We start from the raw sequence: 72,089 nt of genomic DNA, 5'->3' as shown, positions 1-72,089 counted from the left end.
TGGAGGGGGGCATTTCATTGCTAGCCGCGAGAAGTTGCGCCCGCAACAACCTGTTTAAGCCACATTAAATTAAAAATCTCTCCAAGCACGTCACCGTTGCAATCAGAAAATCTCTTTTGTAAAATACGTACCTAAACAAAGCAGTGACGCTTGCATCTGACCACCCGTACACTGAGTGAAGATTCAAAAACGCCAGACAAGTACGAAGCACATATATTTTGGCGCCTTCATAGATTGGTTGACGTGCCAACTTCCTCAACATGTCTTCAGGAGATAGGCGCACGACTTCTAGTGCTGCTTCGTTAGCGTTCTCCTCTCTTGTCTGGAAGAAGCCATCCAACATCTCCTCCATGCCGTCTTCTTCTGTCTATAAGCCCTTTTTTTCTTCCATCCTTGGCTCTATATTGGTCGGACCTTCACACATAATCCTCTCTCTCTCTCTCTCTCTCTCTCTCTCTCTCTCTCCTCTCTCTCTCTCTCTCTCTCTCAGATGTAGGTGCTATGTCGCGAAAATCAATGCTCTTTCCGTAGGAGTCGTATCGTAGATTCTGTACAGTTTCTCTAGCAAACTCTCCTTACTTGTGCACATGCTCATTACATATCCTACGCTTGCGTAGGATTTGATACTTGCAGAGCGTGCACGAGCATACAATCTTTTTCTCCATGTTAGTTGATGACGTTTCCATCTACAATGATTATGAATGTTATTTTAATATATATACTCCTCACAATGTAAACTACCTCGCATTCTCTAGTCTTGCCCAATCTCCATACACCTCATCCAAGGTGTACGGAGATTAGGACCACCGGGTCAAAATCTCGTCTTTATTGGTCTAATCTATTGGGTAGACACATACGTGCACTCCCAGGTGTACATGGCAATGCATGTAGCGGGCAAAACCCCTTTGCCTCTTTTAGTTCCATAGTTTCTTCTAGAGGGAAGAGAGAGAGAGAATAGAGAGAGTTTCTATCCTTTTCACACAATTGGTCAGCCAACCTAACTCTTTCTCTCTCCCTCTTTATCTATCTAACTATCTATATCTCTCTCTCTCTACCTCTGTAGCTATCTCTAGTTAATTCTCTCTCTCTCTCTCTCTCTCTCTCTCTCTCACTATATATATATATATATATATATATATATATATATATATATATCACTCTCTATCTCTTTATTTTCTCTCTCTCTGTCTACGTACCCTATCTCTTGTTCTTCTCTCTCGCTATCTCTCTCTCTCTCTCTCTCTCTCTCTCTCTCTCTCTCCTCTATTTCCCTATTTCCATATCTCTCTCTCTGTCTCGCTCTCCACTTCTCTCTCTCTCTCTCTCGCTATATATATATATCACTCTCTTTCTCTCTCTCTCTCTCTCTCTCCTCTCTCTCTCTCTCTCTCTCTCTCTCTCTCTCTCTCTCTCTCTCTACTTCCCTATCTCTCTACTGATCGAACGAGCGACTGAGCTAGGGAGATCTAGACGCCCACGACTGCGGAGGCCAGACTACACAACATCGACAGAGGCTGCATCAGAGGATTCACGTCACTTTGGCTCGACATGCACAATGCCCGGTCAGACTACTGACCATGGAAAAGATTGATGAGGTCTGCCAGCGACAGATAAGACCATATTAGGTATTTTGGTAAAAATCTCACATTATGGGAATCTCCAAATCGACCGAATTCATGTAATTTGGGAATTTTCCACTTAAAGTGGGAAAAATTGAGGTGTGTGGCTAGTAAATAAAGTGAAAATCTCATAGGATTGTGGTGTTGATAAACACCAAAAGTCAAGAGGATGTACAACACATGGATTTGAATAATAACTATAAATTACATAAAACAAAGGAAGATACAAAAAAGATTTTGTTTACAAATTGACTAGTATAGTCACAATAGAAGCTCCACATAATTCTACTCCACATTTGATACCATATCTGAACTTTGATCCAAGTGTGGCTGATGTGCACGAGTGAGGCCTTCTTTGGCTTTTAGAGCATGTCTTTCTGGAATCTTTATTCTAGAAAATGGTCCTTCTTTGTTGGGTCTCCAGGACCAAACAATTGCATCTATAGTTTTCCCACACTTGTGGGTCCTTATAGTTGACAGCCCAATAACCCTTCCAACAATTACTGTAAGCTTGAGTATCTGTCATCCCACTTTTTCTCGCGCAAGGTGCCCAATATTGAATCAAGAGTTTTCTGTAGTTTGGTGATGTAGGCTCATTATCAATGTCAGATAAAGCCATTGCAAGCCACACTGGATAGATTTCTGTGTCACTCGGAACAAGCATAAGAAAGTCACCTTGGTGCACATCAGACATAGGGTCAAACTCTTCCCTTGGCCTATCTCGTTGAGGCCCACAAAAATGATCATTCAACTCTTCAAGGCCTAGGAATCTTTCTGCTCCTTGTTGCAAATTCATTGTAGTGCTTTGTAGATGAGAATATTCTTGAGTTTTTGGCCAAAACATTTCATACAAGACTCCCTCTGATATGATTGCTTTTCCAATCTCTTCAATTACCTTACTCCAATAATCTATCACGGGTCTATAATATCGCGGAATACTTGAACCATTCCCTAAATTTTTCCAAAATTTTATATAGTTCTTTAGCCCCAAAATGACTTCTTCGTGGGCCTTGACATACTCCGCCATTTGTACTAGAGGTGGATCTCCATGTGGTAACATTGGCTTGCCTTCTGTGTCTGTTTTCCAAAGGCGAATACTTCCACTCCAACTTGATACACCTACATGTGCCTTATATGCATCATTGGTGTCTCATCTTGCATAAAGAACCTGAACTGAAGCGGTTTGGAATGTCCAACAAGTATGTCTTGTCCATCACAAAGATAGCCATCACAATATTGCTTGAAATCAGGGATCTTTGTGAGAAAAAATGGAGCTGGGATGAAGATGAGCTGTTTCGTAATGTATCCATCAAATGTGGCAAAGTATAGGTTTGTGTAACTCTCAACTTCTCTGAAAACCTACTAAACATGGCGTCTATGTCCTCATGTGTATGCCCAACCATTAAAAATCCCAGCTGGATGGTTTTGAAAACACCCCTTGCAACAAGCATTGACAAATAGGCAAATAAGTATCGATTTTTGTTTTCCCCTGCACAATTATCCAATTGCAGCAACAAGTTCTCTGGCAATCTGCGAAATGTTGACCCCAATTCCTCTTCTGCAATTTCTGACGACTGCACAATGGGCTCTTTTCCATCACTCAAGTTATGGTAGTCCAAAGCATCCCTTGAGTTCAAAGCATGTAGTAGTGAAATATTGCTCCTTGGAAGTCCATTTGTTACTAGATCACCAAGAGGATGCTTATCTATCCTCTCGAGGTTATGTAAACAATTAGCAATTGAGCCAATTGTAAGATTTGGATCAGCTGGCCACAAACCATTCAAGACAAAGTGTCCGTAATGACCTTCTCCATGTCCATGAGTGATCATGCCAATCAATGCCACCTGCAGATTATATCCTGAATCCACACCCTTGGGAACAATGCGTAATCTAGGAATGGCAGTCTTCTTTTGATCCATCTTATCATGGATTATGCATACATATTTTTGTGGTTGAGTTTCTGAATACGTGCGCCATGCATAATATAGGCTTCTGCAACTCTTTTGTTGTGCCATGTGAACTTCTCTCTCCCTCAAGAGAAGAGCTCTCTCTTCAAGAGAAGGTTTAGCTTCTAACCTTGCCTTGATTGAGCTACAAATATTGCACTTAGAGAACTCACTCGTCTTTGTTAAAGTGACATGTGGGTACTCTTTGTTCCAAATTCTACCAAAAGAAGATTGGGATAGCTTCTTCTCATAGCCCATTTGGTCAAGTGTCGTGTTGATTTCACATAAAATATCCACTTGTTTGTATGTTGATGGAATCACCAATTGAGTCTCTCTTGAGCCATCTAGCAGTGTTCTACTTCTATGTGGCATTTTCTCAGAGTTATTTTCCACAAACTCGTTTAGTAGTGCTCTTGCTAAACTAGTATGTTGAAGTCCCCTTCTCAATGTACATGTGTTCCCATGTACATATTGGCGCACACCATTTTCAAAGTTCTCCTTGTATCGATAAAATGATGTCTTTGGTATTCCATGTAGCTCATACCATGCTCTACAACAAACAATAGAGCCATTTAGCCTGAATTGGTATCGTGACTTCTCATCTTTCTGATAACATATAGAAAGAACATCATAAACATAATTAGTGCGTGATTTTTGAGACTCTCCCCAAAATTGTTGTCGTAACCTTGTCACCATATCACGATCTGCAAATTGGCAGCATTTTTGTGCACAACAATCAATGCATGATACCCTTGAATTGATTTGTTTGAAAGGTAAAAAGTCGAAGCTGGTGCTGCTTTTGATTTTTGAGTCCTGTTCATGAAAGTGTATCGTCTCTTCCTTGACAACTGGACAACATTACTCCCATCAAGTTTTTTTCCAACATTGCCATCGTTGGATACATCCTCATATGTAGCATGCATGCCATCAACAGGAACAAAGCGTTGTAATGGGCTCCCATTCAACATTGTTGTCTGCTTGATGGGCCACTTTAGCAAAGTGATGCTACCCCACTTCAACCACATCATGAATGCTTGCATTTTCTCTTTCAATACCCACACCCACACAATCAGGACCAAGTTCCTGAAAGTTGACATAATCATGTGGAAATACATATAAGATGGTCCCTTCATTCATGGTTTGCATCATTGTGTCATCTTTTAAAAGGACCCTCTGATTTCTCCAAGACTCTCGAATCATTGCTTCAAATTCTGGGCTTGTCATAGGTATTGCATCTGTAACTAGAGGATCAGAATGATCATGTTCTTCATCACCATTGTAGCTTTCGTGTGGATCAATTAAGTTCCCATTTAATACAAAAGATTGCAAAAGAAGCTTTGACCATCGAACAGCACTCCATAATGAGCCTTGGAGAGATGAAGTATCCATTGTAGGAAAAGGTAGGACCACATCCTTCAAGCATTCCTCCACTAGTATGGAGACATTTCCCAGCCCTATCTTTGTACCACCACAAGTGGAATCTGGATCTGTTCTACACACACAACCAATACCAACGATTTCATTGTCAAGTATCATATGTACTTCTCCCCAGATTCAAAGTCCATCCTGTAAGTAAAAAGATTACATTGTTAAATCCATAGTTATAGAAAAATACTCTTCAAACCAAAAATCATGCTACAACATGAAAAAGGTTTGCATAGGTTGGACAAGTGGTGAACCTTGAGACCAAATCCTCCTTGCTATATTAATGGAAGCAAGGTTGGACAAGTGGTGGACCTTGAAACCAAAGCCTCTTTGCTATATGAGAGCATAGGTTGGACAAGTGGTGGACCTAGTTGTAATACCCACTGCCACCTATCATCTACTATAGGACTATGCTTTCCAATGTCCAAGTATCCCTTGAGTCTTTCAAGGTTGAACACGTGGTGGACCTTGAAACAAAAATCCCCTTTCTATATCAGAGCATAGCTTGGACAAGTGGTGGACCTAGTTATAATGCCCAATATCCAAGGTGAAATACCTTAGGACTTTGCTACCTTGCTTGCCAATGTTTACGTAGCCCCTCATTTCTTTAATGGAAGTAAGGTTGGACAAGTGGTGGACCTTGAAACCAAAGCCTCTTTGCTATATAAGAGCATAGGTTGGACCTAGTTTTAATACCCACTGCCACCTATCAACTACTATAAGACTATGCTTTCCAATGTCCAAGTATCCCTTGAGTCTTTCAAGGTTGAACACGTGGTGGACCTTGAAACAAAATCCCCTTTCTATATTAGAAAGGTTGAACACATGGTGGACCTTTTAAACGAAAATCCCCTTTCTTTATCAGAGCATAGCTTGGACAAGTGGTGGACCTAGTTATAATGCCCAATATCCAAGGTGAAACACCTTAGAACCTTGCTACCTTGCTTGCCAATGTTTACGTAGCCCCTCATTTCTTAAATGGAAGCAAGGTTGGACAAGTGGTGGACCTTGAAAGCAAAGCCTCTTTGCGATATGAGAGCATAGGTTGGACCTAGTTGTATACCCACTGCCACCTATCAACTACTATAGGACTATGCTTTCCAATGTCCAAGTATCCCTTGAGTCTTGCAAGGTTGAACACGTGGTGGACCTTGAAACAAAATCCCTTTCTATATTAGAAAGTTTAACACATGGTGGACCTTAAAACGAAAATCCCCTTTCTTTATCAGAGCATAGCTTGGACAAGTGGTGGACCTAGTTATAATGCCCAATATCCAAGGTGAAACACCTTAGAACCTTGCTACCTTGCTTGCCAATGTTTACGTAGCCCCTCATTTCTTTAATGGAAGCAAGGTTGGACAAGTGGTGGACCTTGAAAGCAAAGCCTCTTTGCGATATGAGAGCATGGTTGGACCTAGTTGTAATACCCACTGCCACCTATCAACTACTACTATAGGACTATGCTTTCCAATGTCCAAGTATCCCTTGAGTCTTGCAAGGTTGAACACGTGGTGGACCTTGAAACCAAAATCCCCTTTCCATATACAGAGCATAGCTTGGACAAGTGGTGGACCTAGTTATAAAGCCCCTCCTTTCTTTAATGGAAGAAAGGTTGGAAAAGTGGTGAATCTTGAAACCCAAACCCTTTGGCTATATATAGAGGATATCTTAGACAAGTGGTGGGCTTAGTTGTAGTATCCAATGTCCAAGGTCCAAGGTGAACTATGTAAAGACCTTACTTCCAAAAACAGAGTCGTACAAGTGGTTCTCCTTGAAACCAAAACCTCCTTAGTGTATTAGAACATAGCTTGGAGAAGTGGGACTTAGTTGTAATGGTGAATGTCCAAAGCAAACTATTATAGGACCTTGCTTCCCAAATCAAGTTTGGACAAGTGGTGGATCTTGAAACCAAAACCCCCTTACTCTATTAGAGCATAGCTTAGATAAGTGGTGGACCTAGCTGCCATGGAAAATGTTCAATCTGAACTGCTGCAAGACCTTGCTATTAAATGTCTAAGTAGAGCTAGCTTCTTTAATGGAATCAAGGTTGGGAAAGTGGTGCATCTTGAAACCAAAAGCCCTTTATTGTATTAGAGCATAGCTTGGACAAGTGAGGGACCTAGTTTTAATGTGTGATGTCCAAAGAAAAGTATTACAAGACCTTGCTTTCCAATATTTGAATTGGTCAAGTGGTTAAAACTAAGTATAAAACTTTGACCATTTTCTTCTCGAATTGCCAAAAAGCTAGTTTTAGACACCCCTAAATGAAAATGGTTTAGGGTGGCCTTAAACAATGTTTTTTCAAAGACTTGAACAAAAGGGTTGTTGAAGAGTAATGACAATTTATTGTGGCTTGAAGTGCCTGAGTATGTGAAAACAAGCCTAGGTTTTCCACGAGGCAAAAGGTGACATAATAAGAACATTGGAAAGTTAGGATTGACCATGTGGCCTAAACTTTGGCAAGTGAAGTGGTGGCCAAGTTTTGTGGCACAGTGTGCACTTGGTCCTATATGTGTTGACCACTTGGCTAAATCTAGGACCATAAGGCCAAACCTTTGGCACCTTAAATATAGTATGGGACATAATCTAGAACTGCTATAGTAAATTAGTAGTATAGCTAATATGTTAATATTTGTATTATATTTAAGTATATGCTAATATAATTTATGTTCAAAATTTCACTAATGAAGAATGTTCCCATTTAGCACTCCAGATGCGGGGTCTTAGGGCAATGCCACAATGGGGTGACAAGGCAGCGCTTCCACGTGAGGTTTGGGGGTAGCGCTCTTGATGGGGATGTGGAATATAGCGCTCTCGATGGCGGGGCTTGGGAGGTTGATTTTTGGGATATTGTTCTGAGCGGGGTCCTGGGGCAGCGCCCCAGGCGGGGTCCGGGGCAGCGCCGGGCGGGGTCAAGGGCGGCGGCCCCTTGTCGCCTCCCGGCGCGACTGCCGGCGGGGTCGAGGGCAGCGCCCCCGCGGGGCTAGGGGCAGCGAAAAGATTTTTTTTTTTTTTTTAAGTGAATTCCTAGTATAGAGTTATGCATGTTTTTCATATTTTCAACCATGATTTCTTTAATTTTGGCCGTGTGAATTGGTTAATTTTTTATATTGCTTTTGTTTTTTTTAATCCTATGATAAAACATGGACTTGTAGCATACGTGGCATTCTAATAAACCCTATCAAGATTAGGCACACAGAGAGCGCACGAGAAACGCACACAGAGAAAGCAGGCGAGCAGCAAAAACACAGAAAGCGCACACGGATCGCACACACTGGAGTATACGCGCGCGTAGAGGAGCAAGCTCGGCATCGTACACAACACACAGGTGGAGTGCACAGGATTGAAAGTTCGCGCACAAGACAAAGAAACAGCAGCATACACAACGCTTTCCAGAAGGGCAGGATCGGGCAGTCTTCTCAGGAGACATTGCACACCTCACGAATAGAGAAAAAACAGGTATTTCTCTCTCTCTCACTCTCTGTCTTTCTCCATATAGAAAGATGGTTCTCTGTAACTCTTCTTGCACACACACTCTCTCGTCAAAAGACAGAGATACATAGTTTAAACGTATCCTGCACACATACACATATTCCCACACATCGTCTTCCTCTCTTCCACATACATAACCACAGTGAAATCTGTTATCTTGCTGTCTCTCTCTTGAAAATACATGCACATATTCCCACACATCGTCTTCCTCACTTCCACATACATAACCACAATGAAATCTGTTATCTTGTTGTCTCTCTCTTGAAAATACGTGCACATATTCCCATACATCGTCTTCCTCTCTTCCACATACATAAACACAGTGAAATCTGTTATCTTTCTCTCTCCTCTCTCTCTAAAAAACAGTTATTTATCTCTCTCTCTCTCTATCTATCTATCTCTGTATTTGCTATCTCTCTCTTGAAAATACATGCTCATGTATGTGTGCGTCTGTGTTATCTATGTGTATGTATGTATATTTGTGTTATTTCATTGTAATACTCATACATAATGCAGATACACAATTATACTTAATTACGATATGCACACATAGTATATATACATACAAAAATCACAAATAACTAACACATTGTAATACTAGTAAAATTGAATGGAAGACTTACTTGCGTGATCTGTTAAAGTCGATTCTTGTAGCGAGTTCTGGATGTATGCTGAGCTGATTTTCCTCTAATCCATTTGTAGATATGATTGTAACTTCTGTTTCTCAAATAGTAGTGTTGTTTAGTGATACACCTAATGGACATAAATGGTTTAAACTAGGACATGTAGACCAAAAATACGTGTATTTCTTTGGATGAATATATACACTTTTTGGTGACCCTTACCACAAGTGGTGGACCTTAAGACCAATGGACTATAAGGACCTCCAAACAATACCTTGTACACTCAATCCTTCTTGGTATCTAGGTTGGACAAGTGGTGGACCTTGTTCAAATTCTCTAACCACTCTCTCTAACATGGTGACATAATTTAGGTGTGATAAATTCATATCTATGCAAACTAATATCAGTTTAGGCTTGTTAATTTGAATTTGTTTGAATTTATGTACAATATAATGATTTGAGGTTTGCATATTTGAATTTAGGTGGTATAATGATATCTTTTTGTGGTAAACTTGAATTTAAAATCAATTTTGCGTAGAATATTTTAAATTTAAGTAGTAAAATTTAAATTTTTTAAAAAAAGTTTGAATTTTAAAATTTGGGCGGGATAGTTTTAAAATTTAGGCGGGATATTTAAGATTTGGGAGGGATATTTTAAATTTAGGCGGAAGGTTTTGAATTTATAGCGAGATCTCCCTTACATAAGAGAGTATAGGTTGGACAAGTGGTGGACCTTCAAGCTAGAGCATCCATGCTACTGGACATGATAGGTAGGGAATCTAGTTGAATATTGTATGTATAATATATATGTAATAGATCTAGCTTGGACAAGTGGTGGACCTTGGAATAAAACCCCATGTAAAACATATCATGCACATTCCAAGTGGTCAAAAAAAATATCATTTAGAATATAGCCTTATAGGTTGGACAAGTGGTGACCTTAACACCCAGATATTCTTCATATAATGACATAGCGTGGAAAACTGGTGAATCTTGAGACCAAACCATGCTACTAGCGATAATAGCTTGGACAAGTGGTGGACCTTGAAAGTAAACCCCCCATCTACGAAATATCGTGGGTTTAAGGTATTTCGATGGAGCCTAGCATCTTGAGACATGGTGCATCTTGCTTCTCTTCATGTTTCAATGGAGCCTATCTTGGACAAATGGTGGAGCATCCTTCTCTCCATGTTTCAATGGACCCTAGCTTGGACAAGTGGTGGACCTTTACTTCTCTCTATTATTCAATAGAGTTAGCTTGGACAAGTGGTGGACCTTGAACCAAACCCCCATTTAAAACCATCATGGTCACTCCAAGTGGTGAGAAAGAATAACCTTTAAGATATAGCCTTATAGGTTGGACAAGTGGGTGGACCTTAACACGCGCATATTCTTAATTTAATGACATAGAGTGAAAAAGTGGAATCTTGAGACAAACCACTCAGGCTACTAGCAATAATAGCTTGGACAAGTGGTGGACCTTGACTGTAAACCCCTCATCTACGACATATCGTGGGTTTAATGTTTTTCGATGGAGCCTAGCATCTTGGAGACATGGTGCACCTTGATTCCCTCATGTTTCAATGGAGCCTACCTTGCACAAATGGTGGAGCGTCCTTCTCTCCATGTTTCAATGGACCCTAGCTTAGACAAGGGGTGGACCTTTGCTTCTCTCTATGTTTCAATAGAGTTAGCTTGGACAAGTGGTGGACCTTGAACCAAACCCCCATGTAAAACCTATCATGGTCACTCCAAGTAGTAAGAAAGAATAACTTTAAGATGTAGCCTTATAGGTTGGACAAGTGGTGGACCTTAACACCCACATATTCTTAATAAAAGTGGTGAATCTTGAGACCAAACACTCAGGCTACTAGCAACAATAGCTTGGACAAGTGGTGGACCTTGAATGTAAAGCCCTCATCTACGAAATATCTGGGTTTAATGTATTTCGATGGAGCCTAGCATCTTGGAGACATGTGTGCAGCTTGCTTCTCGTCATGTTTCAATGGAGCCTATCTTGGACAAATGGTGGAGCATCCTTCTCTCCATGTTTCAATGGACCCTAGCTTGGACAAGTGGTGGACCTTTACTTCTCTCTATGTTTCAATAGAGTTAGCTTGGACAAGTGGTGGACCTTGGAACCAAACCCCCATTTAAAACCTATCATGGTCACTCCAAGTGGTGAGAAAGAATAACCTTTAAGATATAGCCTTATAGGTTGGACAAGTGGTGGACCTTAACACGCGCAAATTCTTAATTTAATGACATAGAGTGGAAAAGTGGTGAATCTTGAGACCAAACCACTCAGGCTACTAGCAATAATAGCTTGGACAAGTGGTGGACCTTGACTGTAAACCCCTCATCTACGACATATCGTGGGTTTAATGTTTTTCGATGGAGCCTAGCATCTTGGAGACATGGTGCACCTTGATTCTCCTCATGTTTCAATGGAGCCTACCTTGCACAAATGGTGGAGCTCCTTCTCTCCATGTTTCAATGGACCCTAGCTTAGACAAGGGGGGACCTTTGCTTCTCTCTATGTTTTCAATAGAGTTAGCTTGGACAAGTGGTGGACCTTGGAACCAAACCCCCATGTAAAACCTATCATGGTCACTCCAAGTAGTAAGAAAGAATAACCTTTAAGATGTAGCCTTATAGGTTGGACAAGTGGTGGACCTTAACACCCACATATTCTTAATAAAAGTGGTGAATCTTGAGACCAAACCACTCAGCTACTAGCAATAATAGCTTGGACAAGTGGTGGACCTTGAATGTAAACCCCTCATCTACGAAATATCGTGGGTTTAATGTATTTCGATGGAGCCTAGCATCTTGGAGACATGGTGCAGCTTGCTTCTCGTCATGTTTCAATGGAGCCTATCTTGGACAAATGGTGAGCATCCTTCTCTCCATGTTTCAATGGACCCTAGCTTGGACAAGTGGTGGACCTTTACTTCTCTCTATTTTATTCAATAGAGTTAGCTTGGACAAGTGGTGGACCTTGGAACCAAACCCCCATTTAAAACCTATCATGGTCACTCCAAGTGGTGAGAAAGAATAACCTTTAAGATATAGCCTTATAGGTTGGACAAGTGGTGGACCTTAACACCGCATATTCTTAATTTAATGACATAGAGTGGAAAAGTGGTGAATCTTGAGACCAAACCACTCAGGCTACTAGCAATAATAGCTTGGACAAGTGGTGGACCTTGACTGTAAACCCCTCATCTACGACATATCGTGGGTTTAATGTTTTCGATGGAGCCTAGCATCTTGGAGACATGGTGCACCTTGATTCTCCTCATGTTTCAATGGAGCCTACCTTGCACAAATGGTGGAGCGTCCTTCTCTCCATGTTTCAATGGACCCTAGCTTAGACAAGGGGTGGACCTTTGCTTCTCTCTATGTTTCAATAGAGTTAGCTTGGACAAGTGGTGGACCTTGGAACCAAACCCCCATGTAAAACCTATCATGGTCACTCCAAGTAGTAAGAAAGAATAACCTTTAAGATGTAGCCTTATAGGTTGGACAAGTGGTGGACCTTAACACCCACATATTCTTAAAAAAGTGGTGAATCTTGAGACCAAACCACTCAGGCTACTAGCAATAATAGCTTGGACAAGTGGTGGACCTTGACTGTAAACCCCTCATCTACGACATATCGTGGGTTTAATGTTTTTCGATGGAGCCTAGCATCTTGGAGACATGGTGCACCTTGATTCACCTCCTCATGTTTCAATGGAGCTACCTTGCAACACAAATGGTTGGAGCGTCCTTCTCTCCTTGTTTCAATGGACCCTTAGCTTAGACAGGAGGGGTGGACCTTTGCTTCTCTCTATGTTTCAATAGAGTTAGCTTGGACAAGTGGTGGACCTTGGAACCAAACCCCCATGTAAAACTATCATGGTCACTCCAAGTAGTAAGAAAGAATAACTTTTAAGATGTAGCCTTATAGGTTGGACAAGTGGTGGACCTTAACACCACATATTCTTAATAAAAGTGGTGAATCTTGAGACCAAACCACTCAGGCTACTAGCAATAATAGCTTGGACAAGTGGTGGACCTTGAATGTAAACCCCTCATCTACGAAATATCGTGGGTTTAATGTATTTCGATGGAGCCTAGCATCTTGGAGACATGGTGCAGCTTGCTTCTCGTCATGTTTCAATGGAGCCTATCTTGGACAAATGGTGGAGCATCCTTCTCTCCATGTTTCAATGGACCCTAGCTTGGACAAGTGGTGGACCTTTGCTTCTCTCTATGTTTCAATAGAGTTAGCTTGGACAAGTGGTGGACCTTGGAACCAAACCCCATTTAAAACCTATCATGGTCACTCCAAGTGGTAAGAAAGAATAACCTTTAAGATATAGCCTTATAGGTTGGACAAGTGGTGGACCTTAACACGCATATTCTTAATTTAATGACATAGAGTGGAAAAGTGGTGAATCTTGAGACCAAACCACTCAGGCTACTAGCAATAATAGCTTGGACAAGTGGTGGACCTTGATGTAAACCCCTCATCTACGACATATCGTGGGTTTAATGTTTTTCGATGGAGCCTAGCATCTTGGAGACATGGTGTGCACCTGCTTCTCCTCATGTTTCAATGGAGCCTACCTTGGACAAATGGTGGAGCGTCCTTCTCTCCATGTTTCAATGGACCCTAGCTTAGACAAGGGGTGGACCTTTGCTTCTCTCTATGTTTCAATAGAGTTAGCTTGGACAAGTGGTGGACCTTGGAACCAAACCCCCATGTAAAACTATCATGGTCACTCCAAGTGGTAGAAAGAATAACCTTTAAGATATAGCCTTATAGGTTGGACAAGTGGTGGACCTTAACACCCACATATTCTTAAATGAAAAGTGGGGAATCTTGAGACCAAACACACTCAGGCTACTAGCAATAATAGCTTGGACAAGTGGTGGACCTTGAATGTAAAACCCTCATCTACGAAATATCGTGGGTTTAATGTATTTCGATGGAGCCTAGCATCTTGGAGACATGGTGCAGCTTGCTTCTCGTCATGTTTCAATGGAGCCTATCTTGGACAAATGGTGGAGCATCCTTCTCTCCATGTTTCAATGGACCCTAGCTTGGACAAGTGGTGGACCTTTACTTCTCTCTATGTTTCAATAGAGTTAGCTTGGACAAGTGGTGGACCTTGGAACCAAACCCCCATTTAAAACTATCATGGTCACTCCAAGTAGTGGTGAGAAAGAATAACCTTTAAGATATAGCCTTATAGGTTGGACAAGTGGTGGACCTTAACACCGCATATTCTTTATTTAATAAAGACATAGAGTGGAAAAGTGGTGAATCTTGAGACCAAACCACTCATGCTACTAGCAATAATAGCTTGGACAAGTGGTGGACCTTGAATGTAAACCCCTCATCTACGAAATATCGTGGGTTTAATGTTTTTCGATGGAGCCTAGCATCTTGGAGACATGGTGCAGCTTGCTTCTCCTCATGTTTCAATGGAGCCTATCTTGGACAAATGGTGGAGCATCCTTCTCTCCATGTTTCAATGGACCCTAGCTTGGACAAGTGGTGGACCTTTGCTTCTCTCTATGTTTCAATAGAGTTAGCTTGGACAAGTGGTGGACCTTGGAACCAAACCCCCATTTAAAACCTATCATGGTCACTCCAAGTGGTGAGTAAGAAATATACCTTTAAGATATAGCCTTATAGGTTGGACAAGTGGTGGACCTTAACACGCGCATATTCTTAATTTAATGACATAGAGTGGAAAAGTGGTGAATCTTGAGACCAAACCACTCAGGCTACTAGCAATAATAGCTTGGACAAGTGGTGGACCTTGACTGTAAACCCCTCATCTACGAATATCGTGGGTTTAATGTTTTTCGATGGAGCCTAGCATCTTGGAGACATGGTGCACCTTGCTTCTCCTCATGTTTCAATGGAGCCTACCTTGCACAAATGGTGGAGCATCCTTCTCTCCATGTTTCAATGGACCCTAGCTTAGGACAAGGGTGGACCTTTGCTTCTCTCTATGTTTCAATAGAGTTAGCTTGGACAAGTGGTGGACCTTGGAACCAAACCCCCATGTGTAAAACCTATCATGGTCACTCCAAGTAGTAAGAAAGAATAACCTTTAAGATGTAGCCTTATAGGTTGGACAAGTGGTGGACCTTAACACGCACATATTCTTAATAAAAGAAAAGTGGTGAATCTTGAGACCAAACCACTCAGGCTACTAGCAATAATAGCTTGGACAAGTGGTGGACTTGAATGTAAACCCCTCATCTACGAAATATCGTGGGTTTAATGTATTTCGATGGAGCCTAGCATCTTGGAGACATGGTGCAGCTTGCTTCTCGTCATGTTTCAATGGAGCCTATCTTGGACAAATGGTGGAGCATCCTTCTCTCCATGTTTCAATGGACCCTAGCTTGGACAAGTGGTGGACCTTTGCTTCTCTCTATGTTTCAATAGAGTTAGCTTGGACAAGTGGTGGACCTTGGAACCAAACCCCCATTTAAAACCTATCATGGTCACTCCAAGTGGTGAGAAAGAATAACCTTTAAGATGTAGCCTTATAGGTTGGACAAGTGGTGGACCTTAAACACGCACATATTCTTAATTTAATGACATAGAGTGGAAAAGTGGTGAATCTTGAGACCAACCACTCAGGCTACTAGCAATAATAGCTTGGACAAGTGGTGGACCTTGACTGTAAACCCCCCATCATCTACGAAATATCGTGGGTTTAATGTTTTTCGATGGAGCCTAGCATCTTGGAGACATGGTGCACCTTGCTTCTCTCATGTTTCAATGGAGCCTACTTGCACAAATGGTGGAGCATCCTTCTCTCCATGTTTCAATGGACCCTAGCTTAGACAAGGGGTGGACCTTTGCTTCTCTCTATGTTTCAATAGAGTTAGCTTGGACAAGTGGTGGACCTTGGAACCAAACCCCCATGTAAAACCTATCATGGTCACTCCAAGTGGTGAGAAAGAATAACCTTTAAGATATAGCCTTATAGGTTGGACAAGTGGTGGACCTTAACACGCGCATATTCTTAATTTAATGACATAGAGTGGAAAAGTGGTGAATCTTGAGACCAAACCACTCAGGCTACTAGCAATAATAGCTTGGACAAGTGGTGGACCTTGACTGTAAACCCCTCATCTACGACATATCGTGGTTTAATGTTTTCGATGGAGCCTAGCATCTTGGAGACATGGTGCACCTTGATTCTCCTCATGTTTCAATGGAGCCTACCTTGCACAAATGGTGGAGCGTCCTTCTCTCCATGTTTCAATGGACCCTAGCTTAGACAAGGGGTGGACCTTTGCTTCTCTCTATGTTTCAATAGAGTTAGCTTGGACAAGTGGTGGACCTTGGAACCAAACCCCATGTAAAACCTATCATGGTCACTCCAAGTGGTGAGAAAGAATAACCTTTAAGATATAGCCTTATAGGTTGGACAAGTGGTGGACCTTAACACCCAATATATTCTTAATAAAAGTGGTGAATCTTGAGACCAAACCACTCAGGCTACTAGCAATAATAGCTTGGACAAGTGGTGGACCTTGAATGTAAACCCCTCATCTACGACATATCGTGGGTTTAATGTTTTTCGATGGAGCCTAGCATCTTGGAGACATGGTGCACCTTGATTCTCCTCATGTTTCAATGGAGCCTACCTTGGACAAATGGTGGAGCATCCTTCTCTCCATGTTTCAATGGACCCTAGCTTAGACAAGTGGTGGACCTTTGCTTCTCTCTATGTTTCAATAGAGTTAGCTTGGACAAGTGGTGGACCTTGGAACCAAACCCCCATGTAAAACCTATCATGGTCACTCCAAGTGGTGAGAAAGAATAACCTTTAAGATATAGCCTTATAGGTTGGACAAGTGGTGGACCTTAACACGCGCATATTCTTAATTTAATGACATAGAGTGGAAAAGTGGTGAATCTTGAGACCAAACCACTCAGGCTACTAGCAATAATAGCTTGGACAAGTGGTGGACCTTGACTGTAAACCCCTCATCTACGACATATCGTGGGTTTAATGTTTTTCGATGGAGCCTAGCATCTTGGAGACATGGTGCACCTTGATTCTCCTCATGTTTCAATGGAGCCTACCTTGCACAAATGGTGGAGCGTCCTTCTCTCCATGTTTCAATGGACCCTAGCTTGGACAAGGGTGGACCTTTGCTTCTCTCTATGTTTCAATAGAGTTAGCTTGGACAAGTGGTGGACCTTGGAACCAAACCCCCATGTAAAACCTATCATGGTCACTCCAAGTGGTGAGAAAGAATAACCTTTAAGATATAGCCTTATAGGTTGGACAAGTGGTGGACCTTAACACGCACATATTCTTAATTTAATGACATAGAGTGGAAAAGTGGTGAATCTTGAGACCAAACCACTCAGGCTACTAGCAATAATAGCTTGGACAAGTGGTGGACCTTGACTGTAAACCCCTCATCTACGACATATCGTGGGTTTAATGTTTTCGATGGAGCCTAGCATCTTGGAGACATGGTGCACCTTGATTCTCCTCATGTTTCAATGGAGCCTACCTTGCACAAATGGTGGAGCGTCCTTCTCTCCATGTTTCAATGGACCCTAGCTTAGACAAGGGGTGGACCTTTGCTTCTCTCTATGTTTCAATAGAGTTAGCTTGGACAAGTGGTTGACCTTGGAACCAAACCCCCATGTAAAACCTATCATGGTCACTCCAAGTAGTAAGAAAGAATAACCTTTAAGATGTAGCCTTATAGGTTGGACAAGTGGTGGACCTTAACACCCACATATTCTTAATAAAAGTGGTGAATCTTGAGACCAAACCACTCAGGCTACTAGCAATAATCGCTTGGACAAGTGGTGGACCTTGAATGTGAACCACTCGTCTACGTAATATCGTGGGTTTAATGTATTTCGATGGAGCCTAGCATCTTGGAGACATGGTGCAGCTTGCTTCTCGTCATGTTTCAATGGAGCCTATCTTGGACAAAATGGTGGAGCATCCTTCTCTCCATGTTTCAATGGACCCTAGCTTGGACAAGTGGTGGACCTTTGCTTCTCTCTATGTTTCAATAGAGTTAGCTTGGACAAGTGGTGGACCTTGGAACCAAACCCCCATTTAAAACCTATCATGGTCACTCCAAGTGGTGAGAAAGAATAACCTTTAAGATATAGCCTTATAGGTTGGACAAGTGGTGGACCTTAACACGCGCATATTCTTAATTTAATGACATAGAGTGGAAAAGTGGTGAATCTTGAGACCAAACCACTCAGGCTACTAGCAATAATAGCTTGGACAAGTGGTGGACCTTGACTGTAAACCCCTCATCTACGACATATCGTGGGTTTAATGTTTTTCGATGGAGCCTAGCATCTTGGAGACATGGTGCACCTTGATTCTCCTCATGTTTCAATGGAGCTATCTTGGACAAATGGTGGAGCATCCTTCTCTCCATGTTTCAATGGACCCTAGCTTAGACAAGGGGTGGACCTTTGCTTCTCTCTATGTTTCAATAGAGTTAGCTTGGACAAGTGGTGGACCTTGGAACCAAACCCCCATGTAAAACCTATCATGGTCACTCCAAGTAGTAAGAAAGAATAACCTTTAAGATGTAGCCTTATAGGTTGGACAAGTGGTGGACCTTAACACCCACATATTCTTAATAAAAGTGGTGAATCTTGAGACCAAACCACTCAGGCTACTAGCAATAATAGCTTGGACAAGTGGTGGACCTTGAATGTAAACCCCTCATCTACGAAATATCGTGGGTTTAATGTATTTCGATGGAGCCTAGCATCTTGGAGACATGGTGCAGCTTGCTTCTCGTCATGTTTCAATGGAGCCTATCTTGGACAAATGGTGGAGCATCCTTCTCTCCATGTTTCAATGGACCCTAGCTTGGACAAGTGGTGGACCTTTACTTCTCTCTATGTTTCAATAGAGTTAGCTTGGACAAGTGGTGGACCTTGGAACCAAACCCCCATTTAAAACCTATCATGGTCACTCCAAGTGGTGAGAAAGAATAACCTTTAAGATATAGCCTTATAGGTTGGACAAGTGGTGGACCTTAACACGCGCATATTCTTAATTTAATGACATAGAGTGGAAAAGTGGTGAATCTTGAGACCAAACCACTCAGGCTACTAGCAATAATAGCTTGGACAAGTGGTGGACCTTGACTGTAAACCCCTCATCTACGACATATCGTGGGTTTAATGTTTTTCGATGGAGCCTAGCATCTTGGAGACATGGTGCACCTTGATTCTCCTCATGTTTCAATGGAGCCTACCTTGCACAAATGGTGGAGCGTCCTTCTCTCCATGTTTCAATGGACCCTAGCTTAGACAAGGGGTGGACCTTTGCTTCTCTCTATGTTTCAATAGAGTTAGCTTGGACAAGTGGTGGACCTTGGAACCAAACCCCCATTTAAAACCTATCATGGTCACTCCAAGTGGTGAGAAAGAATAACCTTTAAGATATAGCCTTATAGGTTGGACAAGTGGTGGACCTTAACACGCGCATATTCTTAATTTAATGACATAGAGTGGAAAAGTGGTGAATCTTGAGACCAAACCACTCAGGCTACTAGCAATAATAGCTTGGACAAGTGGTGGACCTTGATGTAAACCCCTCATCTACGACATATCGTGGGTTTAATGTTTTTCGATGGAGCCTAGCATCTTGGAGACATGGTGCACCTTGATTCTCCTCATGTTTCAATGGAGCCTACCTTGCACAAATGGTGGAGCGTCCTTCTCTCCATGTTTCAATGGACCCTAGCTTAGACAAGGGGTGGACCTTTGCTTCTCTCTATGTTTCAATAGAGTTAGCTTGGACAAGTGGTGGACCTTGGAACCAAACCCCCATGTAAAACCTATCATGGTCACTCCAAGTAGTAAGAAAGAATAACCTTTAAGATGTAGCCTTATAGGTTGGACAAGTGGTGGACCTTAACACCCACATATTCTTAATAAAAGTGGTGAATCTTGAGACCAAACCACTCAGGCTACTAGCAATAATAGCTTGGACAAGTGGTGGACCTTGAATGTAAACCCCTCATCTACGAAATATCGTGGGTTTAATGTATTTCGATGGAGCCTAGCATCTTGGAGACATGGTGCAGCTTGCTTCTCGTCATGTTTCAATGGAGCCTATCTTGGACAAATGGTGGAGCATCCTTCTCTCCATGTTTCAATGGACCCTAGCTTGGACAAGTGGTGGACCTTTGCTTCTCTCTATGTTTCAATAGAGTTAGCTTGGACAAGTGGTGGACCTTGGAACCAAACCCCCATTTAAAACCTATCATGGTCACTCCAAGTGGTGAGAAAGAATAACCTTTAAGATATAGCCTTATAGGTTGGACAAGTGGTGGACCTTAACACGCGCATATTCTTAATTTAATGACATAGAGTGGAAAAGTGGTGAATCTTGAGACCAAACCACTCAGGCTACTAGCAATAATAGCTTGGACAAGTGGTGGACCTTGAATGTAAACCCCTCATCTACGACATATCGTGGGTTTAATGTTTTTCGATGGAGCCTAGCATCTTGGAGACATGGTGCACCTTGCTTCTCCTCATGTTTCAATGGAGCCTACCTTGCACAAATGGTGGAGCATCCTTCTCTCCATGTTTCAATGGACCCTAGCTTAGACAAGGGGTGGACCTTTGCTTCTCTCTATGTTTCAATAGAGTTAGCTTGGACAAGTGGTGGACCTTGGAACCAAACCCCCATTTAAAACCTATCATGGTCACTCCAAGTGGTGAGAAAGAATAACCTTTAAGATGTAGCCTTATAGGTTGGACAAGTGGTGGACCTTAACACGCACATATTCTTAATTAATGACATAGAGTGGAAAAGTGGTGAATCTTGAGACCAAACCACTCAGGCTACTAGCAATAATAGCTTGGACAAGTGGTGGACCTTGAATGTAAACCCCTCATCTACGACATATCGTGGGTTTAATGTTTTTCGATGGAGCCTAGCATCTTGGAGACATGGTGCACCTTGCTTCTCCTCATGTTTCAATGGAGCCTACCTTGGACAAATGGTGGAGCATCCTTCTCTCCATGTTTCAATGGACCCTAGCTTAGACAAGGGGTGGACCTTTGCTTCTCTCTATGTTTCAATAGAGTTAGCTTGGACAAGTGGTGGACCTTGGAACCAAACCCCCATGTAAAACCTATCATGGTCACTCCAAGTAGTAAGAAAGAATAACCTTTAAGATGTAGCCTTATAGGTTGGACAAGTGGTGGACCTTAACACCCACATATTCTTAATAAAAGGTGAATCTTGAGACCAAACCACTCAGGCTACTAGCAATAATAGCTTGGACAAGTGGTGGACCTTGAATGTAAACCCCTCATCTACGAAATATCGTGGGTTTAATGTATTTCGATGGAGCCTAGCATCTTGGAGACATGGTGCAGCTTGCTTCTCGTCATGTTTCAATGGAGCCTATCTTGGACAAATGGTGGAGCATCCTTCTCTCCATGTTTCAATGGACCCTAGCTTGGACAAGTGGTGGACCTTTTTTCTCTCTATGTTTCAATAGAGTTAGCTTGGACAAGTGGTGGACCTTGGAACCAAACCCCCATGTAAAACCTATCATGGTCACTCCAAGTGGTAATAAAGAATAACCTTTAAGATGTAGCCTTATAGGTTGGACAAGTGGTGGACCTTAACACGCGCATATTCTTAATTTAATGACATAGAGTGGAAAAGTGGTGAATCTTGAGACCAAACCACTCAGGCTACTAGCAATAATAGCTTGGACAAGTGGTGGACCTTGAATGTAAACCCCTCATCTACGACATATCGTGGGTTTAATGTTTTTCGATGGAGCCTAGCATCTTGGAGACATGGTGCACCTTGATTCTCCTCATGTTTCAATGGAGCCTACCTTGGACAAATGGTGGAGCATCCTTCTCTCCATGTTTCAATGGACCCTAGCTTAGACAAGGGGTGGACCTTTGCTTCTCTCTATGTTTCAATAGAGTTAGCTTGGACAAGTGGTGGACCTTGGAACCAAACCCCCATGTAAAACCTATCATGGTCACTCCAAGTAGTAAGAAAGAATAACCTTTAAGATGTAGCCTTATAGGTTGGACAAGTGGTGGACCTTAACACCCACATATTCTTAATAAAAGTGGTGAATCTTGAGACCAAACCACTCAGCTACTAGCAATAATAGCTAGGGATAACCATTAAGATATAGTCTTTCAAGGGGTGAGAAAGAATAACCATTAAGATATAGTCTTATAGGTTGGACAAGTGGTGGACCTTAACACCCAAATATTCTTAATATAATGATAGAGAGTGGAAAAGTGGTGAATCTTGAGAGCAAACCACTCATGCTACTAGCGATAATAGGTTGGACAAATTGTTGATCTTGAATGTAAACTCCCCATGTACAAAATAACGTGGGTTTAAGGTATTTCGATGGAGTCTAGAATCTTGGAGATATGGTGCAGCTTGCTTCTCTTCATGTTTCAATGGAGTCTATCTTGGACAAATGGTGGAGCATCCTTCTCTCCATGTTTCAATAGACCCTAGCTTAGACAAGTGGTGGACCTTTGCTTCTCTCTATGTTTGAATAGAGTTAGCTTGGACAAGTGGTGGACCTTGGAACCAAACCCCCATGTAAAACCTTTCATGGTCACTCCAAGTGGTCAGAAAGAATAACCATTAAGATATAGTCTTATAGGTTGGACAAGTGGTGGACCTTAATACCCAAATATTCTTAATATAATAACACAGAGTGAAAAAGTGGTGAATCTTGAGACCAAACCCCTCATGCTACTAGCGTTAATAGGTTGGACAACTGGTGGACCTTGAATGTAAACCTTCCATGTTTCAATAGAGTTAGCTTCGACAAATGGTGGAGCATCCTTCTCTCCATGTTTCAATGGAGCCTAGCTTGGACAAGTGGTGGACCTTTTGCTTCTCTCTATGAGAAGAATAAAGTTAGCTTGGATAAGTGGTGGACCTTGGAACTAAACCCCTATGTAAAACATATCATGGACATTTCAAGTGGTGAGAAAGAATACCCTTTAAGATATACGCTTATAGGTTGGACAAGTGGTCGACCTTAACACCTAGATCTTCTTTATATAATGACATAGAGTGGAAAAGTGGTGAATCTTGAGACCAAACCACTCATGCTACTAGGGATAATAGCTTGGAAAAGTGACTGACCTTGACGTTAAACCCCACATGTAAACAATATCGTGGGTTTAAGGTATTTCAATGGATGCTAGAATCTTGGAGACATGGTGCAACTTGCTTCTTTTCATGTTTCAATGAAGCCTATCTTCCACCAATGGGGGATCATCCTTCTCTAAATGTCTCAGTGGAGCCTAGCTTGGACAAGTGGTGGACCTTTGCTTCTCTCTATGTTTCCATAGAGTTAGCTTGGACAAGTGGTGGACCTTGAAACCAAACCCCATGTAAAACATATCATGGTCATTCCAAGTGGTGAGAAATAATACCCTTTAAGATCTAGCCTTATAGGTTGGACAAGTGGTCGACCTTAGAACCTAGATCTTCATAATATAACGACATAGAGTGGAAAAGTGGTAAATCTTGAGACCAAACCACTAGTGCTACTAGGGATAATAGCTTGGAAAAGTGACTGACCTTGACGTTAAACCCCACATGTAAACAATATCGTGGGTTTAAGGTATTTCAATGGATCCTAGAATCTTGGAGACATGGTGCAGATTGCTTCCCTTCATGTTTCAATGGAGCCTATCTTGGACAAATGGTGGAGCATCCTTCTCTCCATGCTTCAATGGAGCCTAGCTTGGACAAGTGGTGGACCTTTGCTTCTCTCTATGTTTCAATAGAGTTAGCTTGGACAAGTGGTGGGCCTTGGAACCAAACTCCCATGTAAAACCTATCTTGGTAACTCCAAGTGGTGAGAAAGAATAAAGTTTAAGATATGGCCTTATAGGTTGGACAAGTGGTGGACCTTAGCACCCATATATTCTTAATAGAATGACATAGAGTGGAAAAATGGTGAATCTTGAGACCAAACCACTCATGCTACTAGAGATAATAGGTTGGACAAGTGGTGGACCTTGAATGTAAACCCCCCATGTACAAAATATCATGGGTTTGAGGTATTTCAATGGAGCCTAGCATCTTGGAGACATGGTGTAGCTTGCTTCTCTTCATGTTTCAATGGAGTGTATCTTGGACAAATGGTGGAGCATCCTTCTCTCCATGTTTCAATGGACCCTAGCTTGGACAAGTGGTGGACCTTTGATTCTCTCTATGTTTCAATAGAGTTAGCTTGGACAAGTGGTGGACCTTGAAACAAAACCCCCATGTAAAACCTATGCTGGTCACTCCAAGTGGTGAGAAAGAATAACCCTTAAGATATAGCCTTATAGGTTGGACAAGTGGTGGACCTTAACACCCAAATATTCTTAATATAATGACAGAGTGAAAAAGTGGTGAATCTTGAGACCAAACCACTCATGCTACTAGCGTTAATAGGTTGGACAAGTGGTGGACCTTGAATGTAAACCCCCCATGTTTCAATAGAGTTAGCTTCGACAAATGGTAGAGGATCCTTCTCTCCATGTTTCAATGGAGCCTAGCTTGGACAAGTGGTGGACCTTTGTTTCTCTCTATGTTTCAATAGAGTTAGCTTGGAGAGGTGGTGGACCTTGGAGCCAAACCCCCATGTAAAACATATCATGGACATTTCAAGTGGTGAGAAAGAATACCCTTTAAGATATACCCTTATAGGTTGGACAAGTGGTCGACCTTAACACCCAGATCTTCTTAACGTAATGACATAGAGTGGAAAAGTGGTGAATCTTCAGACCAAACCACTCATGCTACTAGAGATAATAGGTTGGACAAGTGGTGGACCTTGAATGTAAACTCCCCATGTACAAAATATCATGGGTTTAAGGTATTTCAATGGATCTTAGCATCTTGGAGACATGGTGCAGCTTGCTTCTCTTCATGTTTCAATGGAGCCTATCTTGGACAAATGGTGGAGCATCCTTCTCTCCATGTTTCAATGGACCCTAGCTTAGACAAGTGGTGGACCTTTGCTTCTCTCTATGTTTCAATAGAGTTAGCTTGGACAAGTGGTGGAACTTGGAACCAAACCCCATGTAAAACCTATCATGGTCATTCCAAGTGGTGAGAAAGAATACCCTTTAAGATATAGCCTTATAGGTTGGACAAGTGGTGGACCTTAACACCCAGATCTTCTTAATATAATGACATAGAGTAGAAAAGTGGTGAATCTTGACATCAAACCACTCATGCTACTAGTGATAATAGGTTGGACAAGTGGTGGACCTTGAATGTAAACCCCCCATGTACGAAATATCATGGGTTTAAGATATTTCAATGGAGCCTAGCATTTTGGAGACATGGTGCAGCTTGCTTCTCTTCATGTTTCAATCAAACCTGGCTTGGACAAATGGTGGAGCATCCTTCTCTCCATGTTTCAATGGAGCCTAGCTTGGACAAGTGGTGGACCTTTGATTCTCTCTATGTTTCAATAGAGTTAGCTTGGACAAGTGGTGGACCTTGGAACCGTACCCCTATGTAAAACCCATCATGTGCATTCCAAGTGGTGGTAAATAATACCATTTAAGATATAGCCTTATAGGTTGGACAAGTGGTGGACCTTAACACCCAGATCTTCTTAATATAATGACATAGAGTGGAAAAGTGGTGAATCTTGAGACCAAACCACTCATGCTACTAGGGATAATAGGTTGGACAAGTGGTGGACCTTGAATTTAAACCCCACATATACAAAATATCATGGGTTTAAGGTATTTCAATGGAGCCTAGCATCTCAAAGACATGGTGCATCTTGTTTCTCTTCATGTTTCAATGGAGCCTATTTTGGACAAATGGTGGAGCATCCTTCTCTCCATGTTTCAATGGACCCTAGATTGGACAAGTGGTGGACCTTTGCTTCTCTCTATGTTTCAATATAGTTAGCCTATATTAGACAATTAGTAGACCTCCAATCTCTCCATGTTGTCTAGAGCTAGCTTGGACAAGTGGTGGACCTTACTTCTCCCTTCCTTAGTTTACTAGCTTAAATGATCACTATGTATACTTGCTTAGATCTAGCTTGAACAAGTGGTGGAACTTGTATTCACACAAACTTAATCCATTACAAAAAAGTATATGTTAAAATAACATTTGGTTTTTTTTTTGTTTCAGGAAAGATGGCTCCAAAAAAAACAGGTTGCAAGGGTTGCTGTCTCAGTTGACTATACTTGCAATGATCTTAGGAAATGGTATTTGGACATACATGGTATAGAGGGTGCACAATTTCATAAGGTGCATCTATTTATTGCCAAAAAGGATAATGACAGCTTGTTTGAAGATGTTGGACAAGTTGTGGAAGCATCTGTCTCTGTAGTTGATAGTCATCCAGAGGTGGAATGCATTGACATTCTAGTTCCAATGAATCTAGAATTTCAACTATCTCCAGGAGCATATGCATTGGAGCGCATGTCTAGAAACAAAGAAGAGACAATGTTTTCTCGAGGATGGAAGTTTGCAGAATCAAATCCAAATATCACAGCAGATCAACTTCAAAGCTCCATCATTGCCACACTACAACGAAAAAAGGTGAAAGCTTCACGACCACCATCCACAAAGAAGCAAGCAAAAGTGCAGAAAGTAGAAGCTAAGCGAACTAGCTCCATTTTGGATGTAGACAAGGCATCTTTGGCATCCTCATCAACAGAGGGTTCAATGTCAAAGATGAGAATTGTGGATCCAGATGTTTTAGAAGCTGAGGCCATGAAAGGACAAGAAAAAGATACAGGTGGAATGAATAAGTACATAAATTATTTTCCTTTCCAATATAGGGAATTTGATATCCCTATTCAAAATTGTTGGCTTGCTCCTGATCACTATAATGCACGTATTATGGATAAAAAACACGCTGAAAGTGTGTTATTTGGATTTTCACGGAGTACGACCAAGCCTGCAGCATGTGCATATTTGATGCCTGTTCGAAATGCAAAATCAAAGAAGGGGACTCCTTTGGCAGTAGAAGAGGTAGAGGAGCAAAAAATTAAAGATTATCATTATTGGATTCTTGATGGGCAGCATTCAATCTATGCTGCAAAAGTTTTGCTTCACAATGAACAAAACAACAAAGAGATCTTTGAAAGACTGATTAGCGTGTATAAATTTAGAAAGGCTCGCATTGTTGTGAATGCTCCTCCATTTGTTGCAACTGCTATATCTGCCATTGCAAATGAGGAGGCTCAGGCATTGTATGTCAAGCAACCTTACAGCCAAATATTGAGACATTTACGGAGTCAATGGATCTTCGCAGGACGACCACCAAAGGCAGCAAGTGGAATTGCAGAGGGACATGCATCTCGTGCCGGATGGGATGTAAGTTATTTTCTTTGTCTTTTTGATAGTGTTTAATTAACAAATCTTGCTCAATAGTTTAATTATTTCTCTATTTCTTTTCAGGGTTTTCTTCGATTGGCAAGAATGAGTGCAGCAGCAAGTTGGATTGCTAAACAGGCACACATGGTCACCTACTCTGATTTAGTTTATGATTGCTGGATAGAAATCATTGAAAATCTAGAGAAGAGGAGAATAAGAACCCCCAACAACTGTATTTAGATATCTTTGTGGCCTTGAGGAATCAGAGGTAAAGACTATTCAAGAAGAGATTAGAGATGAGAAGATTTTACTGTCAAAGAGTGCAAAGGATGGTGATGCAACTGACATGTATGATCGAATCAAGCAGTTGAAGCAAGACAAATTGATTCAAGATGCACTTCTTGAAGGCTTCAACAATTTGAATGAGTCTTCACCATGTAAAGACTGGGAGGAGGTGGTCAAAATGTATAACATCAATGATGTTGTTTATAAAACAATTTTAATGCTATGCGGAGGAATGGATCAGATCTAGTTTGACGCGTGGAACAAAGAAAATGGCTTTTCCAGATGGAGCAATAAAATACATGCAATGGGCAATTCACCTTCAAAAGGAGAAAACTGAGCCTAGAGATTTGCCATGGTCAATCTATGTGGTGAGCCTACAAATGGAAGGCAATCTCTACTTGATGCGCCACTTCAATAATAAAGTGCCTATTGGCTTATGTGTTTTAGATATGACAAAAAACGTTGGAGGCAATTTGAAGTGGAGTGAGGAGACATTTAACAATGCTTTGGATGGGATCTTGGCTATTGCTGGAGGGTCAACAGATCCTGGATTTGTCTTTCTTGCATTTGTGGATTTCACTAACTTCACAAAATTGCAATGTGCCTTTCACGCCATGGGAGATAATTTGAGCTACCATTGTTGTGGTGCATTGCATCACTTTCCATCAGCTCCTTGCAAAGGAGCAATTCAATTCCTAACAGTTATTGCCTTCTTGGGACAAGGCAATGCATTTGAAGACCTGAGAAGAAGATCAGAGGAACATCCCATGCCAATTGATTGTTCTCTTCTTCAAGTAGCAGATAACGATATGTCAGATTTGCAATATTTGGAGGCCAAAAAAAGAGCTTTGGTCAAGCACTACATTCGTACATATTGTTTTGAAGACCGCAAGCTTGTTGATGTTTTTGGTGATGGCTCCTTGGTTGCACAAGAAGGAATACAACAGAAAAAAGAAGTCATCTGCTTAATTGATAGTGTGGAGGAGGCAAAAAGCATGGAGACCATGCTGCTAGACTTTGTTAAGTCTCATGAAGATATAGAAAAATGGGCTGGACTTCAACAATCCACTTCGCAATCAGGCGACATTGTGCCTGTTACAGAGGAGTGCTCTCCACAAAGAGAAGAAGAACAACAACAACACCATCATCTGTCAATGGAGGACTTTTTGGAAATGGAGACACGTATGTTTTGAGTTTCTTGTGCATGTTAGTGTTTCTTGTTACTGATTTGATACTCTTAATGTTAGATTTTGCTTTATATAGTATTGATTGAGCTTGTATTTTTTATCTCAAGCATTCAAGGTTTGAATGTAAATAGTAAATTACTTGAGTTTTTGAATGGTGGATCTGTAGACTAAAACTAAAACATTTAATACTCACAAAGACTTAATTACTTAAGAGCTTGAACTCAATAAGTTTTGGACCTTTTATCAATACCCCCTTGATATGATACATTAGATCGTAGCATGGTTAAATGGTGATGCTTCATAAATTGAACCTAGCTTAGACAGGTGCTGGAGCCTAAATTTAAACTAACCTTGCTAGAAGGGAGCTTATGTTTGGACTTTGAGAGAAATAGCATAAGTAATCAATTAGAGCATAGATTAGACATGTGGTGGTGGCCGGCCTTAGAGACCAAAATCTTAATGAGCTTGGAAAGGTATTTAAGTACTGCAATTTACTTAGTTTTAGTACTCATTAAATGCATAGCTTGACAAAAGGTGGACCTTACATGGATCCTAATTTCAAGAGGTGTGGTAGACCTTCAAAACAAGCTCATATAGCTTGGACATGTGGTAGACCTTGCATGAAGACTAGTTTAGACAAGTGTGGTACACCTTGTAACCAACACCCATTTGTTATATTAGCTTGGACAAGTGGTGGACCTTGCTTTTATGTTTCAATGGAGCATATTTTGGACAGGTGGTAGACCTTGTTTCTCTCCATGCTTCAATGGAGAGAAACTTTAGCTTGGACAAGTGGTGGACCTTGTTTTTATGTTTTAAAGGAGCATATTTCGGACAAGTGGTAGACATAGTTTCTCTCCATGGTTCAATGGAACCCACCTCAGACAAGTGAAGTACCTTGAAACCAAACCCCCATAATACAACCTACTAAATAGGTTGGAAAATTGGTAGGATATGAAACCATCCATGATAGAGCATAGTATAGGTGAAAACGTAGTGGTCCTTATATCAATTACCCATGCATAGCTTGGACAAGTGGTGGACCTTGATTCTCTCTATGTTTCAATGGATCCTATCTTGGACTAGAGATATATCTTACTTAGTTCCATGCTTCAATGGATTGTAGCTTGGATAAGGAGTGGAACTTCAAACAAAACTCCACAGCATAGCATATATTAACAATTCATGGGTTTTATAGAGATTGTCCTGCCTATTTTGGAGAGTTGGTACACCTTTATTCTCCATTCTTCAATGGATCTGAGGTTGGACAAGCGGAGCTGGAGAAGTGGTCAACCTTAAAATGAAACCTCCCATGCTACAACCCATCATAGATCGTATATGTAGTGGACCTTGAAACTCTTTTATGTCCCTAGCTTAGAGAAGCATTGCACTCTTGATTATCTCCATACATGAAGGCAAGGTTGGACAAGTGGTGGACCTTCAAACCAGAATCTCTATGCAATAATAGGCAAGTGGTGGAGCTTGTTTTCTCCTTGTTCCAATGGAGCCTAGCTTAGACAAACAATGGAGCTTGCTTCTCTCCATGTTTCAATGGATCCTAGCTTAGAAAAGTGGTGGAGCTTTGCTTCTCTCCATGTTCCAATGGACCATAGCTTAGACAAGTGGTAGACCTTGAAAAACACCCCTCGTATACAAATTATTAGGGGTTTTCATGTTTCAATGGCTCCTAGCTTGGACAAATGGTAGAGCTTGCTTCTCTTTATGTTTCAATGGATCCAATCTTAGCCAAGGGGTGGACCTTGAAACAAGAATCCCCCCCCCCATGTACAACGTATTATGGGTTTTGAAAGCACTGGGAGAAAATAATAGCTTTGATAAGTGGTGGACCTTGCTTCTCTCCATGCTTCAATGGAGCCGAGGTTGGACACATGTTGGAGAGAAGATGGTTGCCCATGAAATAAGACCATGCATGCTATAATCAATCATATGTTGTACACATGGTGGACCTTGCAATTGTTTTATATGCCTAACTTGGACAAGTGGAGGACCCTTGATTACCTCCAGATATCAACAACAAGCCAAGTTTGGACAAGTGTAGTACCACCAAACCAGAATCTATATGCTACAATAGAGTATAGGTAGGACACGCGATGAACCTTGATATCAAACCATCCATGCTACTAGAGATGATAGGTTTCACATGTGGTGGAACCTTGTATCAATGTTCTATGTGTAGTTTTTGACTAGTGATAGACCTTGAAACTAATCCCTCTAGGCTACAAGAAAAAAGAGATGGATGAGGAGGCTAGACTACTTTTGTTGCATCAATGCATCCCATGTTACCACATATACTATAGGGTTCTTGGATAAGTGTTGGATCTTGTGTCAATGCTCCATGTCTAGCTTGGACAAGTGGTGGACCTTGGTTCTCTCTATGCTTCAAATGGGCAATAGATTGGAGACACAGTGGCCTTTTTTTTCCAATGATTTTATTTTTTGGAAACCTTGGAGGCACCATGTAAGAGGCACTCTAAGTCTTCCATACAATGGACCTATTGGACTATAAAATAATGATATCTTTCTTTGATATTGTCATTATTTTATGCATAATATTTTCTTCTTTTTGCAGACACAAAGGAGTTAAGTGATATAAAATCTAGATGTATTTCACACTATGATTGGCATGAAGATCCTTTTGGGACACCAACTTTTCCTATTCCCAAAGATGTAATTTTCCATATTAACGGTGTGGATTTTGAAGTGCGACTTTCATGTATTGAAGGAGCTGGTTATGGGCTATTTGTGCATACTACCCTGGAAAGTGGTTTGACTATTCTAAACTATGGAGGGCATAAGTATAGATTTCAAGACTGGAAAAAGATATGCAAAATATTTCCAAGAGCTTATAAATATTCTCTTCTAGAGGATCCAAACATAGAAGAAGAGGAAGATCAATCATACATTATTGGTTGTGTAGAAGAAGGAAACGTGTCGGGCTATATAAATAGTTCTCACAGTACAAATGTCTGTCCCAACGTACGCTATACATTTGATCCAAATTTGCCACCTTGGCATAAATGCACCTCTTCACACATCAAGTCAGAAGAATATGGCCATGTATGCATTGAGACTATTTGTCAAGTTGAAGCAGGAGAAGAGTTGTTTGCTGACTATAACTTTACTTGACATTGTAAAGTATTGTACATGGATGGAAATCTCAAGTACATGCACATCATTTTCATTTTTCATGGATGAAATCTCAAGTGAATATAACATTTGATTATTGTTTAGTTTATGCTCAACGAGAATCTAGAGTGCTCTTATGCTTTGTGTGTTGTCTAACATATTTGACTACCTTGGCCATAGAATCTTGATTCTACTCTAGATTTGTGATAAATCTTACCAAAATTTAATCAATGTCTAGGTTGGACAAGTGGTGGGGCTTCAAACATTACTGTCTTAAACAAGTGGAGTTATCTTACTTGAATAAGTGGTGGCCTTTGAATCCAAATCTAAGCCAAATCTCTAATTATTTTCTTGTAGTCTAGGTTGGACATTTGGTGGACCTTGTATCCATGTTTCCTCAACAAGGGTGGCTTTTAGTTTTCACTTTAAGTACTCATCTTTAATAAAGTGTAGGATGGAAAATGTTGAGTTAGTAGATTGTATTTTAGACAAGTGGTGTTTGGTGTACGAATGCTGAAAATGGTTGCAAGGATTCTAACAACGACTTTACCTTAAATAAATTTCTTACTAGGAGTTCTACATATAAATATGGTGAATAAAATTCTAGTGGTTTTGAGATACCATTTGTGTGTGTGTTTTCTTAGATTCACAAACTGGGATGGATAACGCTCCTATGGTTCAGTCAACAACTATAGAATCCATAGATTCTATGGTTTCTAAAGTGCCCAAGATGGATGATATTTCTATACTAGAGTCTAGTGTTGTGCAACTTGAGCAAGCTTCCAATAATGAGAACCAAGAAATCGATGCTTCAAAAATGCAACATACATCAAAAGAGACTGAAAAGTCCACTCACGAGCTATTGCCAATTGGTACTACGTCATGTAGCGTAGATGTTGAGAAATCCATGCTTACAATTATATTGGATTTAAATGGTCTATTGTTGAAACGTTCCCCTCAACCATCCTCACACCACAACTCAGTGCAAATGGATTCAAAAAGATATATATTATACTCAGGCCAGGTTGCATCCAATTCTTGAAGACTATTTTACAAAGGTTTAATGTTGCAATTTGGTCGACAGCTACTAGGAATAATGTGTATCAAATCCTTGCAGCACTAAACAACTTAGCTGAGGATACATTGCCTTTCTTTGCAATTTGGTCGCAAGATGTTTGCTACACCGCTCAAACTCAAAAATTGTTTAGACCCGACAATCCAAACGTTGAGGCAATGTTCAAGCCTCTAGCCAAAATTGCCATGGGGTTTGAATGTGATCCACAAAGAACAGTGCTTATTGATGACTCTCCTTACAAGGATGTATTTCACCAGCAAACAATTGCATTTTTCACCACAATTTGATGCTGAGAAGATGGTTGACAATATGCTCTTGGAGGAGCTACTGCCATACTTGATTCAGCTTGATGAGAGAAGGGATGTGCGTGATTTAATTGCTTCTAATCGTTATGGACAACCTATAGTGACAAATGATAGTGAATACAAACAAATCATGGAGTATTGGAAGCAGAAAAATGATGTTTGGTCAGCTAAGGTGTTCTTTACAAGAAGAATACCACCTGCAAAAGGTGACAGAGATGAAACTATCATTGAAGATGCAAGTGACACAAGCCACCGCAATGAAATGAGAAGAGCCCAAATACAAGAGATCTTGGCAAAGGAGCGTACACCCATTGAAAGCATGAAGGCGTCACAATTGACCACTTTAGCTAGGCAATTGGGTTGTAACACAAAAGGAGTTTTGAAGGCAACCACAGCAAAGGCTTATATAAATAAGGTGAAAGCTGAGAACAATCTTCTAAGGCTGGATAGAAAGCAACCCTAAGGTACTAGTGACATGTCATATATTCTTGATACACATGCTTGAACACTCATGTGCATGGTATCTAACAAATCTTTCTTTTTATTCCTTCTTGCAGGATCTTACAAAGGATACTACTAGATGGAGCTCAATCAATAGAGATTTTGATATTTTTGCTCAAAATAATGAAGCAGCAGTCACCTACATTTTTTGTTTATCAATTTCTTGAGAGACTTTATTTTAGTTTGTAATCATCAAATGAAATGAAAAGTATCCTTCTTATTAAGATTGTTGATCTTTTTCTTGTTCAAACCTTTCAATTGTGATTTATAGTTTTGTTAGCATGAGATTGTGCTTTTTTAGTTTGAAAAAAACTGTCAAAGATCCAAGTCTTTTTGGCTTTACTTAAGTTATTAATTGTGAAAGATCCAAGTTTTTTTTCTTTACTTAAGTTATTGATTGCCTATGTAATAGTCCTTAAAACAATATCGGATGGCTTTCTTGCTCCCATGTCTCACATTGGTCTTTAGGTAAGACAAGTGGTGACCTTGAAAGTATGGTCTCATATCTCGATCAAGTGAAGAGACATGAAGCTTAAATATCACTACTATGTATCTAGTGTTAAACTCCATCGAGACAAAGACTAGATAGCCAAATTGCAGTCGAGTTTAAGTGAAAAATCCATTTGAGCTAAGGTAAAACTTATAGTGCCTCATTTTTCTAGGATTCTACCCCATCAAGGAAGTTATAATCTAGCACAAACCAATTAAGACTCTTTTGGAGCCTAGATAGGACAATTCGTGGAACTTATGAAACTTATTATTGAGTTAGAGTCTAGTTTAGATAAGCAAAAGATCTTCAAACCAGCACTTGGTCTTACTATTCAATATTCAAAGTCCCTTGAGCTAACAAATTACATACCCACTTGTAACCTAACTAATGAGTAATTATATAGATCTAAGCAAGTATATATAATGAGTCTTCAAACTAATAATCCAAGGGAAGAGAGTAGCAAGGTCCACTACTTGTCCAAGCTCAGCTCTAGACAACATAGAAAGATGCTAGTTCTACTAATTGTCTAATTATAGGCATGGAGAAATGATAGAAGGTTGACCACTTGTCCAACCTATCATCTCTAGTAAGATGGGAGGTTTGGCCTTAAGATTCACCATGTAACCAACCTATACATCATTGTATTATGAAGAGTAAAAAAGCAAAGCTCCACCACTTGTCCAAGCTAGTTCTAAAATCCACATGGAGATAAGCAAGCTCCACCATTTGTCGAATCTCTCTTCCATTAAAACATGAAAAAACTCATCTATGTTGTACAGGGGGACTTTTTTCCAAGGTCCACCACTTGTCCAAGCTAGGATCCCTAGTAGCACGAGTGGTTTGGTCTCAAGATACACCACTTGTACACTCTATGTCATTATATTAAGAAGAACTATGTATTAAGGTCCACCACTTGTCCAACCTATAAGGTTATATCTTAAATGGTATCCTTTCTCACCACTTGAAATGCCCATGATATGTTTTACACGGGGGTTTCATTCCAAGGTCCACCACTTGTCCAAGCTAACTCTATTCAAACATAGAGAGAAGCAAAGGTCCACCACTTGTCCAAGCTAACTCTATTCAAACATAGAGAGAAGCAAAGGTTCACCACTTGTCAAAGCTAGGCTCCGTTGAAGTATGGAGAGAAGTAACCTCCATCATTTTTCCAAGATAGGTGCCATTCAAACATGGAAAGAATCAAGATCTACCATGTCTCCGAGATTCTAGGCTCCATTGAAACACCCTAAAACCATGATATTTTGTACATGGGGTGTGTTTACATTCAAGGTCTACCACTTCTCTAACGTATTATACCTAGTAGCATGAGTGATTTGGTCTTAAGATTCACCACTTATCCACTCTATGTCATTATATTAAGAATAACTGGGTGTTAAGGTCCACCACTAGTCCAACCTATAAGGGTATATCTTAAATGGTATCCTTCACCACTTATCAAGGTCCATCACCACTTTTCCAACCTATAAGGTTATATCTTGAATGATATTTTTCCTCATCACTTGTAATGTCCATGCTATGTTTTACAAAGGGGTTTTGTTCCAAGACCCACCACTTGTCCAAGCTAACTCCATCCACCACTTGTCCAAGATAGGCTCCATTGAAACATGGAGAGAAGGATGATCCACCATTTCTCCAAGATAGGTTCCATTGAAAATTGAGAGAAGCAATCTCCACCATGTCTCCAAGCTAGGCTCCATTGAAATACCCTAAACCCATAATTTTGTACATGAGGGGTTTACATTCAAGGTCCACCACTTGTCCAACCTATTATCCCTAGTAGCAAGAGTGGTTTGGTCTCAAGATTCACCACTTGTACACTCTATGTCATTATATTAAGAAGAAATATGTGTTAAAGTCCACCACTTGTCCAGCCTATAAGGTTATATTTTAAATAGTATCCTTTCTCACCACTTGAAATGCCCATGATATGTTTTACATGGGGGTTTCATTCCAAGGTCCACCACTTGTCCAAGCTAACTCTATTAAAACATATAGAGAAAGAAAGGTCCACCACTTGTCCAAGCTAGGCTCATTGAAACATGGAGAGAAGGAACCTCCACTGTTTCTCCTAGATAGGCTCCATTGAAACATGGAGAGAAATAAGCTCCACCATGTCTCCAAGTTGCTAGGCTCCATTGAAATACCCAATACCCATAATTTTTTGTACATGGGGGGTTTACATTCAAGGTTCACCACTTGTCCAACCTATTATCCCTAGTAGGTTTGGTCTCATGATTCACCACTTGTCCACTCTATGTCATTATATTAAGAGGAATTAGGTGTTAAGGTCCACCACTTGTCCAACCTATAATGTTATAGCTTGAATGGTATTTTTTCTCACCACTTGTAATGCCCATGACATGATTTACATGGGGGTTTTGTTCCAAGGTACACCACTTATCCAAGATAAATCTATTGAAACATAGAGAGAAACAAAGGTCCACCACTTTTCCAGCTAGGCTGCATTGAAACATGGACCTTAATACCAAATTATTTCTAGTAGCATGAGTGATATTTTGTACATGGGGCGTTTACATTCAAGGTCCACCACTTGTCCAACCTATTTCCCTAGTAGGTTTGGTCCCAATTTCACCACTTATCCACTCTATGTCATTATATTAAGAATAATTGGGTGTTAAGGTCCACCACTTGTCCAACCTATAAGGTTATATATTGAATGGTATTTTTTCTCACCACTTGTAATGCCCATGATATGTTTTACATGGGGTTTTTGTTCCAAGGTCCACCACTTTTCCAAGATAACTCTATTTAACATAGAGAGAGAAACAAAGGTCCACCACTTGTCCAAGCTAGGCTCCATTGAAACATGGAGAGAATGATGCTGCACCATTTATCCAAGATAGGCTGCATTGAAACATGAGAGAGAGAAGCAAGCTTTACCATGTTTCCAAGCTAGGATCCATTGAAACACTCTAGGGGGTTTTATTTCAAGGCCCACCACTTGTTTAACTATTATCCCTAGTAGCATGAGTGGTTTGGTTTCAAGATTCACCACTTGTACACTCTATGTCATTATATTGTGTTAAAGTCCACCACTTGTCCAACTATAAGGTTATATCTTAAATGGTATCCTTTCTCGCCACTTGAAATGCCCATGATATGTTTTACATGGGAGTTTCATTCCAAGATCCACCACTTGTCCAAGCTAACCATATTCAAACATAGAGAGAAACAAAGGTCCACGACTTGTCCAAGCTAGGCTCCATTGAAACATGGAGAGAAGGAACCTCCACCATTTCTCCTAGATAGGCTCCATTAAAACATGGAGAGAAGTAAGTTCCACCATGTCTCCAAGATGCTAGGCTCCATTGAAATACGCAAAACCATGATATTTTGTACATGGGTGATTTACATTCAAGGTCAACCATTTCTCCAACCTATTATCCCTAGTAGGTTTGGTCTCACAATTCACCACTTTTCCACTATTGTCATTATAATAAGAGGAATTGGGGTGGGGTCCTAAGGTTTTCCACCACTTGTCCAGCTATATAAGGTTTATTTTATACCTTCAAAGGTATTTTTCTCACCACTTGTAATGCCCATGACATGCTTTACATGGGGGTTTTGTTCCAAGGTTCCACACTTGTCCAAGAAAAATTCTATTGAACCATAGAGAGAAACAAAGGTTTTTCTCCACCACTTTTCCAAGCTAGGCTCATTGAAAACATGGACCTTAATACCAAATTATTCCTAGTAGCATGAGTAATATTTTGTACATGGGGGGTTTGCATTCAAGGTCCACCACTTGTCCAACGTACTTTTCCTAGTAGGTTTGGTCGCAAGATTCACCACTTGTCCACTCTATGTCATTATATTAATAATAATTGGGTGTTAAGGTCCACCACTTTTCCAACCTATAAGGTTATATATTGAATGGTATTTTTTCTCACCACTTGTAATGTCCATGATATGTTTTACATGGGGATTTTGTTCCAAGGTCCACCACTTGTCCAAGCTAGATATGTTCAAACATAGAGAGAAACAAACATGCACCACTTGTCCAAGGTAGGCTCCATTGAAACATGGAGAGAATGATGCTCCACCATTTATCCAAGATAGACTCCATTGAAACATGGAGAGAAGTAAGCTCCACCATGTTTCCAAGATGCTAGAGTCCATTGAAATACCCAAAACCCCTGATACTTTGTACATGGGGGGTTTACATTCAAGGTCCACCACTTGTCCAACCTATTATCCCTAGTAGCATGAGTGGCTTGGTCTCAGGATTCACCACTTGTCCACTCTATATCATTATATTAAGAAAAATTGGGTTTCCATATCTAAATGGATCTTTGCTTGGATAAGTGGTAGACCTTGAGACCTAAATACCCATTCTACACTAGAGCATTGGTTAAGCCTTATACACTTCAAGCATACCTTTAACAACAAGTAGTAGTTATTAGTTGACTTAAATCTAGTTGAACTCCATGGTATTGAGACTAAGAGAGAGTGTAGCATAAAAAAGAGTCAGGATTTTAATTTGACTTTCTTTCTATTAATGAGTAGATCATAGATGGATTTTGGTATCTAATAAAACCTTAGGGTAGACAATGTAAAAATCATGTCTATTGTTGTGTTTGCATTAAGTGTTCTTGTTCTTTAATTTCAGAACCATTACAGAAAAATGGATTGGCTATATGCTGGCATAAATTGAAGAAAACTATTGAATTACCCATCCAACCTCCTCCAAGACCTTGTCCAAGGAATGAATCACCTCCTTATCACCTACCACTTGCTTTCAAGGACATCAAAAGAGTACTTATCTTGGATCTAGAGGGGTTACTTCTCAAGACAGTTGAAATGAAACATGGAGATTCTATGCCATCTTGGGCTCAACACATGCGACTTGTGGAGGACAAAGATGAAGTTTATCATGTGGTGCGACCAGACGCACAAAGTTTTTTGGATTTTTGTGCTGAATACTTTGAGCTATGGATATGGAGTTGCTATAACTTAACAAGGGTGCAACGCATCACACAAAAGTGTTTTCCTGAGCAGTATACCAAGTTCAAGGTGTTTATGAGTAACAAAAATTGCCAAAATCCAAATATCATGTTAGGATTTACAAGGGTTTATCACAAAAATCTGAGTGATATTTGGAAGATATTTGAGGATTTGGATGCAAACAATACCTTAATTTTTGATGACACTCCATATAGGGTGATGTGGAACATGCCAGGGACATATCTTATATTTCCAAAGATGTGGAGGCAAACTTCCGAGCAACTTCAAAACTTCTTGCAGAGAACCATAATTCCATGGTTGGTAGGATGGTTGTATGCAAGAGATAAGAGAGTCTATACATATAACACAATTGTAAATCAGTATAGTGATTCTGAGACAAATTATGTCCTTGGTGTGTACTTGTCAACACGAAAGCATTGAATAAATATGGCTATAAGATGCTTTTTTTATTCTAGTGTGTATCTTTCAACATTTGTATAATTTGATATAGTCTTTTTTTTTTTTATAAAAGGTGTGTCAATTTTATGAACACTTGAATGGAGTGCACCCTACTCTAAGGGGACTTCAATGTACTATTGGAGTGCATCCTATTGTAAGGGGACTCTGATGTATTGCTAGAGTGCACCCAAATTTTTGGGGACTCATTTTTTATTTGATTGGGGCCTATGTTGGGTCATATAGTAAAAGAAATTCATTTTTTGTCAATTCATATCGAGGTTGCATTTATTTGGAACTATGAAAGAATTGATGTTTGATGTCAAAATAAAACTTGTAAGTGTGGATCAGAGAATTCATGGACTTTAAATATGTGAGAGGGATCTTTTTCTTGGGCACAAATGTTTGCTTCAAGAATTTTGTCATTACATACTTTATGTGAAAGAGTTTTAGAATCTAAAAGACTTTGAAAACAAAACTATGGAATCTAAGTGCATGTATTCTTGAATGGCTTGAAAGTTGATGTATACATGCATGTCGCCTTGATGAAGATTTAGATCTGACAAGATGGAAAGATATAATTCTTGGACGTTACCTTTGTCAATTTGGTAATAACATATTTAACTTTCTTTTAATATGGGTGGAAAATATATTATTATGTGCATTTGGAAAATATATTATTATTTGCATATTTAACTTTCTTTTAATATGGGTGGAAAATATATTATTATGTGCATTTGGAACCTAATTGCTTGACCTTCAAACCAAGATTCCTATGTTATTTTTTCATATACTTTTTTATACTGAATTAAGATTGTGGATGCAAGGTCCACCACTTGTTCAAGCTAGATCTAAGAAAGTATATATACTGAGTCTTCAAACTAGTAAACCAAGGGGAGAGAGAAGCAGGGTCCATCACTTGTCCAAGCTCATCTCTAGACAACATAGAGAGATGTTATGTCTACTAATTGTCCAATATAGTCATGGAGAAATGATAGAAGGTTGATCCACTTGTCCAACCTATCATCTCTAGTAAAATGGGAGGTTTGGCCTTAAGATTCACCATGTAACCAACATATACTTCATTGTATTATGAAGAGTAGAAAAGAAAAGCTCCACCACTTGTCTAAGGTAGTTCCAAAATCAACATGGAGAGAAGAAAGCTTCACCATTTGTCCAAGATAGGCTCCATTAAAACATGGAAAACCTCATATATGTTGTACATGGAAGCTTTTTTCCAAGGTCCACCACTTGTCCAAGCTAGGATCCATTAAAACATGGATAGAAACAAGGCTCCACAACTCGTCCAACCTTTATAGCTGCAAAGTGTACCGGTTGTCTAAACTAGGCATGGGAAAATAATAGAAGGTCCACCACTTATCCAATATATTATCTCTAATAGCATGGGAGGTTTGGTCTCAAGATTTAGGAATTGGTTGACCTGTATTTCATTGTATTATGATGAATTTGGTTTTAAAGTCAACTACTTATCCAAGCTATAAGTTTATATCTTGAATGGTATTCCTTCCCATCACTTAGAAAACCAATGATATGTTGTACATGGGAGGGTTTGTTACAAGGTCCACCACTTGTCCAAGCTAGTTTCATTGAAACATGGATGAAGACAAGCTCCACCATTTGTTAAAGCTAGACTCCATTGAAATCTAGAAAATCCATTCTATGTTGTACATGGGGTTTTTGTTTTAAGGTCCAACACTTGTCCAAGCTAAGATCCATTGAAACATGGAGTAGAGAAACACTCCACCACTTGTCCAAGCTAGGCAACATTGATAGTAGTTGGTTTATTTTGAAGATCCACCACGTGTCTAAGCTAACTCTATTGAAACATAGAGAGAAGCAAAGGTCCACCAACTGTTCAAGCTAGGCTCCATTGAAACATGGACAGAAGCAAGCTCCACCATTTCTCCAAGATAGACTCCATTGAAACATGGAGAGAATCAAAGGTCCACCATTTCTCCAAGCCAAGATCTAGTTGTCCAACCTATAAGGTTATATCTTAAATGGTAATCTTTCTAATCACTTGGAATACCCATGATATGTTTTACATGGGGGTTTTGTTCCAAGATCACCACTTGTCCAAGCTAACTCTATTGAAACATAGAGAGAAGCAAAGGTCCACCACTTGTCCAAGCTAGTCTCCATTGAAACAAGGAGAGAAGAAAGCTCCATCATTTCTCCAAGATAGGCTAGCATGGATAAGTGCACCTTGAAACCAACCTTCCTATGAGGCAATAGAGCATATGCTACATATTTTATGTATGCCCCATGCCTCAAATTAAGAAGTTATAGATTAGAAGTGGACCTTGCTTAAATGTCACATGCAATAAATTAAGGAAAAATAGCCAAGTGGATTGTATTCCTCAATGGATCCTTGCTTTCACAAGTTGTGAACCTTGAGTCACTTTTACATTAACTTGGACAAGTGGTGGACCTAGAAACCAAGCTCTCCATGTTGAGATAAGTTGTAGGTAGGACATTAGAACATAGACAACGATAATGGATGCAATATACTCCTCTCCTAATAATCCAATTGATTGAAACCATGATATTTTAGTTGTTTTCATTGTGTATTGTATGTGCATAAAGTGGAATGAGACCTTAAGAAAACTCAAATTTTTGACAAAATCTCTATATTTTATACATGATATATTGAAAGTTGTCCAACCTGGGAATTGGGATTTTCCCACTTTACCTAATATGGTCTTAGATGCTGGATCTCCTATGATCTACCTATCCCAGCTAGCTGTTTTAGCTGCTTAATCCACACCCAGCAGTTTAGGATTCCATTATATTTTATTTTGTTATTTTGTTATTCTGACTTTGTATCAGATCCACCACATTGTAACTTTCTGGTCTCATAGGTCACTTTGGCCTTTTGAAGACGTTAATATAACATTTCATTTCATTTCTTTCTTTAATTTTAATTTCCTACGCATACATTAATTCTCTCTCTCTCTCTCTCTCTCTCTATATATATATATATATATATATATATATATATATATATATATATATATATCTTTCCTACACACACACACGATGTAGATATATATATATATATATCTACATCGTGTGTGTGTGTAGGAAAGATATATATATATATATATATATATATATATCTTTCCTACACACACACACGATGTAGATATATATATATATATATCTACATCGTGTGTGTGTGTAGGAAAGATATATATATATATATATATATATATATATATATATATATATATATATATATATATATATATATATATATATATATATATATATATAGAGAGAGAGAGAGAGAGAGAGAGAGAGAGAGAGAGAGAGAAATGTATGCGTAGGAAATTAAAACTAAACAGAGAGAGAGAGAGAGAGAGAGAGAGAGAGAGAGAGAGAGAGAGAGAGAGAGAGGGGTTGGAGGGGGGGAAGAGTGCCATAATACCTGCGCAGCAGGTTTCGGCCAAGATCTGAGCGCGCGCGTTGAAGGCAAAAATGGCCCCTGCGCGCGGGTTCGCCTTTTTTTTCCCCAATTTTTTAGCGTCGAAAAGTGCGTCGATTTACGCGTGGTAATGCCCGTCGATATACGCGTGGAAAATCATGCCTTGCCACACGTATTGCCACGCGCTTATCGATGCACTTTTCGACGCGTATATCAATGGGATAAAAGAACGTCGATATTCGTGTGGAAAGGTACGAGCGTCGATATATAGGGCGTCGCTAACTTTGGGTTATGTTGTAGTGATGTTGGATCTTTCTGTACGGCCGCAGGTGCTCTTGTGAACAGAATCAGGTATCTTGGATTCTTGTTCATCTAGCTTAGCCTCCACTTCGGGTGGTCTTTATCTGCGCCATCTTCTTGCATATCCTTGTATAATCTCTCCTTTACCTGTAAGAGTTCTACCTTGATGAGAAGGTATGGCAGGGATTGTTGGTGCCATTGAGCATTGATTTGATTGGGAGTGAGTTGAGTGACGTTGACAAAGTGTAAAAGTCTCCACTCCCAATCCATAGCGGCCTTCCACTCCTCATCTTCCTCTAAGGTGATCTTGTTAGGAAATAAGACGTAGCTAAATAGATAATTGAGTAGATTACTTAATGGAGAGAGACAGATTTATATACACGAGATTATAGTGTAGAGAGAGAGAGAGAGAGTACACACGATATACGTGGTTCACCCAATGTGGGCTACGTCCACGGGAAAGCAGCCACTCAATGGCTTTAGTACTTCAAAACAAGAAGTAGTTTACAAAGGGATTATACCCTTAATGGAGCTCCCGCCTTGCTTCACTCTCACCACCTCACACTCACCTTGTTGCATCAACTTCACACTATGAAATGTGTGTAGAAATGGCCTCCTTTTATAGGCCAAAAGGGATGCCCTCTCTTATGAGAGACAGCCATGTGTAGCCGCCCTTGTGCGAATAAGTCCAAATCGGACCATCCAATCCGCCCATGTGTGGCCGCCCTTGAGAAGACAAATCCGCTTTTGAATTCGGCCACCGGCCACCGGCCATTGACTTCCGACCACCGGCCAACCGACCGGTTGTTTTCCGACCACTTTCCGGCCGCCGTCCGGCCATAATATTCCAGCGAAAAAGAATATTCCGGCGAAAAAAAAAGTCTCAGGGGCCTCCGCCCTCGAGGCCTTTAAAGTTGCCCCTGATTCTTGTCCGTAAAAATTTTGGTTTCCGGTGAGTGATTTTCCTTCATGCACGATGGCTTCTCCTCATAATGGGGGCCTTACAAATATGCGCTTTTACCACAGAAAATTACAAGGGTAAATCAGGCTCCATACTTAACAGATCTTCTCTTTCAGTGCGTCCTCTTCAGCCTTTGAAAGTTGGACCATTGGCACTGTATCTTCGTTTGTAATTTGGACCTGAAAGTCTTCGTTACCACTCGGCTCTGTTGTAGACTGCATCTCAAAGTCAGCAAATGAGACTGAGGGGATGTCCATTTGGGGCGTCTTTGAAGTGCTTGTTCTTTCTGTGTATTGGGCTTTCCATCTCTCAGGAGTTGATTCATTCTTTTCAGTTCTGCAATTTTCTTAAGTAGTTTCTCCTCTCTTTGGACCCGCATCAGTGCCAGGTCTTTGCGTTGTGACTGTTCAAGCTTCAACTCCAGTTCTAAATCTCTGTTTTTCTTTTCAAGTGCCTTGTACACTTCATCTGTACCCTTGATCGATGCGACGGCTAGATTTTCTCTTGTTTGTCGCCGCAAGAAAGTGGCCTGATCATTGATTCTTTGTTCGAAATATTGGAGAGAGACGTTAGCGACATCTAACTGTACTTGAATTTTAAGAGCTGACAGAGAGGTGGTAAGAAGTTCGTTTGTCACTTTTTTCAGCTGCTCATCTTTCACTTTGCATGCATCAGCTAATTTAGTAAGGAGGTCACCCAATTCCTCCATTTCCTTCTGTTGTTTGTCCCTGGCTATCTGATGCCGTTCTGTTTCAGTCTTTAGCTCTTGTACTTGCCTATGGAGATCAGTGATAGTAGCCATCCTTTCGTCGAGCTCTCCTTAAAGAGCATCGATGACCGTTTCTAGTTCTTTGGCTTTTGAACTGCGGTCGAAGGCTGTTGAGCGGAGTTTCTCCGTCATGACTTGCATCTATCTTGCATACTCGTTTACTTGTAAAATCACTTCGTCATTGGACTACCACTCCTGCTGTCTTGCGAGTTGTGATGTGTTGGCAGCCTCCTATGTTGCTTCTTGTTGTGTTGTAAGTACTAGTGGTTCTGTAGAAGTGGATGGTTGTTCTTCTCCTTGGCCATCCTGAGGCTTTGATACCTCGACAGTTTCTGGTTGAGTGGAAATAACCTGTGTGGTCTCAACCCTTACCATTTCTTTGGTTGCAGGCCTTTCTGCCTTCTCAACCTCGGTTTCTTTCTCATGTGTAGTGGTTTGTTCTTTTTCTATATCTACCTCTTTATCAGTTTCATCCGCCAGCTTGTGAGTTTCCTCGGCTGTCTGCTATGGTTTTGGTTCAGCTTCATTTTCCTCATGTTGTTCGGTGTGGTCAACTTGTTGTGTATCTTCCGTTTGGTGGGTGAATTCAGAATCTTTTTTTTTGTCGGTCTCGGCTTCTTCGTTGGTCTCATGGCCTGGCAGTGATGATGGTGGACTAGGCATGGGCTGGTCCTGTTGTTCCGGCGGCGGTGAGGTGGGTCGGGGAGATACTTGGCTTTGCTCTTGAGTAATCGCTTCCTCAGCTTTCTTTGCCGCTTCTTCTTCCTCTTTCAGCTTTAAGGCTTCGGCCTCTTGGTACATCCTTTCTAAATAATCTTTGGGATCATCGGCCTCCTTTCTTGAATGATGCTTCGTTCGAAGTCCTTTCAAGCCGGTGGGTATCCACTTTTCTGGGTCTTTTCTCTGTGCTTGCCTAGTGTGCTGATACGCCTGTTTTTCTCTTTCAAATCTTTCTTAATTCTGAGCTGGCTCCTTTTGGTGGGCAGCCACAACTTTTCTCTTCATCTCTTCCCTCCTAGCTCTTTTTTCTTCGATGTTAGAGCTTTCACTGTTGTGCTGCTCTGATGAGTTGTCATCTGATTCATTAGCTAATTTAAATGTTTTACCTGATCTTGTAGCTCTTGGAGAGGGCTGTGCTGCCAAGATCTATGTATTCTGATCTGGGACAGGCGGTAGGTTGTCAGCCATGCCGATGGCATGATAGGCTATTCTTGTTAATACTTCTGGCGCGCCCAAGTATGTTATTTTCTCCTCCTTTTTGGTGGCCTTCAATGTTGTCAAAACATACTACACGTGGTCCATAGGCTGCCTTGTTGTTGACTTCAGAACTTGTGTAAAAGTGATGGCCACGGCGTGATTTTGTGTCGTGTACCTTGGTGGCCTTTTTGCCAGGAAATGGAAGTGTTGATGGGGCAGACGGGCTGGCTCTTCCACTTGTTTGTGGATGAGATCGGTGAATGTAGCCACAACTGTTTCCTTGGTAAATGTGCCGGCTGTCTTCCTGTCTCTTGCCGCATGGTCATCCCTTCAGTGGGCAGTCTGAGTGCCTCTACCACAATATCTTTTGTAATTACAACCTCGACCTTGTTTCCTTGGTTGTCTGATATTTGGGCGTTCTGTCTTCTTTGATTGTGGATAGAAGCTCGTAAGCTTTCTGAAAGTCCACTTCTCAAGGCTCTTGTTCATAAAAATGTCGGAGCCCCAACCTGCAGTTAGCCTCTTTGGTTTTTGGCTTTGCAGCTACATCATAGACCTCTTTAGGCAAGAGCTGCAACTCCACCTGATGCCCTTCTTCACTCTTAAACCTGTCAGTGAAGACCGTGGTGTGGTGTTCTTCCAACTATTCTTTAGAAAGGTAGGATGCTTTTGCCGCCTTTACTGACTCGGGGTCCAATTGATACGGGGGCAGTTCTTGTAGTTTCTCCTTTTGGTTTAACTTCTTAGCCTTCTCCACGGCTTGCATTGCTTCTGTTCAGTGAATAGAGTGCAAAGTTAGCAGATGTGTCGGATTTTTCTCTGGAATGTCTTTTTAGACTGAAATGATGATAATCTGGCCCAAATTGCTTCAAATGAATTTTTGAACAAGCAAAGATGCATAAAATCATGTAAGGAACAAAACTGTATGGTCAAAACAAAAATTTGCAACCAAAGTAAATAATCGTGATTATTTACAGCTGGAAAAAATTTCAACTTTTTTGCAAACTTGGCTTTATAGGCTTGAAGTATATGCCAATTACATGCTCTGAGGAAAATATGGGCTCATTTGGATGCACAGGTTGAAAATGCTACAAGATTTTGGCTTTAGGTCTCTGAAACAATATATATAAAGGACATTTGAGATTTTGAACTTCAAATTCACTCAAAATTGGCTAGTGGGCTTATCACAACATGTGCTTTGGATGTATGATGGCCAATTATCAAAATTCCCCAATTTTGACCAAAAAGTAAATAATCGCGATTATTAACTTTTCTTCCAAAATTGACATTTTTTGGCATGCATTGATTCTGGGCATGGTATAGAGCTTGGGTATAAATTATGAGGTGATTTGGATTAAGAAAAGTTGTTCAGAACCCAAATTTTGGCTTACACAGACTTCTTTACGTTTTTTGGCAATTTTGCAAGTAATGGGTGGTCATTTTGGCTCATACTTGATTTTTGGCATATAATAGGTGTGTACACATGATAGGTAAGGTGAATTGACAATTTTCAAGAAAAAATGATGCAAAAGTAAATAATCGCGATTATTTACTACAATGACAAAAACTTTACAAATCTCACAAATTTTGACCTAGACATGTTTCATACACCTAATACAAGTCCTAAATTGAATTTGATCAAGTTTGGTCATGCCGACATCACTTTGTGCTCTGTCGACTCTGAAATCACCGTTTTTTGTGATTACTCTTTCTGTCGGCTTGGTCGGTCAACCGTGAGGCTTAAGACTTGTCCGTAACATAGTCGTGAAGCTACTTGTCCAATTCTGGCTCATTTGGAGTCAGTTTGGCCTCATATGTTGAATTTGACGCTTTGTAACTTTCGAGCCGTTTTCTGCTTTCCAAGGGCTTTGCTTGATGGACTTCACCAAACCAATCATATACACTGTATATGAACTTCATTAGCAAGCCATCTCTGGAGTCAGGTTGGAATTCTGGCCTTTTTCAAAAACCCTAATTTCTCTACTGGGGACCCCCTTGACCCCAGCCGAGTGATCATCTGATGGTATGGAAAGGTTATATTATGTTAGGGCATGCTATGTTCAAATCCCATCCGATTTGGTCAAGCTGGCAAGCCGCTATGGTCAGTTTTAGGTCGTACGTTTTTGTGCACTACTCGGTTTCTAGCATTTTTTCTAGGGCTTTACACTAGCTACCAGCCGTACGAAATGGATCATTGATTAGTAAAGAACTTACCCCTCATGTTTCGTGTGAGACGGCGCTGAAAAAGGTCAATTGTGGGCTCTAGAAATGTCGCACAAAAGAGGCTGAAATGCTCTCTCTGCAAAGGCTCCAAGTGGAAATGAGGTGGTTATAGCCTAGGATGGATGTCTATACCTGGACTTCCGAACCAATTTTCCCCAGATTCCCCCGGTAGTGCTATTAGACCGTGAAATCTATGTTAAGCTCAAAAATTTCCAAAATCGGTCTGTAGCTCATTCTGCAAGAATTTTGCAAAAGTAGGCTTGGCCGCCTAATTTAAGCTTCCCGCTTTCATCTTCTGATTTCACTGAAAATTTTTGTGATTATCCGCCTTGTCTTTTTGATCACCATCGTGTCTTTCGGTTTTCCATCTGAGCTTCCTTGCTATTTATTATTAATTTTTGACCTTTTTATTTGAAAAAATAAAAAAATAGAAAAATGCTCTAAAAAAGTAAAGTGAAAATCCCTTGAAAAACATAGCTTTATTGTTTTTTGTTGGATTTCTCCATTTTTAAGCCTCCTTATCAACAAAAATGATGAAAAATATCTAAAAAAGGACTATTTTTAATGATTTTCTGATAGTATATACACTATTTACACTCATTGGGAAGATATTTATCAGTGAATTTTCCCTTGTTGATGAGCTATAAGGGCATTATTAGGTAATTTTGCAAAAAATCACACATTAACATGAAACTTTTTCCTCCCTCCCCAACCATTGCCCTTAATTACTTAGTACTTAGTATCTTTCCACCCCTCCTAGATGGCGTTCTCCGGGACGACTGTGTGCATGGGTTGAACAGTTGTGTCTATGCATAGACGTGATTGGCTCTACCATGATATGAAGATAAATGCAATTCAACTCAATATGATGTGCAAGAGCTGGGTCTTGAGTAAATAACTCAAGGGTTCCCGATGTCGAGGTTTGTTGATGATATCTTCCAAAGAGAAAATCTCGTAACCTTTGTGCTCTCTGTTTGATAGTACCATCAGGGTGTTTAAGTACGCTGATTGCATGAGCTGTTGGTAGTACATTAGACAGTTGTCGAGCTTTTTCTCGCCATTGGTAGCTCGGTCTGCTTGGTGCATGGTGTTTTAGAGTCTGTTGAGACTTAACTCGCCACTGTTTGTTTGGTGTGGTGGTGTGTGGAAAAGATAAGTGCTCATTTTTCTTCCAAACCTTTTTCATGTTAGGTTCCTTGTTCATAGATGCCCGATTTTGTGCTCGAATCCTTGGAATCGTCTTCTGTTTCTTTGGTGAAGTTTTAGGCACCCAGATCTAATTTGGTTTATCCACAAGTTGTGCTTTTGGTACCCAAATTTTCCTGGCTCCTTGCCTGCTACTTGTAGCATTTGTTTGTCAAGGGGATGGAGAAGATTTGCTTCGTGGATTGGTCTTCTGATTGCATCTTTTCCATTCCTTTTTGCTTGGTGCAATAGGAACAATGAGTTGCCCTCCTTTAAGTGATAGCTTTAGTTGATTCGTATCCCAATCTGGTACTGCTTTGTATGTATACATCCAAGGAATGCCAAGAATCATCATCTCATTCATGTGTTCACCTGGCAAGCATACAAACTGATGCGGACATGAGCATCCATGTACTACCACGTTCAATTTGACTACTCCCAATGTTGGAGTTGGATTCTTGTTGCATCCTTTGATTGTCGTTATTCCTGCGGTTAATGCTTGACTTGTTGCCTTCTTGTATGTGGAATAACTGACTGCATTCACTCTAGCTCCTGTGTCCACCAAAGCATTGGTGCTATGATTGTTGAGCTGTACTTTGATGCGCAGATCCATTCCATCTAACCAGTCGTCATCTGTTGAAACTGTGTCTTTAGGTAATTCCCATTGTCGATCATCTATTTCCAAAGTGTTGATGGGAATCGGTATCTGTTGCTTCTTGAGGGCAGCTTTACACTTGAGCACTCAAAGTTTAGCTTCCTCTTGAGCTTCATCAATAACCAGCTGTCTCTTCATCTTCCTTTGTTTGGCTGCATGCATTCTCTCTAGCAATTCATTGGCTAGTGGAAAATTGTATTTCTTTAAACGACACCCACTAATCCAATTAGCCATTGGTTCACCATCTAGGGTTGACAATTTTACTGCTCCACTTGGAGATACATCTTCATTGATAAATGGTCCATTTTCCTTTTCCTTAAACTTGGGAATGTGTTGCTTAAGGGAATAGACTAGAACTAAGTCCGTTTTCTTGAATTTTTTTGTGATTAAGTGGGAATCAAAAAATTGTTTTTGTTTTCGCTTTTGTGCATAGATATGAGCTACAGCAGTTAGCCTTTGCTCGTCTAGATTTTCCAAATCTTCAAGTATTTCTGACAATTCATGTGCAGTCCACTCTAGAGTCTGTGCTACCCTTAATGTTGGCAATAGCAATTCTATTTGCAGTATGGCATCAAGCCCATAAACAAGGTTAAAGGGTGTAGCATTTAAAGCTGTTTTGAATGAAACTCGATAAGCCCATAGAGCAGCATGGAGATTCATTTACCAGTCTGTCCTTCCTGAACTAACCACTTTGGTCAGTACCGAGCTAAGAATTTTATTTGTATGCACAGCTTTTCCGTTTTCTTGTGGGTGATAGGGAGCTGATTTGTTATGGATAACCATAAACTCATTAAGAAAATACTCTATCACCTCGTTGAGGAAATGAGTTTCCCGATCACTGACAATCTCTATTGGCAGTCCATACCTTACGAATACATACTCATATAAGAACGCAGTAGTGGTTCTGTCATCATTCTTTTGAGTCGCTTTAGCCTCGGACCATTTAGTCAAATAGTCCGTAGCTACAATGATATATTGAGTTTGGGTTCTATAAGCAGGTGGCTGTATCGGTCCAATAAAATCTATACCCCATTTTGCGAAGGCTCTAGTCCCCATCATTGGCCTTAAGGGCATGCTGTCTGCTCGTGTTGGCATTTTTGCTCATTGACAAGCATCACACCTTCGAACATATTCTTTGGCATCTACAAAAAGTGTTGGCCACCATATGCCTTCCATCAAGATTACTCTTGTCGTGGTCTCGCTAGAAAAGTGACCTCCAACTAATCCAGCATGTGCTTGTTCTATAATCGAAATATACTCGTTTTCATTTGCACAAAGACGCAAATGTTGATCTTTACCTCTCCAATACAATTGGTTCTCAATGAGAGCATAGTCTCTTACTTCCGCTTCAATTGCTCTTTGACGGTGTTTACTCATATCGTCAAGAAATGTTCTGCTCGATAAGTAAGTAACCAGATAGTTACTCCACTTGGGAACAGGTGACATTTGAAACAATGTTACATGAGGAATGGGTGGTTGTTTTTGACACTGAGGGCAATCTTTTACAAAAAGATCTTACATCTTTTCTCATACTCGGCCAAAATACTCCAAGTTTTAAGATTCATTGCATAAATTAGTCTTCCGCAAAGTGAAGTCCTACTATGGTAACATGTGCTTGACCTAGGTATTGATCCTTTTCCTTAGGGTTAATGCATAAAAGAAATATCCCGTCTCGATTTCTCTTATATAGCCTTCTAGCTAGTAATTGATACATAGCCGATTGCTCGATTAAATCAATTGTGATAGGAAGTGGTGAATCCACTTGAGCTATTGTCATCAATGACACTATTTTTTCTGACCATCTAGGTATCATTTCCACAGAGAACAAATAGGCATTTGGTAGATCATCATCTACCCCTTTAGGTGATTCCCCTGAAACAATTCTGGACAAATGATCTGCTCTTTGGTGTGTAGTGCCTTTTTAAAAACCACAGTGAAATCAAATTCGAGAAAAATGATGAACCATCTCACTATTCTCCCTGTGCTGCATGGTTTGTTGACCAAATATAACAAGGCTTGGTGGTCTACAAAAAACACAAACTTGTTGATTAATAGGTTATGTCTATACTTTTTAACGGCATAGATCATTCCTAGTCCTTCTCTTTCAGTGGTGGTGTCATTCTTTTCTGCCATATTCAATTATCGGCTAGCATAAGAAATAGGAAAATCAATTTTCCCATCTCCTGGTGGAGCTAGTATACAACCAATAGCAAAGTTTGAAGTATCTACATGTACGTGGAATACCTTATCCCAATCGGGTGCTTTCAATATTGGAGCTGAGGTGAGAGCTTGCTTAAGCTTCATAAAGGATTCTTCACATTCCTCGGTCCATTCAAAGTACGTAATCAAGCTACACATGGGTTTTGCAATTATAGCATACATGTAGATGAACCATCGATAATATCCACAATGTCCCATGAAGGTTTGTACCCCTTTGACTGTTGTTGGTCTAGGTAATTCAGCAATGACATGAATCTTTTCAATATTGGTAAGTATGCCATTTTTAGACACTATATGACCAAGAATTTTCCCTTGTCTTCACATGAATGTGCACTTTTCAAGGTTTAAGCAAATCCTATAAAGTCTACATTTCTCGAATACCTTTTTGAGGTGTCCAAAATGATCAGCTCGGATTGACGAATGTACGCAGAAATCCTCCATGTATACTTCTAAGAATTTCCTAAGATACTCTTTGAAAGCATGGATCATCAATCTCTGAAATGTGGTTGGAGCATTAGTTAATCCAAAAAGCATAACCCGATAGGCAAATATACCCCATTCTGTTACAAAAGAAGTTTTATACTGATCTTTTGGGTCTACCAAAAGTTGATTGTATCCTAAAAACCATCTAGGAAGCTGTAAGCTTCTTTTCCTCTCACTCGTTCTAAAACATGCTCAGTTATCGGAAGAGGAAAGTTGTCTCTAATGGTAGTTGCATTAACTTTTTTGAGATTAACACACACTTGTAATTTTCCATTCTTCTTAGGTACTACCACAATTAGAGACACCCAATTTGTGTGTTAAATTTTGTAAATGAATTCGGCTTCCTTCAGTTTTCAATCTCTTCTTTGATCTTTCTGGCAAATGTTTCGTTATAAGTGTATGGTCTCTGTCTACTTGGGTTCGCATCATCTCTCATGGGTGTAGTATGTTGACAGATTTTTGGATCGACACCCTTGAGATCCTTGTAAGACCAAGCGAAGATATCCCGGTATTCCTTTAACAAGCTCAAGAAAAGCTTTTCTTCTTCTTCTGTTAGGTCATTTGCAATGTAAGTCGGTCTAGACTCTTCTCCTGGTTCATCCAAGTCTACCCTTTTAGCGTTTTCAGGTCCTTCGTAAGACTCGCCTTGTTTCCGTAGTTCCCTAACAGGTTCTTCGATTATGATTATCCGATCTTGGAGAGTATACTTTTTGTAATGGGATGGAACATGCATTACATCCTTACCATCCTCTTCCGTGGTTTCCATTTCGGTGGTGTATATCTCCTTTAGAGCTTTTTTCAAATCTTGATATTTCTTTTTCCGCTTGACTCTAGATATGAGTAGTTTTTTATCCTGATGTTCTTCGTGAGTACCCCTCCTTGTTTTTCTTCATGTCTGAGACATTTTTGAGTTTCCGTTTGAAGGATATCTGCCAGTTATTTTGTCCTTGACACAATCATTAGCATCTATCTGCATCAAGAATTGTGTTTTACTGGAGACTGATGGCATAGGTCGTGCTTTCACAATTTTAGTGTCTCTCTTTCTTCTATACCATTTTCATCTTCTTGATTTCTGGTTTGGAAAGTCAAAACTTTTCCTCCCCTCCCTTTAAGAGTAGCTAAGCTCTCGTATGTTCTTTTTTTTATCTCGAATCTTCTGAGGTAGCTGAGTATTCATCTAACTCATCATTTGCATCATAATAGAGGCCATAAAAGACTTGTTGCGCTTTCAACAAGTCCTTGGTTTCCTCATCCTTGTTTTCAATGTTAAGGATTGACATCATTTGGATCGGAATTATGTCATAGCCATCCTCATTACAAAATTGAGTAGGCATAGACGTATTCACACATAAATCCATTGTCGCTAAGATTTGAGTCCACTCGAATGGTTCAAATAAATGTTCTGGAAAGGGTTCAAGTATGTAGGATTCGTCTGTACAGTCCCTTTCTAGGATACATTCCTCTCGTCTCAAGCTTCCATTTTCTGAAGCTCCGCACATCCAAATAGGAGTGTCTTTGTTTAACCAAGATGGGAGTTTAGTTTCAACCGAAGAGACTGAATCAAACTCTTGGATGGGTGTTTTCAAGACGTCTCTATAGGTGTGATATTTTTTAGATTGACCCTTGTTATAGATCCCACTTGCTTCAAGTATAGATAGTCATTTTTCTAATCTTGGATAAGTTGTACCTGTCGCATGAAAGGTCTTCCCAATATGATTTCATAGTTGAGTCTTTTCCCAAAGTCTACTATGGTAAAAGTGTGTTGATATTCAATTCCACAAGAGTTGACTATCACTTTTTCTAGTAGCCCTAGTGGTCTTTCAATGTGTCCGTCAGCCAACTGCAATTTCATTCGTGTTTGTCTAATGACTGGATGTCCCCGGAATTCCCATACTGCTTTAGTGGCTATGGCTATGCCAGCTCCACTATCCAGTATTGCCATGGTTTCAATGTCATTATATTTCACGGGGAGGGTAGTGTTTCCTTCTTCCCCTTCATAATATTCTCCGACCTTGTTCATAGGAACTGATCGGATCTCTTTGTTTTCCGTTTCGTTTTTTGAGTTTCCCAGATTCTTAGAGATTAACCGCGTTATACCCACCTTCTCTAGGGTTTTTTGTAAATCATTCCATAAGTATGGCCTGAGTTTCAACAATTCTCCCAAGGTAAGAGTGCATTAAATAGGTGTAGACATGATTGAATGAATGTTGTCTACTTCTAGGGTCTGTTTGGCTCTTTTTACTTGAGTGGTCTTGCAAATGATAGATTCATCTTCGTTATCTCCCAAGTAAGAAGGTAATGTTTTTAATGTCATTGGTTTAGATAAACCTGAAGCCTCCAATCCGCAATCCCCGTATAAGGATTGTAAATCCATGTTCATATCAGGTGGTAGGTTATCCAACCAGACTTCCTCTATAGGAGCTGACTTTAAAGTTAGGCTCCCATCATTGATCTCTCTTACCTTTTCCCATAAGTGTCCTGGCCAGTCTTCCTCTATGAATGGAATTCCGTCTAAGGCATCTTCGCTGTTCGGCAATATAAGCTCTGGTTCATTTGTTTCAAGGTGGGGTTCTACCACCACATCGAATTTTGCTTTCATTTCTTCTACCACAAGCTCTTCCAGTTTTGCAATACTTTCAAGCTTGGGTTTTTGTTTATCCAGCATTTCTTGCGTGATTCTTACCAAATTTTGATAAGCTTCCAACTTAGCTGCTTCCATGTCTAGAGATGGATAGTTTTTCCATTTGTTTTCCATCTTTTGGCCTGCTTTAAGTCCTGCTTGGTAGGCTTCCAAGGCGGAATTGATAGGCTCAAAAATTTTATCAACCAGAATGGATCCTCTAGATTTCACGGTTGTTTCCTTGAATTCACTGCCAATTTCTTTCAACTTGTCCTGGGCTAGAATTTTTGCTTTCTCTTCGTTTTCAACCCGTTGTTTTTGTTTTCTCATATCATATCTTTTGCTTCTGATCCTTTTGATTCTTTGAGAAGAAACTTTCGTGTTCGCCGAAGCATTAGAGGAATTGTGTTTCTTTTTCTTTGCTTGAGCTCTAGTGATTACCTTGATTGGAACAATTGGTTCGCTCTCTGATGAGCTAATAGGCATCACTTGGACTACGTTGACTACAGTTTTTTCCTTGTTCAAAGGATTCTTAGGACAATCTTCCGGAAAGTGTCCTCCCTTTTTGCAACATTGTATGCAATAGGCTTCAATTGGTTTGAGATTTTTGTCAGGCTCTGGACATTCGTTCTTCCAACGGTCATCAACACCACAGTTATGACAGTTTGCTGTTATGGGCTTCATCATGGGTCTTCCCATAGGAGGTATAACACCTTGATTAGCTACATAGTACATTGGTGCGAGCTCTGGTGGAGCATAAGTCATGGTTTACTCCATTGGTGGTGGATGTGGACTATACCAATCTCCCTCTACCATTACTCTAGATGGACTAGGCTCCGCATAGGGTGTAACAGGCACTAATGGTTGTTCATCTATGACTCCTTCCGAGTGCATGTACTTTACAGGCACCGCATTATGTCCTGGATAAGGAGGTTATTGTCCCAACACAGGTTGATGTCTCTCCATACCCATCGGTGGTCTTTGAACTTGAGCTATATTAGGTTGATATCTGTACATGGGTTGTCCCTAGAGCCTCCTGGGCACGTACTAAATGTTCCCATCATACTTTGGTCTGAAGTAGCACTCGTGGGTCTCGTGGTTGGTCCATTTACCCACGATTGCACACCATTTTTGTGGCCTAATTGGTTGTCCTTGTGGGGGTATCCCCTGTCCTGGTCCTCTCATAGGTGATTTTTGCATATTGTTCATCATGTCATTCATCCTTTTTAGCATATCTTCTATCGCTGAGAGTGGTGTCGCAACAGTCGTTCCCACTTGTGCTGGTTTTGTGGATGCTGTCTTCTCGCTTTGGTTATCCTTAGGGACATCCTCTTCAATTAAGATCTCACAATTATCTCCTAGGTCAATAGCATTAAACACACACGCCTCTAGGGTTATATGCTTTGTACTATAGAGTATAGCATGAAATTCTTTTTTTAACAGTCCCTCCAGAAACAATGATACAAGTCTCTCTTCTGCAAGTATCTCCATCTCTCGGCATCTGGCAATGTATTGTTTCATTCGAGTTGCACAATCCCTAATAGACTCACCATGTTTTTGTTTAATGCTGTAGATTTGAGCTACTGTATTATGTTTAATTCCCGTTTTAGAACAAACAACTACAAATCCTTGAGCTAATATGTTCAAGTCCATGATCGATCTTGGTGGAATGTTTTGGAACCATGTCAAAGCTTTTCCTTCTAATGTCATTCCAAACCCCTCAAATTAAGTATGGAAATCGAATATACGCTCTGCTCTTAGCACTTGCTTAAAGCTTGCTAAGTGGTCATATGGATCCCCTGATCCACTGTATTTTTTGACCCATTTTTGAAAATCAGCTGGTCCATTTGGTTCAACTCCAGGTCTTCTGGGATTTGGTCCTGTTCCGAGTCCTTCAAACCAGTCTGTCGAAAATAGTGACTCATGTAGCCCTGAACTGACCTTAGTGTCACCCGATTTTCTACGTGATGAGGTGATTTCTGGTTCTTCACATTACTCTCAGATGATCTCTCACGATGTTCGTCTCTTGGAGTGGTTTTTGGTCCTTGACCCAATATCCCATCCCGTATAGAATTCCCATGATATTTGGTTTGTTCTACCTCCTCTCCTCAGGAGTCATCATTGCAAAATTGTTGTTATAACAATCCCTAAACAAGTAAGTTGGTAGATCCGCAGATCGCTTATTTTTGATCTTGAAGATATGGATGATCTTCATGGTCGTTAATTGTCCTAGTCTAGCATGAGAAGTCCACAAAAGATCTTTTATGTTTCTATCTTCCCAACAATAGACTCCAATCTTAGGATTATCTGTACTAAGCCGTTTCAAAGGGTTCAAGTCTACTTGATCGTATCCCTCGAATTCCAGAGTTGGTGGTCCTTCTTTTGTTGACATATCTGGGATTATAGTGTTTACTTCTAATCCCCATTTGTCTACCACGTCAGGATTTTCGACTTGTACATATTGAGTTCCGTTTCGATCCATGTACATTTTTCCTTGTTTGTTTGCCCTAACCTCTTCTTCGAACTCAATACCATGGTCATCAATGCGAATAGCATACTCTTTGTTAGGATCCAAGTAAACCTAGGCTCCATGACGGTTAGTCTTGTAAAAAGAGAGTATATGCTTATAGCACATTCTCGTTCCAATTTTCGAGTGAGTCGAGTAAGAAGACATTTTGGATGTTGAATCTTAAAAAGTGTCCGAGACTTCTTTAACAATTGTGTGCAAGGAATTGCCTTGATTCACGCTTTCTTCAGTGGATACTCTACTGGTGTTTTCTCTGAATAGGCCTTGATTTCCTATTACACAATCGGATCTAAGGTTCATATAGACTTATGAAGCCCTGGATTGAGTACTCACCTTGGATTGACTTGTCGTCAATTTCAACTCGATTCAATTGTAACTTCCTGTCAAGCCACTGATTCCTCGTGTGCAGCTTGATTCTTGTACAAAATTAATCAAATTAGCTATTTTTTTATAAGGACAATAGAGCTCTTGAGAACCCTCGTAATTGGTCTATGTATATCACTTCAAATTGTGCAATGGAAGTAAAAAAAAAAATGATTTTCAGATTCAGCTTTAGCAAAATCAAAGGTCTAATCTGCAGCCTGTAAACTGAGTGTATCTGTACCAATTTTGATCCGATTGAACTCCAATTTTCCCTATGGTATTATTTTATGCTGGTCTAACACTGTATAAGCCCAAAAGTCAAAATTGAAGTCTCTGGATAGCAGAAGTAAATAATCGCGATTATTTACTTTTGTCATTTTTTTGCACTTTTTGGATTGGTTTGGAAAGTATACAATTTGTTAAAGCCCTTGGGTAAGTTTCAACAAGTTTGGACAAAATTTGATCAAGTTTACCCACTGTTCCGTGTCCGCAGACTCTGATTTCAAGAATCTGGCTTAAGTCTCACTTTTGTGGTCCAAATTTCACCAAAATTGATATGTGGAGTCTACCTGATGTTCTTGACCTTGTGGTATACTCAAATTTGCAAAATCAACAAGTTTTGAAGCAGAAGTAAATAATCGTGATTATTTACTTTTGATAATTTTTTATAAATATTTGCCCCAATCTTGACACAGATCTGTTAAGCACCTTAAGTTAAGGTCACTAGCCAATTTTCATCAACTTTGGATAATTTTTTATCAAATGGTCATCAATTATCTGTCCGAAGACTAACTTTGCAATTTTAGTCATAATTTTTAATCTAATGATTCAAATCCTACCAAATTTGGTTTGTGGGCTTATTACAACATGGTAAAGCTAGTGGTATGCCAACTTGGTAAAAAAGGTTCAAAAACAAGGCAGACGTAAATAATTACGATTATTTACTGTTGCCAAAATTTTGTAAGTTTTTGGTCAACTGAGCATATACACATGTTTATCATATCAATATAAGCTTATGAATCAAGTTTCATCAAATTTGGATAAATTTTTCCTCAATTCACACTCAAGATTCAAAAAGTCAGTACAAACTTTAGTTTTTACCCAGATTCTTGCCAATTGAGTGATCCAAATCTTTTGGGCCTTTACAAAAGTTGTTTGTACACATGCAATGAGTCAATGGTATGAATCTTGGCCAATTTAGAGCAAAAAGTTAATAATCACGATTATTAACTTGAGGTTTGAAATGAGCACTTTTTTGCAATTTTCTCAAAGAGAGTCCTTTTATGATGTTTTTTAAGCCTATAAATCAAGTCAAAACTTAATTTGGCCTAAAATGTCAAGAAAAAGTAAATAATATGAGTTTTGGTCAACTTCTTGAAATTTTTACTTCGACGTGTCTTTGAGCTTACCCGCTGGTTCGGACAACTCTTAGGATTTCTTTCCAATCGAATTGAGTGAATTCGAGTCTTTTCAAGCTATTTCTAGCCATAGACCTGAAATTCTGCAACTTTACATAACAACTCATACTTGATTCTTTCAAAGAGAGCAATGTTCTGAAATCCACCTCGAATCCTACTTACCCTACTCTTAGATTCTCATGCAATGGGGTTGTAAAAAGTGTCCACAAATACTCGTTTTCTTGTGTTTTTTATGTTTTTCGGAGTTTTGATCTTAAGACTTTTCTTGTCTACCAATAATTCTCCAAATCCTAATCTAAATCTACAATCCTAGAGTCCTAAAAGTACTCAGTAAGTACGATTACTTCCAAGCTACCTCTACACAACAAAAGACGACAATCTTAAGCTATGCGGTTCTAAAAGAAAGTTTTGAACTTTAGGCGAGCCTAGAGGAAGTTAAAGGACAACTACACAAAGTGCTCATGTTTTTCCCTAGTTTAGCTCTCTTCGATCCTCGGCAACGGCGCCAAATGTGGTCCGCATGTCTAACCTCACCATCCAATCTTATTGCAGTATTAGCGAGAACCACGATTAATTTGTCAAACCATGGGACGAAGCTGACTCGACTAGTGCATAGAGGCTACAAGAGGTTGTCAATCTCTTGGAAAACAACTAACAACTCGCATTTAACTGAAGCTACACTCAAGTGACTGAAATCACTTAAAGCCAATCGCTCATCGGCAAGCAAATCACATCCGTTACAACATCAAATGACATCCAAACGTAACGAAACTTCTAAGACAAATTTATAAGACCTAAGCACACATGCCTATGGACTCAAACCCCACTTTAGGTAAATTTCCAAATCCAGATTCTTAACAGCAGTGGATTTTTGACCTAGTCATTTTCGACCCAGAATGCATCTAAATGCTTAACAATGATGTCCCAATACCCCGCCTATGCTTAGTTTTTGATTTAAAAGTGTAAATTCCTAATTATGATGAAATTAGGCCGCGGGTTGGCGACGCCAAAAGCTACAAAATATGGTGAATGGCTTACATCAATGCATAGAGCTCTTACCTGCGGTTGCAATGTAACAAACACATTCATAATGTGACAACCGGGGAGGGAGTAGGAAGCGTGAGAAGGAGAGAACCGAGCGTCGTTAGCTCACGCTGTGTATTTCTTATCCCAAAACTTATATAAAACTTACAAAAATTGGCTTTTATACATTAGCCAAGGTTTTTGGGTGGTCAAAAGTAATAATCTGGAGTTCTAGCAAAGCTGGGAATTGGCTGGTTGATACGATCTGGAAGCTTGTAGCCCCGGCTCATTAATTACAAAGTTTACCAAGAAAATAGGAGTCTGATTTATCAAAATAATAATTGTTTTACAAGGAGAACTCTGAAAAATGCCATCCACGTTAGCTTGCTGCTAACACACACACATGCAGAGAGAGAGAGAGAGAGAGAGAGAGAGAGAGAGAGAGAGAGAGAGAGAGAGAGAGAGAGAGAGAGAGAGAGAGAGAGAGAGAGAGAGAGGTTGCAAGGAGATCTAATTTATGGAAAGTATTAGAGGTTGTAGAGGTGCAAGAAAGTGGAGAACACACACACACACACAGCCAAGGTTGAGCCAGATGAACTAGACAGATTGGGGAAGGTTTGCATGCTATGCATGCAGTGGCGCAGAGATAGGTGACTAGCATACTGCTACCACATGGCAGTAGCCAATGGGAGTGGCACCTTCATTGCGGGTCCCAACAAAGGCATACGCATCATTTTTTATTGGTTTCCCTTAGATGAATCTATATTACTCTATATTTATGGGGAAGCAAATTCAAGCATGCCAGGTGGCATTGAAAAAGAATTTGGTGGTGAGTTCGAGAGCTGCCGGGAATATTGGTGAGCCCTGTGAGAGATGACCATCCACTTAAGCGAGCCAAGAAAACGGCGAACATGCTACCTAGGAGAGAGAGAGAGAGAGAGAGAGAGAGAGAGAGAGAGAGAGAGAGAGAGAGAGAGAGAGAGAGAGAGAGCTGGAAGGTGGGCAGCAGTGATTGCAAGCATAGTCATCTATGAGGACCTTCTTGCTTGGATGATCCGCAACATGCCGGATGCATCAATAGCATGCTCTGAAGAGTCGTGAAGAAACATGCGACAAGCAAGGAAGGTGATGCGGCACCTCCTGATGCTGAGGTAAAGTAGCAGGCTGTGAAGAGCGTGAAGCCTGGCTGAGAACTTGTAGGGAAGACTCTCACGATTGAGAAGGAAGATCAAGGAAGGTGTCAAGAAGAAGGAGAAGGTGAAGAGCAAGCGGATCTAAAGGCTGTCATTTCCTCCGAGGCCATGGGCATCATGAATAGGTCATCAATCATAGAGTTGTGCTCATAAGCATCAAGTTGTTTTATCTCTGAAATGGTGTTTTTAAACACTACTTTCTCATGAGATACTACGTTTTATGGTGGTGTGGGAAAGCCTTCTCTCCGATTTGTGCATGGCTTATGCGAGTCCCTGATGATTCCTACACTACCCATTTGCTATGGTAGGGCTTTTGTCATGTGACATCTGTTGATACTTACTGTAATAGTGCTTATTATGGTTCATATCCAAAAGCAATGCTCATGTAATTGAGGCTTAAAATCCTCAGACATGGTGATTGGGTGCTTGTGTCTATCTCTAGGGATGTAGTAAAGCAGACCTTGCCCTAATACAACTTCCCTATTGCCAAGTAGAGCTCGCCTCTTGGATGCATGAAAGGAAAGGGAGAGGACGAGAATATAAGGAATTGTAGCCACTAGACGGTGATCGAGGGACTCACGAACAAAATGATGATTGGAGAGATAGACATAGTAAATGTTGGCAATACTGCATTAGGAAAAAATTGGACCCCCTTGGGGCCGTGTAAGGATTCCTAATTTTAAGGGATTAAAGCTAATTTTGTAGGGGATGGAGGGAACAAAGACAATAAATAGGGCTACTTTTGTAGCTCTCTCTCTAACTTCTCTCTAGATAGGAGAGGGGGGAAAAGTAGGGAATGAGGGTGGTAAAGTAGGAGGAAGAGGGGGGATAAAGTAGGAGAGAGAGGGGAGTAAAAAGAGAGAGAGAGGAGTAAAAGTAGAGAGAAGAACCATTCTCTCTCTACCTATCACCAAACAAAGAGAGTAAGTAGTTATGACAAAATCCACTTTTCAGTTCGTGCATCAATTCACCCCAAAAAAATGAACTTTTTTATAAAATCTTCAAAATGGATCTTTTAAGCTTTCAAAAGGTCCCTATATATATATAAAACATTATTTTTTTAGAAGAATCTAGCTTTTATAAGCTCCAAATCTAAAATTCCTTGGGTCCCTCTCTACATTAATTCCACAAAGAGAGTAAGTAGTTATGACATCTTCCACTTTTCAGCTCGTGCATCAATTCACCCCAAAAAATGATTTTTTAATAAAATCTTCAAAATGGATCTTTTAAGCTTTAAAAAGGTCCCTATATATATATATATAAAACAATATTTTTTTAGAAGAATCTAGCTTTTATAAGCTCCAAATCTAAAATTCCTTGGGTCTCTCTCTACATTAATTCCAAGAATAAATAGATAATGCCACATCATCAAAACGTCCATCTAAGAAAGCCTAAAAATTGAAATTTTTAAAATTTAAAAATTTCTCTCCTTTGAGCTAAAAAATTCAACCTATATATGAAAAAATATATTTTTAAGTCTTTTTATCCCAAAAATTGTCTGTTTATCCCAAAAAGTATATCTTATCAAATTTTTTCCCCATCATAACTTTTCACCATGTCTCTTCGCGACATAACCAATGAATCACCTGCACCGTCATCTACTAGGTCAACTAATGTCAGTCTGCGTCTACCGATCGAATTTGCTCCCACAAAAAAAAATGACGAGAAAGCATCTCAACCGGCATCCGTACGACGGTTTCGAAGAGAAACCAATGTTGAATTGTGGCTTGATGGAGGGTTGTATCCAAAAGATCCGCTCGTGGGCTGTCATCCGACATTCCGTACACTCCCAAGCTTAATCAAATATGTGGGAGAAGGAGAACGTGGTCTTCTTGGGTATTGTAAGAGATTGGACTCCAATCACGCAGGTGCGTCGATATATTTCCGACAACAATGTCAAGTGTTACACATTCATTCCACAAATCTCCAACAACAACTACATTCCATAGAGAAACAACTCAAAGATCTTAAAGAGGAGATGAAAGCTACAGAAACAGAGGTAACTAAGCTACAGATTGCAATGATGCACCTAAAAGCCACTGCATTTGGCATGCGTGAGCATAAGAGGGAGTTCTCTTCCATTGAAAACTTAGCCTCTAATGGAGGGGCACGTAAGAAGCGGATCACGGCAACCAGGTATTTTTTTTAATTCACAGTGTTCATAACTCTCAAATAATTTCCATCAAGTTGTAACTCGGTTCACCTTTTGAAATAGGACATATATACAAGATGTGTGTGGAAGTTTTAGACAAGAGGACCGTTGCAATCTTCTCCTAGGATGCATCTCAAAGGAATATATACTTTACATCATAGGTTGTGAAAAGGCCAAACACATGAAAGATGCCATCACAAAGGAGATCCTAAAAAAGATCTCTAACCTTGTGTCTGAGGATGATGTCTAGAGAGCTTGTGATGAGGTTGGGATCAGCACAAATGCATACCATGCACTTCATGGATTGATGAAAGATGCATTACGAGAGCAAGGCATCACCGAGAATTTATTTCCTATTCCACATAGGGTCCGACTTGCAAAAAAAGCAAACAATGATCTCGTTCGGGAATCCCTTGGCGAATACAAACACATTGAAGGATCCATGATGTACTCTTCCACGAGTGCCAAGTTACGTGGTAATATAAAGGGAGGCAATACTATTCCTAATGGGGCAAAGTCTTTTAGTTATCATCAATTCAACAATATTTTTATTGACTTGAAACGACTACAACGAGCTATGGTTAAATTTTATGCTTTGTCTCCACAAGGTAATACAAATTGTAATGTCATTTTTTATTTGTATTGAATATCATTTAGTATAACAATTCAATTCCTGTGTTGTTTCAGTACTTGGAGAGAAGCTCATATTTATTCTTAAGCTAGATGAATGTCAAATTGTCAAAGGACGGAGATTGGAACGTATGAGTGTGACACTCATGAATGAGGCAATGTTTTTTGCAAAAGTCGATGCTATCGGTGATCATTCTCAGAAACCATCATTTAGTGTACAATCAGAGAAAGAAATATGGTGGTTAGGAGCTTTTGAAGTTCCGAAAGAGACTCATGAGGTGTTGGCATGGGTCTTCTCTATGATCCCGTGGATCTGAAAGGTTATTAAGACACAACTAGAGGGAGAAAAGCTAGAAGTAGATGGAGTAGGTACATTTGATGTTGAGTGGAACTTAGGAGGTGATCTAAAAACAATCAAATGTATACTTGGGTGTAAACAAGGTGCTTCATCACTTCTTCCTTGTCCATATTGTGTACGAGGACACAAGGAGAGTACTCGTGGCTCCACGTCTTCAAAGAAAAGTGTCAAGGGAACTCAGGCAACAGGATCAATGGATGATGATGCAAGGGATTGGTTGTGCTCGGTGTTGAAGTGTCCTATCATGGAGGTCCCCAATCGGTCGACAAAAGATAAAACATGGCATCCCATTATCAATTTTCCACTTACAAATGTACACTTTTGCACTTTGCATGCCTTTATGCGTATATTTGATCGCTTGTTAAAGCTTCATATAGAGTACACTTTCACAATGAAACCACTTTCGAGATCCGTGGAAGCCGTTGGAATAGTTGAAGCAATTCTAAATTCGATTGGATGTCATGGTGGCAATGTTTCTATCATCGGTGAGGTGGAAAATATGCATGAAGTGCCACAAAAAGTATCTATGAATGGTGTGAAAGCACGTAGGTTTTTCAAGAAACCAGAGATGCGAAAGGAGAGGGGTGAGGAGGATGCTCCATGGGAGCTATGGAAAGCGCTTTGCAAATGTACGACCGATCAAGATTCAAACCCCGTGCTTGTAAATCTGCGTAGGCAAGTGTGGCACCACTTGGAGTTAGTGCTTCAAATCATGTGGAAACCCTAAACCACGAGCGAGCAACAAAATTTGTTCAAAGATCACATTTCGAATTTCACTAAAGAATTTGTGCAAGCGTGGGGAGAGAGCAATATCACACACTACATAGTAAGTTACTTTGTTCAGTTCAAATTTTGATTCTATACACAAACATTTATTTGATCTAAGCATTTTTTCTTGATGCAACATATTTTGTATGTGCATGGAGCATTCTTTATGTCAAAATATGGTTCATTAGACATGTGGAGCACTCAAGGAATGGAAAAATCACATTATCGAGCCAAAGGTGTTTACTTTAAAAATACACGTCACGGTGGTGGAACTACGAGATCCAACTACATGAAGGAGATGTTTGATTGGTTCTTTCATTGTTCTTTGGGGAGATGTCATGCCATAGAGCGAGCGCGAAGGTCAAGTCTTGCCAAGGAAGTTAGGAGACAATCTCGACTTATTGCTAAAGAGAAATGGAGAAACTCCACCGGACCCCTTAATCATGCTAGGTGGCATGAAAATCGACATAGAGTGGGCAAACGTTGGTTACCCAACATGTAAAACAAATGATGCTATGCAATGTAATGTTTATGTTTGTAGATGTCTTTGTTGAGTTGCATATAATACTTCTCCATTTATCCATTTTTTGTTTTTTATATTTTGACGATATTAAGAGTTTTTTTAAGTGGCCTGGTCAAGTGTGAAGAGACCTAATTTTTTTAAAATAAAGGGTTTTTAGAGAAGAGGGAGTCTCATTTTCAATCTTTCCCCTTATTACACAATGGCCCGCACAAAGCAAACAGCAAGAAAAGATCAACCTGTTTTTGCTCACCCTCACTCATCCGTCCAAGGTGCTCAAAAACCACCTTGGATACACGAACAAGAGCTCTTAGAAGAGATGGAGAGGGAATGTTCAAGTGAAGAGCAACAAGATGGACAACATTCACGCAAGAAGAAACGGGTAGTGACATCAGACACAGAAACCGAGACAGACAACGAAGCACAAAGCCCACCATGGAGCGGACAGGAGATCCCAATCAATCATCGAGTCCCGGCTGGGAAGACATTGCCACGTGGCTTCAGCGCTCTGCCGTCAGATGAGCCTAGAGGTGATCATGGGCTACTAAATGAAGAGGATTTTGAGGATGTAGAAGACGAGCCAGTTGGAGCGTAGGGTGGAGTTGAAGAGCCAGTCGGAGCACATGGTGGCCTTGAAGATGCGCAAGGTCCTCCGCACAAGCCCTCTCGTAAGAAGAAAAAGTTTTTCAAGGTTCGCCCTCGCAAGGCCCATGTCCTAGATCCTACCATCCCTGAACAACGGGCTCTTGCTGTGAAGTGACGCATTCCAAAGGCATTGCAAGAAATTCGTCACTATCAAAAAACTTCAGACCTTCTCATCTGCAAGGCACCATTCGCACGTTTGGTGAAAGAGATCATGCAAAGTTATCGAATGGCGTTTCAAGTTCAAGGTATCGCCATAGAAGCTCTGCAAGAAGCGGCAGAATATCATCTAATTTCTCTTTTTGAAGACACCAACTTGTGTGCTATTCATGCGAAATGGGTGACAATAATGCCCAAGGATTTAGCTCTTGCGCATCGAATCAGAGGAGAGAGAGATTGAATTTGACTTTTATGCAATTTTGGCAATGTAAAGATATCTTTTTGAAATATAACGAGTCGTGTCTTTTTCAAATATAACGAGTTGTGTACATTTGTGTTTTAAGTGATATAAGTAGAACTAAGTAGAGAGAGAGAGAGAGAGAGAGAGAGAGAGAGAGAGAGAGAGAGAGAGAGAGAGAGAGAGAGAGAGAGAGAGAGAGAGAGAGATGTCGATAGAAGAGATGTCAACCAAGTGTGGTTGATTGAATAACCAAAAAAGAATAATATCATTGTATTCTTATAAACCTAGCCTAAAGAAGGTTTAAAAAAGCTATCTGGGGGCTTGCCGCAGAGGCGCGCGAGAAGGCAGAAGTAACATTTACTTTTTCCTTCTCGCGCGCCTCTGCGGCAGGCCCCCTGACAGCTTTTTTAAACTTTCTTTAGACTAGGTTTGCAAGAATACAATGATATTATGCTTTTTTGGTGTTATTTATATGAAAAAAACTCTTTATTTTGGTTCAAAGAGTTGCACAATCATATCAAAAGAGAGAACCAATCACCTACTGTCTATCGTACCATAAACTCAATACAAAATATGTAAAGTACCAGTTAAAATCAAGTCCCATTCGAAATTTGAAATAGCAAAGTACAAAGATGTGATATATCTCATTACAAATTTGAAAGAGTTAATTACAAGATTTATGCAGCTATTGAGTGCTTGAGCCATCTAAGATATGGCGAGCAATGTTTTCTCGGCGCTCTTGGGCGCAGGGAAGTTGTTTGTGCAGCACATCCCAAGCAATTTGTTCCACATTGCTTAGACATACAGCTTAGCTTAAGGCCACGTTACAAAGCACACGATCACGAATGTGTGTCACAAATGCAGCACTGGCCAGAGATTTATTTACAAGATATATAACTTGGGAGGCTTGAGATATGGTTGACAGACATACGATGCGGCTCATTGCTTTCATCATTGACACCCAAAATTGACCACAAGGAGTGTACTCCTTGTGGATTATCGCAAAGCCGTCTTGGGGGAGCTTGCCAAGGTAATGCGCAAGAGATGACTGCCATCCAAAAGCTTGGCGCCTACCATCTCCTCCCCGACTTGTATGCTCATCCAACTCCACAACATTCTACAAAGAAATCAATAGGTAAATAAGATTTCAGAATGCAACAATGAAAATTAACGTAATCACAAAACAAAAATTAATTAATACCTCTTGTTTTTCGTCGTCTTCATCGTTTATGCCTTTGCTGTCAAGAGAAATAGATGAATTGGGAGCCATAGTGACACTCTCAAGTTCATCTATATGAACAGGCATAGGAGTGCGTTGGGCTTCAAGCAATGTGCGTGTAGCTACAAACTCATCCTTCGACACAGATGAGTGCGGTGCATCTTTCACCGCCACCATTGCCAACTCCACTGTATCTACCACACTCTCTCCAAGGGGTAGGAGGCTTCGATCCAGTGGATTGGAAGAGGGGTCAATGGCAGAGGACTCTACAGTGGCACAGAGGATGGACAGACACTCATCCATGCGGATGTCAAAAGTCTTTTCAAGATCATGTTAAAAAAAAATTCCTCCCCATTTATGACAATTGGGGAGAGGTGTTAAAAAAAAACCTCCAGAGTTAATGTCTCCTCCGACGCATCTGCAGCAGGCTTAAAGGATGCTTCTGCACCCGCATCACCCATGGATTTGGCGGCATCCATGACACCTCTTGGGTAGGTTAGGGCAAGAATATTTCCCTCTTTGCTTGCATCCCAGGGCGCTGTAATGGGCTCCTTTGTGTCCTTCATGACACCCCCAAGGCGCAAATGAGGCAAACTCACCTCAGATCTTTCAGGCTCCTCCACAAGAAGAAACACAAAAGTCGCCAAGCGACTTAGAAACTGGGTGCCGACCTTCTTCTTTTTCAAACGTGAATCTTCAATGTACTGACCTGCCTCACCCGCAATTACACAAAATCGCTGAAGCCGCTGGGTGAAAGGCCGATTGCCTTTGTGTATGTAGCGAAGCAAATCGCATGGAATCCACAATTCCCCTTGTCCGAAAATTGGTACAGCATACTTGTCGATGTAGATTTCAAAAAATTCCAAGATAGGCTGAAAAGATTGGCTGTTTAGGTGAATAGTTGCGTTCACATTAGGGAATTGGGTGAAGAAATTGTGGAGATCGTCACGATCTTGCCACTCGGTTGTTTGTAAAAACGCTTGGAAGCGTTGTAACGCCGTGGCTTCGGGAGGGGTGGAGGAGGATGCCATAATGCTAGCTTCTAAGGTAGGAATGCAAAGAGTGCTAGAGCTCAAATGAGAGTGTGAACAAGCTATGTAGGTGAATTGTGAAAATGGTAGGGTTTAGGAGGCTTTATATAGCGCCCCCCCCCCCCTTCCCCCCAAAAAAATAAAAAATTAATAACAATAATTAAAATATTAAACAATTTTTATAAAGTAACACAAATAACAAGAAGTTATAAAAAACTTTCAAATTAAATTACAATCATTTAACTCTAAAAACACATCACTACGACTTTAAGATAATGTGCATTGCCAAAATTTGATACAACCATCTGCTTGAACTTACAATTGTGATATTATAAGAAATTTAAGCACAAAACATAACTACTCTAATGATAAAATCAGATTCTCTTCCGTCATCCACGCCTTTTCAATTTGAATCGTGCTCTCCATGCGGCTACCAATCTAGCAAAAAAAAAAGAAATAGCATACCCACCTTAGAGCAGGGAATAATCCAAAGAACATAAAGATAACATAATTAAGAGAGAAAAATCATTCACCTTACATCGTCCAATGCAAAATTTTGTATCTTCTCCATGCTCTAAACCCATCATCACTAAGTGCTCCCGCACATTGGCCAATGTCCAATGCTTGTTCACTTGGACGGTCTCAACGGCACCACTCGACAATTTGATTGCAATATCAAATACCTCAATTGTAGCATCGGTGGATTGCAATGGAATCCATTCACCAAGCTTGCACATCCATCTTTCATAGAAGTACCGCATGTAAAGGGTGGAACGCACCTTGATGAAACGGATAGCAATGCCGAAACTTCCAACCTGACACCGAAAGCGATCTTCGTTGTGAAGTCCTTCAAGATACCCCCACTTCTCGCCAAGGATGGATTCCAATGTATCGTAATGTAGATCTTTGTAAACATACATAGTATTTGTATGATGGAAAGGCAAAGATCCAAATATGCTAGCGAAGACATGAGCATGACAACACCATCCAAGCCCAACGGAATGCGAGGCTTTTCCAAATTTTAATGATGCTCTCACATCAGCTACAATCTTGGCTTTCAAAGACATTACAGTGAACACATCTGGCTTTGGCCACTCCATGCTATGCAAGGTTGTAGCCTCCAAAGGTTGTAGCTCTCCGTAGCCTTCCTCATCTGTAGGTACAATGTACTTGTGGGTGTAGAAGAACACCCTTTGTCGTGCAAGGTTTGATGAAGTTGTGTTGGAGAAGAGAATATCCCCAAGACTTGCATGCATGGCCATAAATGTGCCTGAAAGGCACGAGAGCGGTTGCTCCTCCACAAGGCTAGAAGGGAAAACATCTACATAGAAACAAAACAGTCCGTGAGATGTAAAAAGTCCAATTTTTTGTTACCACCAAAACCATTGAAGTGCAAGGGACATACAATTACAAGGAAAATCCCTTGGGTTGGTGATCCCTCGTAGACGCATGTGTCCAAACATGAAGACATGTTGAACGATTGCCACCGTACCCTTGTCTCTTACTTGCTTGAAGCCTATTAGTCTTCCCTTCCAATGGAGATCAACGTTTGTTCTTTCACGAACACGATGGGGACCGATTGCGGAAGGTTTCATGTAGACCCACGCACCTTCTTGAAAAACCTGAGGTTCCCATTGCTGCTTCTCATTCTTCGAGTTGTGGAGAACCATACTTTGAATGATGGGTTTGGGGCGTCTATTTTGACCATTGTTTGCCATGGATGCTTAAGTGGGAGCTTGAAATTGCAATGGAGAGCTTGGGCAAGGAGGAGGGAGACAGAGTTTAGAGAGAGAGTGGGAGCTTAAAGTTGCAATGGAGAGCTTGAGGAAGGAGGAGGGAGATAGAG

General features: G+C 40.3%; 1 protein-coding gene across 1 annotated transcript in view; it reads right to left on the bottom strand.

Annotated features, from left to right (window-relative positions):
- Nucleotides 1–70,713: 70,713 nt before the first annotated feature.
- Nucleotides 70,714–72,089, bottom strand: part of LOC147428475 (uncharacterized) — a 3,060-nt gene continuing 1,684 nt past the window's right edge. Inside the window, exon 2 of the mRNA XM_086496849.1 lies at nt 70,714–71,564. Within this exon, the coding sequence (XP_086352975.1) occupies nt 70,714–71,564 (851 nt within the window). The remainder of the gene's footprint in view (nt 71,565–72,089) is intronic.

Source organism: Adiantum capillus-veneris, chromosome 23, assembly GCF_014529385.1.
Source record: "Adiantum capillus-veneris isolate H3 chromosome 23, ASM1452938v2, whole genome shotgun sequence".
Taxonomy (NCBI): domain Eukaryota; kingdom Viridiplantae; phylum Streptophyta; class Polypodiopsida; order Polypodiales; family Pteridaceae; genus Adiantum; species Adiantum capillus-veneris.
The sequence above is the reverse complement of the archived record's forward strand: the minus strand, read 5'-3'. Positions and strand labels throughout refer to the sequence as shown.